The 72,089-nt window shown below is 36.9% G+C and overlaps 1 protein-coding gene and 1 long non-coding RNA gene across 8 annotated transcripts; one reads left to right on the forward strand and one right to left on the reverse strand.

The window, feature by feature from the left end:
* Window positions 1-17,366: 17,366 nt before the first annotated feature.
* On the reverse strand, window positions 17,367-18,729 carry LOC133815054 (uncharacterized). The gene is made up of 2 exons (XM_062247941.1): window positions 18,565-18,729; window positions 17,367-18,494 (listed from the first exon to the last, which is right to left on the reverse strand). The coding sequence occupies exons 1-2, from the start codon at window positions 18,727-18,729 to the stop codon at window positions 17,367-17,369; spliced, it is 1,293 nt and encodes a 430-aa protein (XP_062103925.1).
* Window positions 18,730-35,247: 16,518 nt separating this feature from the next.
* LOC133818847 (uncharacterized) lies at window positions 35,248-46,520 on the forward strand. Of its 7 annotated transcripts, none has more exons than XR_009886130.1 (11): window positions 35,248-35,391; window positions 35,860-36,132; window positions 37,016-37,105; window positions 37,194-37,285; window positions 37,422-37,720; window positions 37,796-37,872; window positions 37,968-38,145; window positions 38,733-38,944; window positions 39,035-39,095; window positions 45,405-45,696; window positions 46,298-46,520. It is a non-coding gene; the product is annotated as an uncharacterized LOC133818847 (long non-coding RNA). The 7 variants fall into 7 exon arrangements; XR_009886129.1 differs by lacking the exon at window positions 35,248-35,391 and adding an exon at window positions 35,425-35,775; XR_009886128.1 differs by lacking the exon at window positions 35,248-35,391 and having other exon boundaries at window positions 35,425-36,132; window positions 39,035-39,092.
* The last annotated feature ends 25,569 nt before the right edge of the window (window positions 46,521-72,089 follow it).

A 72,089-nucleotide genomic window follows, 5' to 3' on the forward strand; every position in this document is an offset into this window, starting at 1 on the left:
TGAAAAGCATAATATGCATATGGATAACCAAAAGATCTGTCCAATCCTAAATACGGTGGGGTGATGCCCACTAAGTACTAAGCAAAATAAATTGCATCCAAAGCATACGCTTATAATTTAGTGTTTGGTTTCTTTGTTTGCTTTGGTGTAGTTGTGAATTCATTATTTTGTATGTGGTGTCCTTTCTTGGATATAATTTCTATAGCATTTTTCTTGAAGTAATTTGTGATGCTAGATAATAACAATGAAATATTTCTTTCTTTATTTTGCAGATGTGACAAGCGAAGTAGAAAAGGATACTTAATTTTGAAGGCTTTGTGTTGGGCAGCAGTAGAATATTTTGTGTTGAAAGTAGTAAATTTTCACTATGTTGAATATTTAAGACTCCTTGAATACTTAAAGAACATTTTGTTGTTGATGACAGTGTTGAATGTTTTAAACTAATTTGTGAATTGTTAATACAATGTTGAATGTTTTTACTTTTTGTTATTTGATGATGCTAGTATATATTAGAAAGCTAATTTTAATTATATAAAAAAAAATTAAAATATAATAGAATAAATTAGTGTTATATAAATGAAATATATAATGAGAATTTAAACTTATCTAAATATTAAAATAATACGAAAATTGTGTTATAATATCTATTACAATAACACTTTTTATGCAAAGAATTGTGTTATGCAAACTTCATTATATAACACAAATAATGTGTTATACTAAAGTGTAGTATAACACAAAAAATGTGTTATACTAAAGTGTAGTATAACACAAATTTATAAGTATTGAAATGTGTTATATAATCGACTATAAATAACATAATTAAACACTTATCTTTTTATTAATAAAACACAGAAAGTGTGTTATCGTTGATAGTATAATAACACATCTGTATAACAATGATAAAGTGTTATGTAAAGTACCTTGACCTACGATAACATAGTCGATCTTAACACATCAAAAAGTGTTATGGTATGTTTTGATAACACATTTTTGGTGTTATTAAAAGCATTTTTTCTTGTAGTGTAAGTTTTCTTTATTATTAGAATGGGTTTCTATACTTAGAAAAACAAGTCATCTTTATATTCTAATCATCCTATATGACTTAATTCTCAGGCTCGAAACTCATCTTTGTTCCAAAGTTAACTATATTGAGGGAGGGCTGGGATCAGTAAAATCGTTCCCACTACTATGGCCCCATAACTCTCAATATATAAACTTGGTTCATTGATTTGTATGCACCCTTACCGAACTTAGTAATTATTTATTTTATTTATTATTTATTATGATTGCAAAAGAAAATCAAACTCATACATGATAACCAAAAAATAACCATGATATTAATTTGGAAAAAGATTTTCACTTATTTACAACCATAAAAGAAAACAAATAATAAATTAAAACAAACAATGAAACTAAGTATTCTAAAAATCGAGATCTTCTATATCTGATCCTTCATCTAGCATATCATCATCTAACTCCTCATAGTCCTCATTATCATGTGCCTCAAAATTCCCTTGAGGAAGGTTCGTAAAAATTCTATGCTTTTGCTCATTTGTAAACTGAAATTCTGTTTTTGAAGTGAACCTAATTAAGAGAAAATAGTATCTCATTGATACTGGCAGTTCATCTTCATCATCCATTGTTTCCCATATTTCCTCTAAGGCTGCTGTTATAGTATGATAATCTCTAAATAATCTAATTACTAAAACATATTGCTATGTTGCTCTCATCATGATCTACATAGATTCTTGGAGATGACCTATTTCTCTGTGGAACAAAACCAGCCTCTGAGTGATTCTTTCTAGCACTCCTACAGTGTTTCTCGGTTCTCTAATTCTTTTTAAAGCCTTAATGGCTTGGATATCCTCATAGGTTAATGCTCCATTCATTCTTAACGGAAACATAAAGACTAAAATCGTTAGCTATACATATAAACATAATAACTATAACTTATAAACTTACTTGGCAGTCAGATTCAGAGCTTTGAGCGTGTGTATCGAGGAGAACTTCATGCGAATGAACCGTTGCTCTGATACCAACTGTAACGACCCAACTATTCTAAACTTGTTCTATTAGAAACTACTATACTAATTTTAAGAAAACGTACATATGAAATAAACATAACTTTATTGAAACTTGTAGAACAAATGTTAAACTACATAAAATTCAAAGTAGGATATGGGATCCCATTGTTTTTAAAATAAAAACATAACACAACTTTAAATAATTGGTTTACAAATTAAGTGTGGAAAATACATATAAAACATAATTTTTAAAAGACTAGGAAGCAACTTCATCCTCGAATCGAACACTCAATCCACCGATTCCATCTTGCCTCAATACACATCCCCAAGCTGCCAAGAATCTTCCCGCCGCCATAGCTATTTTCCTGCACATACAAAACATAAAGGAGTGAGCCTAGTGCCTAGCAAGGAAAATCTTCTACAAGCATGAAACATATCATACACATAACTATAAGCTATAAACATATAACATATATCTATAAAGACGTACATCATATAAGACTATATTATTAATGGCCATTAAAACATGTGACAAACCATCTACTTCCCCTTTCTAATATCTGAGGTAGGTTAGATTACATGGTAGGTTTATGATAACCCATCTACGTCCCCTGTCTAATATCTGAGGTAGGGTAAATCATAACCTTGAAACATAAGAAAACATAGCACAACATACTATAGCATAACTTATCATAACATATTAACATAACATATAAACATATAAAACTATCCTATTTTCCTTACCAATTTACCGGGATGATAATAACAAAGTCGGGTTTTCGGAACACTCCTAAAAGCCATAATATAGAGGTGAGTATACTAAGGAATAGAGATGAAAATAATAACTACACCATTGAAATGATACTTACCAACAAGAATCTTACGTTCAAGATCTTAGATGCCTAACCAAGAATAGAATATGCGTTAGGATTTGAGTAGAAAAACTAAGGAAACAATACAGAAATGAACTAGAATTAGGAATACCTTGAATGCTTCTATGACCGAACTACACCTCGAAATGAAATATACTTTAAACCTTACTTCCCAAGTGTTTATTATGCTTATAATGATTAAGCTTATAATCCCAACCCAAGTGTTTAACACTCTAAAGTACTTCTAGCAGCTTGTAGGCTCTGAACTCAGCTTGATGAATGTAGAAATGGCTGGGTACTAGGTCCTATTTATAAAGTTCAAGAATGAAAATATCTTCATTTAACTTGAAAAAAATAATGGCTTTTTAATTGAAAAACATTTGAATAATCGTTCAGCAGAGGCTGAAGACTCAGTCAGAAAGATTCTGGACTTATCAAGAGGTTAAGGATTGAAATGAGCTCGGTTTCAAAATCATTTGAAAACCATGCACCACAGCCGATATATCGCCCATGCTGGGCGATATATCGCCTGTACTGATGCTCCCGAGGCTCGTCGAGGTGGTCGTGTGAAGCTACATGTTTTTCGTATCCCCGTATGGCGATATATCGCCCCCTAGAGTTGTGATATATCGGCATGCACTGAAATATTATACACGTAATTACACGTTTTAGCCTATTTTGAATTGAGTAAACAACCTTGACTAAGTCCTTCAATGATTTCAAAGCTGCTGACAGACCCTAGGATATTCAAATATTACTCTTAATAAACTTATTCTTCAAAAATACTTAATTTCTCATTAAACCTTCATATGACAAGTGTTACTATCTTATTGGGTCTATCTAAACCTTATAGTATAATAATTATCACCTTCCTAATCAGTCATATTAATCAAAGCTTAGGTTGTAATTAATATTCTTAAACTATAGGTTAAACTTAGAAAATCTACAAGTGTTACTACGAGTGTCCAATTAAGTCCTGGCTTGAACCTAAAATCCACGGTCATAAAAATACTACAACTATCACTAGCTATAACTATTACTACTACTATCTAACTAGCTAAGTAAAGTTCTTGGACTCTACAAAATAGCACGATGCAATTTGGGTAATTGTGGATAGGTATACTAAGTCAGCTCACTTCCTACTAGTGCGCATGACTTATTCTATGGATTAATTCGTCGAGTTGTGCATGAATGAGATAGTATGGATACATGGGACACCGTACTCTATTGTGTGTGATCGGGATGCTCAGTTTACATCATCATTCTGGGAGAGTTTGAAGAGAGCAATGGGAACTCGATTGAAGTTCAGTACAGCTTATCACCCCGAAACGGATGGTCAGACCAAGAGAACTAATCAGATCTTAAAGGATATGCTTAGAGCGTGTGTCATTGACTTTCAGGGATCCTGCAGTAGATACTTACCACTGATTGAGTTTTCATACAATAACAACTACCAATTTACCATCAGGGTAGCACCATATGAAATGTTGTATGGAAGAAAGTGTAGGTCTCCACTTCATTGGGATGAACTGGGAGAGAGAAAACTACTTGGACCCGATGCAGTGCAACACACCAATGAGGCTATTAAGAAAATCAGGGCTAGAATGGTCACAGCTTAGAGCAGACAAAAGTCTTATGCAGACCTAAACAAGCATGTTGAGTTTGAAGTTGGTGATCATGTATTTTTGCGTGTGACTCCAAGGAAAGGAATCTCGGTGAAGAGGTTTGGCAAGAAGGGAAAGCTAAGTCCCAGATATGTCGGACCTTTTGAGATTTTGGATAGAGTGGGCAATGTGGCTTACAGGGTAGCTTTACCACCATCATTGTCCAGGGTGCACAATGTATTTCATGTGTCACAACTTCGAAATTATGTATCCGACCTATCGCATGTGCTGAGCTACGAGACCTTGGGTTTGTAGGAGGGTTTGTCATTCGATGAGCGTCCAGTGAAAATACTTGATCGAAAGGACAAAGTCCTAAGGAATAAGACCATTTCCTTGGTAAAGGTATTGTGGAGGAACAATGTTGTTGAGGAGGCAACCTGGGAATTAGAGTCTGATATGTTGCAGCAGTATCCCGAGTAGTTTGAATAAAATTTCGGGATGAAATTTCTTTTCAAGGGGGGATAATTGTAATATCTGTTTTCCCGGAAGGGCAATTTCATAATTTTCCCACTGTGTGCATCCTTGTCATTTTTTTTCTTTTCCTTTGATGGAATATTGGATATGTATGAATTCCAATGGAAATAAAATTCATGGTTTCTCCTGTTTGAGTTTTTGTGGAATCACAACATGAGAATAATGTCAAGTGAATAAATAACGGCTCGGGTTAAGTCATTTATTTAATTAAAAATTATTATTATTATTATGAACATAATAGTAATAATAATATGCTTGAAATTATTTTATCATATTATGTGTAATTTTTTGTTTGCCTTAATATTAAATATTTGAATTTGGCAAAAAGACCATAATACCCTCAAGTTTGGGATTGGTTCACAGGACATTTTAGAGACCTTATTTCTTTTGATTTAATATGATTAAATATTCATAAAATTGGTCAAATTTTCGAATTTTAACTGATGATATCAGTTGTGGAACCTTAGTTATTATTTTTTTTTTTTAAGAAAAAAATGAAGAATTCCTTGAAAAGAGGATCTTACCACTTCAAACGCAAACTTCTTTTCTAAACCTATTCTAAAACGTGTTTACCATGATAATCTGAAGGAGAAATCGTGGAAATAGCGAGGGAAGCAAAAGATTGAAGAGAGAGAGAGTGTGTAATTATCGTTTTTTTTTTAAGAAAAGAAATTTTTGAGTTCTTGCACTTGGGAAAAATCTGGACAGTAATGAACATTGTAGAATCATTCTAGGGGAGGAGATAAACATTTTGAGTGTGGGAAATACATTTATAAAGCCTCAGATTGTGATTCACCATTTTTATCCTAGAAAATGCATATTCTTGGATAATTTTGGATTTAAGTGTATTCAAGAGTGTATGGTGTGCGTGGTTGGTGATAAACAAGCTTAGGGGACTCCAAGAATCAGTTTTGACGTGAAGAAACAGGCTGAAATGGTCTAGAGCAAGAAAAACCAATTTTGAGCTCCATTGTTGGCGGTACACCGGCATTGGAGAAGAAGACTTCGACCAAGGCGGTTGTGTTGTGATTCTTTGTGCCTTAGGGTCGTTTTGGACTGCTGGAACACGTGTGGGAAGTTTCCAAGTGGTTTGGAACGTTGGGGTAGCCGGAAACGAAAGAAACAACCTTGCCGGCGCCGAAGAAGACGACAACTCCGACGAGAGCTCCGGCGAACCCGATCTGGGTGTTTACTGAGGTGTTTTTTTTTTTTGGTTTTTCAATCTTAAAAATTAGTACATTAATTTTAGAGCATTTTCCAACTGGTTTCATATTTTTTTTTTATTTGTTTTAATTATTATGATTTATTGAAGTTTAAGTAAAGATTAATTATGAAAAATATTTTTATTGTTCAGAAAAATATGATTTTATGTTTCAATGATATCTATATGATTTAGAATGGATTTGTACGTTTAGATTTCAGTTTTGATCGTATTTGATAACTTTCTTCAATTATTTGCTTTTAAATATGTGGTTTAAGAAAATAAATGTGGAAAATTATTTAATGTATTCTAAAAATTCTGAGAATTTTTGTATATATTTAAAATAAGAGTCTAAGGCTCTCTGTAATTTTCATGATTTATTTGGCTTATTTTATATTTTAAATATAAAAAAAATATTAATGCTACTATTCTAAACCCTAGGTAATTTTTGTGTGTTACTGTAGGGTGTAGAAACCGATCTGTATAGTTAGATTCTATTTTTAATCAGTTATGAATTTTTATTTAATTAATTAGTTTTTCTATAAATTAATTAAGAAAAATAGTTATTTTTCCCATAAAATTCTAAAATAATTTTATAAGTTTATTTTGGATTTTTAAATAGTTCTGTATGTTAGTTTGATTTTTGGGCTGGTTGTGTATTTATTTCTATTATTTGGGTTTTATTTGAGAAATTGAGGAAAAATAATTTATAAATGTTAAAAATTATTTTTCTGGTCTTACATGAGTCTTCACTTATTAATTAGGGTTTTGGAGAGTTGGTTGTTAAATTTTATTGTCATATGATAATCTTTAGAAATTATTGAGTATATTATGTAATTGTGATATTACATGTCATTTTGGTAATTTTCACATAAAAAGTATATATATGAATTCATGTGATACGTTATAAACATCAGTGTTTGTGCATGTGACATGATGGTTCGAACCCTTGTGAAAAATGATTTTAATTTACGTGCCATGCACGTTAAAATTTCATGGTTAAATTATTTCGACAATAAGGGTTTTGAAATAAAACCTTAACGCCTATTTTTATTTTTCCTGAATTTTCGCTATGTAATTGGATGTCTAGGAGCTAGCGGTCGTCGAGGTGACGCAGCAAGTGGTTCGAGTCACGTCAGCGGAAAACGCACTATTTAAGGTAAGAAGAGTGGACATCTGCGCACAGGGTGTACGTTATGCGTACAACCTTGTTTTCTTATTTGTTTAGTTATGTAATTATATTTGTGACCTGAATTGTTGCATTAGGTTGACTAGCATGAGGATAGTGCTCGAGATTTTAGTTAGTAGTCATGCTTAGATGATAGAGTAGGCGTGCTACTAGATTCTAGCTGCTTGTGTGAGTATAGCACTTGCAACAATTATCTTGGGTGTGTATAACTCAGGATAATATGATGCCACCACGGAACTGCCGAGTGTGAGTACAACGTAGGCAGGGAAACGATGTCTCGAGGGATTGGCCGAGTGTGAGTACAGTGCAGGCTAGACTAGGTGCCACAGTGGGAATGCCGAGTGTGAGTACAACGCAGGCAAGGAAATTACATTTCATGTCCGATCAACATGATTTGTTAGTATTTATGTGTGTGAGTGTAACACACATTATGTTAGTGTGATATGGTGCTTATGTATCGCATGATGATTATTATGTTTATGATGTTTATTCTTGTAATGACCCAACTAATCTAGACTTTGGACCATTAATGACTACTATACATAGATACTAATTTTTAATAAAACTTACAAGCGAAATGATCATAACTTCATTAAAAATTTGTAAACAAATGTTAAACTACATAAAATTTAAAGTAGGATGTGGGATCCCATTATTTGTAAAATAAAAACATAACATAATTTTAAATAAATGGAGTACATAATAAAGTGCGGAAAATACATATAAAATTTAAAGAGACTTCATCCTCGAATCGAACGCTCGGTCCATCGATTCCATCCCGCCTCAATACACATCCCCAAGCTTCCAAGAATCTTTCCCGCCACCAAAGCTATTTTCCTGCACATATAAACATAAAGGAGTGAGCCTAATGCCCAGCAAGAAAAACCTAACACATAAAATTCATATCGCAACATATAATAAAACATATCATACACATATGTCACATATACTATAATGGCCATTATTACTTGGGGCTCGTAAACTAAACAAGTCATATGCCCATTAAATTTGTGAGGCTTGCTAGCTAAGCAAGTCATATGCCCATAAATTTATTGGGGCTTGTTAGTTATACAAGTCATATGCCCAAGTCTACAATATACATAACATAACACATAAATCGTAAGTTAACATAACACATAAATCATAAGATAACATATAGCATAACATATAATATCCTATCCTATTTTCCTTACCAAAATATACTGGGATATGAGAACAGGATTGGGACTTTGGAAACACTCCTAAAAACCATCAAGCAAGGTGAGTATACTAATGAAAAAGGAATGAAAAGAATGAAAGAACTATACCATCGAAAATATACTTACCAGGAATCTTGTGTTCAAGATCTTAGATTTCCTAACCAAGAATAAAGAATAGAGTTAGGATTTTGAGTAGAAAACTATAAGAACTTAAGGAAAACAAATACCAAAATGAACTATAGTTTGGAATACCTTGAATGCTTCTATGACCGATCTAAACCTCGAACTGAAATGTGCTATAAACCTTACTTCCCAAGTGTTTGGTAAGCTTATAATGATTTAAGCTTATAATCCCCAACCCAAGTGTTTACACTCTCAAAAATAACCTAGCAGCTTGCAGCCTCTAAACTTAGCTTGGTGAATAAATAAATGGCTGGGTTATCCTATTTATAGAGTTCAAGAATGAAAAGATCTTCATTTAACTTGAATAAAATAATGGATTTTTAAGTGAAAAATATTTGAATTATCGTTCAGCAGAGGCTGAAGACTCGGTCAGAAAGATGCTAGACTTATCAAGAGGTTAAGGAATAAAATGATAATGATTTCAAAAACATTCCAAAAATCCATCAAAGGAGCCGATATATCGCCCCTAGTAGGTGATATATCGCCTGGGCATATGCCCGAGGCTCGTCGAGTTGGTCGTGCGAAGTTACGTGTTTTGCGTATCCCCGTATTGTGATATATCGCCCCCTATAACTGCGATATATCGGCATACACTGAATATTTAAATACGAAATTACAAATTTTCAGCCTAATTTGAATTGAGTAAACAGCCTTGACTAAGTCCTCTAACGATTTCAAAGCTGTTGACAGCCCCTAGGATATTCAAATATTGATCTTAATAAACTTATTCCTCAAAAATACTTAATTATCATTAAACATACATATGACAAGTGTTACTTTCTTATTGGGTCTATCTAAACCTTATAATATAATAAATATCACCATCACTATTAGTCATATTAATCAAACCTTATGTTAAAATTAATATTCTTAAACTATAGATTAAACTTAGAAAATCTACAAGTATTACTATGAGTGTCCAATTAAATCCCGGTCTGAACCAAAATCCACAGTCATAAAAAATACTACAACTATTATTGTTGCTACTACTATCTAACTAGCTAAGTAAAGTTTTTGGACTCTACATTTCTTTTGTTGTTTTCTAGTTTGGGGAGTTATGTCCGACATAGCTCTTCTTACTGGGCGTTAGCTCGTGGGTACTCTGTGTGCAGGTAAAGGCAAAACAAAGCAGTGAGTGGTGTGGGCTCGAGGCATGGACGGAACATGTTAGTGGCTGGGCTCCAGTTATTTTATGTTTTTAGAAATAAATGTTATGTTTTAAGTTTTCAGACTTGAACATGTATTTTCTTTATGTTGTTGTTATTAAACCTAGCGTCCAACATTTTTATTTTTAAATAATGAGATCTCATTGTTTGTTTAAATTTTAAATAAATTTTTTTTAGTGTCTTAAAGTATTTATTGTTTATTATTTTTAAACGGACTCCCTAAGTAACGTCTCGGGAAATCGAGGCATTACAGAAGGTCAAGTGTGATGATTCTAAGACTGTGTAGGTATGTGACTACACAGTTGAAGAGGGCTTAAATGGATTGATGGGCACTACCTATGCCAACAAGATGCATCTTCTTTTTAGTAGCCCATCACTTGAGAACTCCAAAGTTAAGCATTCTTGACCTAGAGTAGTCTCATGATGGGTTACCTCTTGGGAAGTTTTCCCAGGAAGCGTGCGAGTGAGGACAAAGCACACTAGAAAGAATTGTGTTTGTTTGTAGAGCCAGTCGTCATTCCAGGAAGCAGCCATAGTGACGTGGGACATTACAAATGGTATCAGAGCCTTGATCCAGCCTGAAGTGTAGCCGATGGGGATGTCAGACCCCTAAGGGAGGGTGATTGTGACAGTCAGAATCCCGTGATCCGTAGGGGGAAGATCGGGTAAAAGCTGTGCAATCCCACATCGCCTGGGGAAGGTCAAGTGTGATGATTCTAAGACTATGTAAGTATGTGACTACACAGTAGAAGAGGGCTTAAATGGATTGATGGGTACTACCTATGCCAACAAGATGCATCTTCTTTTTAGTAGCCCATCACTTGAGAACTCCAAAGTTAAGCGTGCTTGACCTAGAGTAGTCTCATGATGGGTGACCTCTTGGGAAGTTTTCCCAAGAAGCGTGCGAGTGAGGACAAAGCACACTAAAAAGACTTGTGCTGGTTTGTAGGGCCAGTCATCATTCCAGGAAGCAGTCATAGTGGCGTGGGGCGTTACAGTTACTATCCCTGGACCGTGACTATCGCAGACCAAGTGTCAGGGGAAATGTGGTATTTTTTCTGTCTTATTTTATTATTACTAATTAAAATTATTTTAATTAATGAAACCCTAGATGACTAATATAAATATATATTATTATCTTTCTCTTTAAAACATAGAATTAAAGAGAGTTTTCTAAGAGAGAAGAAATTATTTCAACCATTCCCTTTACCCAAACTCCATTGATATCATGTGTTGAGAAGATAAATGGAATCCTAGATTGTCTTATTTAATCTCTATGTGCCCACACATGTCCTGCTGTGCTGAGATTACAATCTGAAAGACTTTGGTGTGAGTCTTTCGTGCTTGGAAAATATGATCGCTTATTATACTAGAAGATAGCAAGGACACTTGATTTACTTCAAGAGGTAAATCTTCTATTTAGATTAATATATATATATATATAAATCATATGATCATATATAAAAATAATTTTATATATACAATTTTTATAATTAATTGGGCTATTAAATCGCATTCTGCTGTGGACTGAGGAGAATTATTTTCCAACATGACCATGTACACATTTCCTTGTGATTCGACAAAAGATGTATAATTAGTAAAACTTGGTTCGTACTAGTTTGGCTTCGCTTGCTTGTTGTCATTTCTATTCGAACCATTGTTACCTCTTTTTCCTCTGCCTTGGCCATTTTTGTTCCCATTTCCACTATTGCTGTTTGTATTTTGCAATCTATTCCCACCTTTAATGGCATTCTTATTCCCTGCTATTGAAGTGCTTGTTTGTTCCACTCTTCTACCATGGTCGACCTTTTGGATAGCCTCGTCGAGTTTTAAGTTTTTTTCGACCCAATCTAAAATCTGTTCTATAGAATATACTAGCTTCCTATGTATAATGTCCCATAGTGGACTTTGAACCTTGATTCCAACCATAATACCATCATTTTCCCATCATCGCGAACTAGTTTTGCTCGAGCAGACTCTCTCAAGAACCTTTGGATATAATCCTTCAAAGTTCATCTTCTTTGTGCTTAATATCAACTAGATGATTAGGCTTAGTAGGATGGATTCGAGCAGCTTAGAATTGAGCATAGAAGGCCTTTACAAACATATTCCAAGAAGTTATTGAGCAAAGTTGGAATTTAAAGTACCATTCTTGAGCAGAATTAGAGAGTGTGGCTGGAAAAATTCTACAACAAGCATCTTCTGGAACCTTTTGTATGTTTATTTTCACTTCAAATTTATTGATATGAGCGACTGGGTCTTCTTTACCAATATATGTAGGTAGATCTGACATTTTGAACTTGCTCGGTATCTCTGTTGCATTAACTTTTTGTGAAAAAAGGGAATTCCTTTTCGTCACTCGATGTCTCTAGCAGCTGGTTGTTTCTCCTCGATGAAGCTTTTTACCACTTGATTCAAAGCATCGAGTTGTGCTTGAATGGCTGGTGAAATTGTAGCATCAGATTGTGGTACTGTTGGAATGGTTGTGTTGCCATTTAGTTGCTCCATAATTATTGGAGGGATAGTAGGACCACCTCCTTTGACTAGTCTCTCCCTACGATGGTCGAGAATACTATTTGGCACGAGTGCTCCCGGTCTGTTAAAAACATTTGTGCTTCTTAGTCGACCCCCAACCAATTGACTATCTGGTCGATTATTCATCGGAGGAGGATATTGAACAGTGAGTAGACAGTAAGGAGACATCATTTTAATATTACAGGACCTCAAGACATCATTTAATATTACATGCCATGTAATATTACAGAAACTCAAGTCATCATTTTAATGCCTATGTGTAGCTAGCACAGTAAGGAGACACAAGACAAAAATTGAATGATGAATGTTGGATATAATAGAAGAGCTGAGTGGTTAGTTCTTAGTGTTAGTTATAGCTAAGCTCTATAATAATTAGAGTTTGTTAAAATTGTTATATGATTTCTATTTTCTATTCTAAACGTTGTATTCAGTATATACACCTTAATGAATATGGTCACACATGATTTTAGTGTGAGCCTTCATAATCTTCTTCCCTCATTTTTTTTACTGAGTTTTCGTTCTATTTTCTTTTGAACCAATTCACATGTATTAATCTTTCTCAAATAAATTAGTTAATGAAAAACCTTAATTCAAATAATGAACTATTTCATAATATTAATTCAACCATAAGTCATTACATTCATGTTTATAAATGAAAATTTTGAAACTCTCTTGAACTATGAAAATCAAAATAAAAGATGTCTAATGGGCTATCTAAATTAATAATCTCTTATGTTGCTACTTCTTTCCCAACTAAGTCACGAAATGCTTAATCAGTGCTTCATAAGGAGTGTGCCATGAGGTATTGAAAAACCAACATGCATGAACAGAAACACATGATAAAATAATGTAATGCTTCATACGACTAAATTATAAGATAATGTATTCAAAAATTAAAATTGAAATACCTCAATAATATGATTATTATTGACGAAACCTATCGTAATAATATTTTGTAAAATTAGTTGGCAAATGATTTGATCTAAGTTGGAAAAAAGTATGACATTGTTGCATTGATAACTGCACTAAGACAACATTATAATGAGAAGCTATAATGTGTCCCATATTCGGCATGACCATCCAATATTCGAGGATTGGGTAGCTATCGAAATATGATCAAATATGAATTAATTCATCCACCCCATCAGAACAACCATAAAGCCTGCTATAGTCATTTTTATGATAAACTAATTCACTCTTTAAGGCTTTCCTAACTTACATCCAACTACCCTCACCCATTCTCATCAAGTCTGCAATAGCTCAAAAACTACAACTTCCATCCTTCTCCATATCTTTAACAAAGTGAGTGTATGGTTTCAACTCACATGGTATTGAATTTATATATGGTTGTGAATGTTTTTTTTTTTTTGAACAAAAGAAAAACTTTATTAAAAAACAAACCAATATTACAAAACAAAGAGAACAGCTGCTACAAACCAGCAGACTGCAAACTCAACCAAACAACAAGAAAAAGCTACAAAGAAAAAACTACTAGCTTTCTACAATCTTGCGAAAATATAAGTCCCTTTTTCTATGAGAAAAAGAACCCAAACTCAACACTCTATACTTAACTACATCCTTGATTTCCAAACTAATGCTGCTGGCCATTTTACACACTGACTCGAAAATACATCTGTTTCTATTGCACCAAATGAAATACCAGGAAGCTGATATAACTGCATTAATTATCTGGTTCTTCAAGTTATGCTTAGCTAATAAGCACCAATGAGTAAGCTCCTCATAAGATTCAGGCCAATGGAAAAAACCCAGCCATCTACCGATTTCCTCAAACACTTTCCTGGAATAGATACACTCCATGAACAAATGGCTATGAGTTTCCAAACCGGACTCAAACACAGGGCAGAGATCAGAGGAAATATGCAAGAACCGGCTCAAGTGGTCTCTAGTAAGTAATTGATTATTGAAAATCTGCCAGTAAATGAACCTATGCTTGGGCATAATAAGTTTGTTCCAAACTGTCTCAGCAAAACCCACAGAATGCGCAGAAATAAGAGAGGAATAGAAGTGTTTACTATGAAATTTACCTCCCTTAACAGCTTGCATCAAGCATCCCTCATCTATAACATGTCTCAGCCTCAATAATTTCTTGATATACCAGCTCATATCCTGACTAATAGGCACATTCCAAACGTTAAACTCCTTCAAATAGATGGAACTAATCCACTTGACCCAAAGGCAGTCTTGCTTGGTAGTAATCGCCCAAATAAAGTTAGCCATCAACGCCAAGTTCCATTTCTTACCTTCACGAAAACCAATACCACCCAGCTTTTTAGGGAGACAAACATTTTCCCACGAAGGGAGATGCATCTTACTTCTATTCCCATTAGATCCCCAAAGAAAATCCCGCCAGCTCTTATCAATGGCAGCAGTAATTTTGGATGGAAGAATGAATATACTCATCCAAAAATTCCTAATACCAAGCAAAACTGAGTGTATAAGTTGGGCACGACCAGCAAAAGACAAGTTTCTACTCGCCCAACAATTAAGCTTCTTGTTCAACTTATCCAGAATCACCCCACAGTCTGAAGCTTTCCACTTGGTAGGCCGAAGAGGAACCCCCAAGTACTTCAAAGGAAATGAGCCTTCTTCCATTTGCAACAACTCAAGAATCTGAGCTTTGATGGAATCCTTAACCCCTCCAAAATAGATATGGGATTTAGATTTATTCGCAGAAAGCCCAGTAGAATCACAAAACGCAGAGAAAGCTTCATGAATCTTACTCACTGAACTGACATTACCTTTACAAAAGATAATCAAATCATCTGCAAAACAAAGGTTAGTCATCCTAAGATGTTTACACAAAGGATGATAACCAAAGCCTTTTTTGTCAGAGTAATGCGCTAATAATCGAGTAAGGTACTCCATAATGAGCACAAACAAGAGAGGAGACATGGGGTCCCCTTGCCGAAGGCCTTTTTCCCCTTTGAAAGAGCCCTGAATTCTCCCATTCATTTACAGATTGTAGCTGGTACCTTTTAAGCAAACTAGAATCCAGCCAATAAATCTAGAGGGGAAACAAAGATGTTTAAGCAACTCCTCCACAAAATGCCAATCAACTGTGTCATAAGCCTTACTCAGATCGATCTTCATTAAACATCTAGCTGAAATATTCTTTCTAGTGTACCCTTTGAGGAGATCTTGGAATATCATAATATTATGAGCTAGAACTCTATTTTTTATAAAAGCTCCTTGATTACTATGAACAAGGAAGGGAAGCACTTCCGAAAGTCTAGAGCAAATCATCTTCGATATACACTTATAGAGAGTGTTACAACACGCAATAGGACGATAGTCTGAGCTCGGATCAGCTATCTTAGGAATAAGAGAAATCACAGTTTCATTCAGATCCTTCGGCAAGCACCCATCCTAAAAGAAATCCAACACAGCAGAAGTAATTTCATCACCAATATCTGACCATAACCCCTTAAAGAATCCCGAGCCAAAGCCATCCAAACCAGGACTTTTGAAGGAGTGAATGCTAAAAAGAGCCTTCTTCACATCACTCTTGGTAAAAGGTCTCAGTAATCTGACTTGAAGATCCAGAGACAATCTGTTTCCCTGAAGAATACAGCTTTTATCAATCTCCATAGAAGCCAAATTTCTCCTCCCCGTAAAATTCTTGAAATGAGAAAGAAAGTGCTCAACAACTTTAGAGTAATCTTCTTCTGTTTTGCCTCCAATAGTGAAGGAAGAAATTCTATTATCAACTCTTCTCTTTCTCATAAATGCATGAAAAAATCTCGAATTATCATCACTAAACTTGATCCAATTAAGTTTACTCTGCTGTTTGAGAAAACTGGCATAACGGCTCTGCATGATTGAAACATTGAGTTGAGCTTGAGTAACTGATTGATGCAGAGACAGATCAGAAGGATTAGTAGCCAATGCCTCCTGAACTCTACTAAATTCCTCCTTAGCCTCCCTATAACTCAAAACAACATCACCAACTTCCTCTCTGTTGAACCTTTTCAAAATATGCTTCACCCGATACAATTTCTGGACTACCTTGCAAAAACCTCCACCAGAAACAACTGGAGCATTCCAGCAACGAAGAACTGCTTCTCTATAGCCTCTATACTGCATCCAATGGTTACCAAAACGAAATGGGATAAATCCCACCTTGTTAACTTCTTGATTACGAATCACATAGAAACTATGATCAGAAATGCAGTCCCATTTGAAGCGAGCTTCAGTTTTCGGGAAAGCATCCAGCCACAGATCATTAATAAAAACTCTATCTAATTTAGAGAAGATACGGTCTCCTGCCTCCTGTTTGTTCGACCACGAATAGAGAGCTCCATCACATTTAAGTTCCTCAACTTGGCCTAAAGCCAACCAATCTTGAGCATCAGCTATGTCCTTAGCAAGGATTTGTCTCCCACCATTCCTATCTTGGTAGCTAAACATGGCATTAAAGTCTCCAAAAATTATCCAAGGAAACTTTAATTGACCAATACTAGCTAATTTCTCCCAAAGATGTTTCCTCTCCCCCATAGAATTGCTTCCATAAACCACTGTAGCGAAAAATATTTCCTGCTGGCCACTCACTTTGATCCGACAATGAACAAGTTGGGGATCTTCAAGCAAGATATCAACCTTCACAAACTTAGTTTGCCAAACAACTAAGATCCTACCAGAAACAATAGGACTTGAAAAGTAATCCCAATTGTGAAAATTATTCTCAAAAACTTCCTTAATTTTCTCATGTTTCAACTTAGTCTCAAAGAAAGCTCCAAAACCAACCTTATTCTCCTTACATATACTAAGAATAGCATTTTGCTTATCTCTTTTATTCATACCCCTCACATTCCACCCTATCATATTACAAACTTCCATCACTTAATTGGGATAGATTTAGTAACCAAATGACCAATCCCTGAATCTTGTAGCACAGCATATCCATTGCCCGAAATAGTCTTGCCCTGAGCTAAATCTGACTTGTGAGCATTTGCCACCCCTTGTCTAGCACCTCTCCTTTTGGGAGTAATCCAGCTTCCTGCAACCTCAGAACTCCCTTTTCCAGCTTGCTGAGCAACTTTTGAGTTAATCTGAACATCACTACTAACCTTTGAAACCTTTTGCTCTAGAGAACTATTGGCCCTCTCTTCCTCTCCAATACTAGATGAATTACCCGCTCTGGGAGCAGGACTAACATACCCAGAAGGCTGTTGAATCTCCTCCTCTGCATTGAATATGTTCTTGTCTGTTTTTGCGCCATTCTCATCAGTAGGTTTCTTCCTCCAACTCAAACCATTGTTCTTGTTACAATTTTCCATAACATGACCTAAATTCGAGCAGGCAGCACACTTAGAGGGAAGCCATTCATACTCCACCAATTGTTCAGTTAATTGATCCCTTTCATTAATAAAAGAAATAGATTTCAGAGGATGATCCGAAATCTCCATATCCACCAATATCCTCGCATATTTCACCATCGATCTACTTTGCATCACTTTATCCACCATAATCGGTCTCCCAATTGTGCTCACCATAGCACTGAGACTATTTTTTCCCCAGTATTGCAAACCCAAACCATTCAGCCTAATCCAAACCGGTACCGACTTGACCATTCTCATAGAGTCCATATCTGGTGTCCAAGGACGAAGAACCACCGGTTTTTTATCAAAGTGTATAACCCCCGTTTCCAAAATCAGATCCCGGGTCGCTTCATCCCTGAAGTTAACAAGGGTAAAACCTGAATGCATTCTCACTATCTTATCAACACCTAAGCTGCCCCAAATTCTCTTGACAAATCCTTCAAATACTCTAAAGGGTGGGTTAGCTCCCAGGACAATGCAAACAATCGCATTCTTCCAGAACGAAGCTTCAGTCTCAACCTCCTCCATGTCTAGTCGGGCCACAACTTGGTCACCCAATTTCAGAGGTTCAATATAATTCAGACGAGTAGAGGGCGTAAGTACCTGGTTCGACTTAAACTTACTCCATACTTCCTTAGCCGATCTCTGGAATTCAGAACCCTCAGCGTCCTCAGCCCAACTCACTGGAGTGGGAGAGGAACGATACACTTCCAACCTGCTTCAACTCAACACCACGTTCCAGCTCCAGCTCATCACATGGATCATGAAATTCATCATCAAGAAACAGATCAGGTACCTCAACTTGGATCGAAGGGAGGTCGTCCACCACCTCATCGGAAATCACCACCGGCTTCGATATACCTTTCTTCTTCCAAGCCATGGGAAGAGAGAGAGAGATATCACACGCCTATCTTAAGATGGAGAGAATTACTTAATTTTTATATGGTTGTGAATGTTGTAATATGTTTTGATGTATTTTTTTATTCTTCATCTTCAAATTAGAAGAAACAGACAATTGATCGTATTTAGTAGAAACATATTCAAAAGCAGATAAATCTCGATGAGTAGAATGATCAAGCTTTGAAGATGGTTGACCATGGTATTCATTTTTACCTCTGGTTCAACAAGAAAAGTTATTGATGGTTCAACTAACTCCCTTAACTTTCTTTGCAAGTGTAATTTTGTAAGAATATAAACTTATTGAAACCGTCTAAGAAATAGTCCAATCTCCGCATCACAACTTATTTCATTACTTGTATGTTTAGTAGATTTTATGAAGTCAAACCTCCTCCAATAAGGATTTATACATGATAAGAGAATAGCTCGTCCTTCTAATTGATATTCACTAATCTCATGTGCACATGACCATCCATGCGTGTGACGAATAATACACCCACAAGCATAAATATCAAGTCCAACCCAATCACCTCTCTTTGACTCTTGAGATACCTTAATCAATGGCACATCTAGAAATGAAATCTCTCTTTTTTTTTTTAATAATATATGTTTGAAATTATGTTGAAAAATTGTCAAACTTTTCTCAAATGATGCTTTTATCATTGTGTGTTGTAACTCTAGCAAATTATGTATTGTAGACCATAACGTCTCAAAATTTCCTTGTTATGAGCGTAAACATCTCTTTAACTTTGAATGTGCACTTTCTACTCTGTATAAAGAAAAGAATTGAAACTAATAAATTAAATAATACCAAATAACATTTTATATCCAAATGCACTAGCAATCAAATAAAATCTAAAATACGCATATACCTATTTGTAATAATAGTGCCAAAATGCATAGCTGTGTTTGTCCATGCAGAAATAATTTTTTCTTTATATTTATTTAGCCACACATCTTTGACATAATCAATTTCTTGTGGAAATATATCAAATTTTTCTTCAATTTCTTTGAGTCTCTTATTGAACTCACTATCTGAAGATTATAAAGTGAGTATGTTCCAACTGCAAAGAAAATTATCCCACTTTTCTTTTGTCTCAAAAAATTTCCTACACTTAGTCAACACATTTGTTTTTTTTTTTTTTTGAGAAAAAAGGCCTCATTAAAACCTCAAAAGTAAACCCAATGGGATAAACCTCAAGAGGAAAAAGAGTGCCTAAAAAATATATTGATCAAGTAATGTCATCCTGAATTACAACATTGATACATTCGGGGTATCCAGGCCACCAAACAAAATCATTAGAAAGAGATAAAGCAAACTTAGCCAAAGAGTGAGCAACACTATTGGCCATCCTAGGACAAAAAGTAAAGGAGATACTATGAAAGGAATTACAATAAGCAAGAATATCTCTAATAATATATCCTAGATAAGAATGCTCGATCTTGTGACTATTAATAGCGCGGATCACATTGGCACAATCAGATTCAATGACCACCGTAAGATACCCAAGTCTTGAGCACAACAAAATACTGTGGTAAACTGCCAAGGCTTCAGCAATAGTAGGGTCCAATAAATGATCCCAAGACCACGTACTAGAGGCAAGGACCATGCCATGAAAGTCACGGAAAACCGCCCCAGCGCCAGCCTTCTTCGCAACATGGTCAAGACCAGCATCACAATTGATTTTGACAACACCCTCCACTGGTTTGTCCCATCTATGCATTTTCGGAGCTTCCCTCAAGGACTCACTGGCGGGGAGAGAACCACCATTGGCATTCAAGTAACAATCTATAAAGGCCAAGCTCCATTCAATAACCATCTGGTCAGGGAGCGTAGTCTTCTCATTAACAAAGATATTGCGGCGATACCAAATACGCCATAAACACACAATGAGTTTTCCAAAGTCAGCTACAGATAAAGAATCTAAGCAGTTCAACAAAAACTCATAAATGTCCATACCAGTGTAAGGAGGAACAAGCATAATATTACCAACCGTGTGTCTACAGTTACTCAGTCTATCACAATTCCATAAAGCATGGATTGCAGTCTCAGGACCCTTCAGGCAAAAAGGGCATAAAGAAGCAACAGGTATACCTCGACTGCAAAGATTAGAGAAGGTAGGCAACCAGTTATTAGCACTCCTCCACAAAAAATGCCTCACTTTCCCAGGAATATTTAATTGCCAGATTTTAGTCCATAACACCGAAGCTCCATTAGAGCCTGAAGCCTGGCCCATCCCCAACAAACGAATGGCCTGCCAATATCCACTTTTGACGGTATAAAAAACTGAAGACTCAAAATGCCATATAACACAATCAGTAATAGGAAGATGATTGTGAGGGATAGAAAGAATAGCAGTCGCCTCTTGCACATTAAAAGCCTCATTGATCAAAACAGAGTTCCAATTACCATCAGGAAGAAGAAGGCTAGAGACCATTGCATCTTCAGGAAGAAAATGATCCGAACAAGACCTGTCACTATTCCGGCGAGGAATCCAGCGGTCATGATACACAGAGACATTATTTCCATCTTTGATAAGCCACCTAGCCCCAGAAAGAAAAAGCTCTTTACCCCATAAAATTGATCTCCAGATGAAAGAGGATTTTTTTGAGCTAGTGGCAGTAAGCACTATGGATGTAGGATAATAGAGTGCTTTCATAACCTTTGCAACGAGGGAATCCGGATTAGAATAAAGTCTTGCGGCCTGCTTAGCTAACAAAGCTTGATTAAACAAGGCAAGATCTCTGAACCCCATTCCTCCATCCGACTTGTGCCAACAAAGTCTCTCCCAAGTACACCAGTGTAACTTCTATTTTTCCACATTACCACCCCACCAGAATCTAGCACAGAGTCGATGAATTTCTTTAATGAAGCTGGCAGGTAGCTTAAACAAGTTCATAGAATAAGCAGGGATAGATTGGACGACCGATTTAATAAGCACCTCTTTCCCAGCAGCAGAGAAGGACCGAGATTTCCAACTAAACAATTTTTTCCAAATACGATCTTTGAGAGATTGAAAAAGACCTTTCTTACTTTGCCCAGCATAACAGGGTAAACCAAGGTACTTCTCATGGCAAACAACCACAGGGACACCCAGAATAGCTGCCATGTCAGCAGCATCACTAGAACAAATCCGAGAACTAAAACACATGGCAGACTTAGAAAAATTCACAAGTTGACCAGAAGCCTTACCATACCAATCCAGAAGCTGCTTAAAACGGTGACAAGCAAACATAGATGCTTTGAAAAAGAAAAGGCTATCATCAGCAAAAAGGAGATGAGAGACCTGGGGACCAGTACGCCCACAGGAGAGACCCGAGAGAGAGCCATTCACACAATCACGCTGAACTAGAGCAGACAATCTGTCAGCACAGATCAGAAATAGAAAGGGTGACAGAGGATCACCTTGTCAAAGACCCCTGCCAAGAATAATATTGCCCAATATTTCACCATTCAGATTAAAAGCATAGTCTACCGAAGAGATACAAGCCAGAACTAAACTGATCCATTTCTCATGAAAGCCCAGTTTCCTCATAAGGCTACATAGGAACCTCCATTCAACACGATCATAGGCTTTAGACATGTCAAGCTTGAGAGCAAAAGCACCTGTTTTACTTTTAACACGCCGTTTTAGATGGTTGACACATTCAAAGCCAATCATAGCATTATCAGTGATAAGACGTCCAGGGAGGAAGGCACTCTGCTCATCAGAAATCACTGAACCCAGAATCTCACGTAAACGATTAGTCATAGTTTTTGCAATAATCTTGTAAAGCACATTACACAAACTAATAGGACGAAAATCCGAAGCATGTTTAGGATCATCAATTTTTGGGATAAGAGTAGAATTGATACCTTTAATATGCCCACCCTCATTCAAAAAATGGAGACAGACAGCGCTAACTTCAGGACCAACAGTATCCCAATATTTCTGATAGAAGCCTGCAGACATACCATCCTTGCCAGGACTTTTAGAAGGGCTCATTTGGAAAAGAGCCTTCCTCACATCCTCGCCAGTATAGGGTCTAGTCAGTTGATCGTTCATACGAGAAGTGACCTTGGGAACAATAGCATTAAGAACAGGATCCATATCAGCACATGTAGGAGAATCAGACTCAAAGATAGACTGGAAATAGTCTTGAAAGACACCCGCGAGGTTATCTTGACCGAACACTTCAGTATCATTCTTATCAAAAAGAGAGCCAATAAAGTTTCTTTTTTTCCGAGCAGTGGCACTCTTATGAAAATACGCAGTGTTGCGGTCACCCAGCTTGAGCCAATTCTGCTTGGAGCGGGGTGCCCAATATTTTTCTTCTTTGTAATGAAGCACATCCAAATCCTTCTCAAGAGACACATAATCTTTCAAATTAGCAGCCGAGAGAGAAGCATCCAAACTTTTTAATTGTTTTTGCTTTTTCATAATATTATTATGATGCCTTTTAAACACAGTATTGTTCCAACGACCAAGATTTGTGGAAAAATTAGCAATTTTAGTAGCCAAAGTCTCAAAGCTATGCCCCACACCACTATTCCATGCCGAAGAAATAATATTCCCACATTCCTCATCCTCCTCCCAAGCAGTCTCATAATGAAACCGAGACTTAAGCAACACATTCCCCTTAACGCCGTCATTAGTATGATTAAAGTGGACATGAAGAGGTCGATGATCAGAACCCCAAAAGCTAAGATGAGACACAGAAAAATAAGGGAACAAATCGAACCATTTCGGATTACCAAGCATGCGATCAAGACGTACCTGAGTGAACGTGCTATCTTTGTGCCGATTACACCAAGTGAACTTCGGCCCCGAGAAGCCCAAATCAACAAGATCACAATCAGATAAAGCTTGTTTGAAGTTTCTCATGAGGTAATTGGGCCTAGACGCCGCACCATCTTTCTCACTAGCAATAATAATTTCGTTCAAATCACCCTCGCACAACCAAGGACCGTCATAAGACGAAGCCAACATACCCAAGAAACGCCAGAAATCCTTCCTAAGGCTAGCATCAGGTTGACCATACAACCCCGTAAAACGCCAAGAAGGGGAACCAACAACATGGATAAACACGTCAATATGAAACTTAGAGAATTGGATAAGCTCAACATCAACGGAGTCCCCCCACATCAGACAGAGACCACCGCTACGACCAATTTTCTCAACAACAATCTTACCACAAAAACCAAGGCGAACTCGAAGAACTTCCAATTGAGACTGTGAACTAAGAGTTTCGGACAGAAAAATAAAGTCTGGCTTCAAACTCTTAACGTGGCCACTCAAAGCTTGGAACGTCCGGTCCTGGCCTAGACCTTGAACGTTCCACACGAGGCAATTCATAATGCTCGGCGGCCTAGCTCCACCGCTAGGTCCGCCGTTGAGGTAGAACCACTCCCGGTAAAACATCCGAAGCAACAGAAAGAGGGACCAACACCTCATCAACCAAAGAGCTCAAGAGTTGAGGTTCCGCTTGGCTCTTTAATTTTCTTTTGACCACACGAGATGGTTTTTGGACAGCTAAAAGATCACCACGGGATCCCGTATGGATACCAGCTTTGCGTCCCCGGCGGCTACGCGAAGCAGTGACAACTCCAAAAGAGGCAGGGAGTATACGTCTCTTGCTTCCAGCGGCAAAGGGAGGAGGAGGGAGAGAGCTGGTTTGTGACTTAGAGCCAAAAATGACTGCACTGTTTGGCATCACGAAGGGGGTAGTCTCATGTACGTGAGAGATTTCTTCATGCAAACTAATTGCACGTGAGGAAGGGTCCCCTTTCAAGTCAAAACCAGCATCAGTATTATTAAGAGAATTAATAATAGGAACACCATCTATCTTCTCAATGGGAATAGACCCATGCATAAATGATTTCTCCCCATGCAAATAAATGTTACGTGAGGAAGTGTCCCCACTCAAGTCCACCACAACATCAATATTATTTAAAGGATTAAAAGCCAAAGGAAGACTTTCAACAGTAGGGTCCACACTACTAACAAAAGAGGAAGTCAAACTTTTGCCAATATTAAGAGAATGTATACCCGAGCAAATAGAGGGGCATAAAGAAGGAGGATCTTCAGGAATAACTTTTTTAAGAGCCACAAAATCATTTTTTTTCCCATTAATATTATCATTTCAAGTAATAGAATTTCTGCCACAGTCAATCACGGGTACACTATCCTCATCAATAACAATGCCGTTAGAAGGAGAAGTTTTCGGGATAGCAACAGCTGTGCCAACAGGTTCCGAAAACTTAGCCTTCCCCTTCCCTGAATGTTGGCGTAAATCGAGGCGTGGTGGGCGCATGCAACCAGTCGGAGCTTTTTCCTTCCAAACCGGATCAGCATCCGCCCTTGCCGTCGCACCACAGGGCTCCGAACCAGAACCACTCTGAGCGACCACACGAGAACGTTTAACCGGGGAAAAATGTTTCGCAGAGGGCAAGGCTTTGATCCATTCTCCATACTTGAAGCAAGGTTTTCCATTCATACTAAAAACCTTAGCTTTACATTCTCTAATCGGGTGCCCGATAATACCGCAATTAAAACAGAGGTCCGGGAGATGTTCAAATTTCAAAGCAACAAGATTTTTATCCATACCAGAGACTAAACCAACCTTAACGGCACGGGGAAGGGGTTTAGTAATGTCAATGGAAATCCGTACTCGGAGAAAACGACCCAAATGATCACCAAACGACCCAGACGCCACCTCAATCACAGGGCCAATAAGCGCACCAACTTCGTATCCAACCTCAGTCGAAAGACAGCAAATCGGTAAGTTATGCAATTGAATCCAGAAAGAAACATGATTAAAACACAGATCCGAGTAGTTACCGATCCCAGTTGGTTCAGCCAAAACCAATAAGGAGTGCTCCACTATCCACGGTCCGCCTCTCAGAACACGAAGACGATCGTCGTCAAGAACAAACTTAAAGAGAAACAGATTGGGTTTGAGAAGATCAACCTCAAAAGTCCCCTTTAACTTCCACATATTATTAGTTGAAATCAAAACAGCCTCACGGGGTATATTACGTGCCGAAATGATACATCCAACAAGAGAACGAGCGACCTTCTCTAACCCCTTAGAGATAACGTTCACATCAAGATCTCCTTGAATAGTTTCATCAGACATATCAACATCTAAAGCGTATTGAAGCGCGGCTAGCTCATCGGAATCCATAACGAAAACACGACCAAGAGACCACAATCACCACTTCGAACTCGAACACTACCGGTGACAGAACTTCAAAGGAGAAGAAGGACAACCGAGAGAGAGAGCGAAAACTTTTTTTTACTTAGTATTTTTTATTTGGTTTCACCAAAATGTCTTCATATATCTCCAATTGATAGTCAACACATTTGTTAGATATATGATGTCGACATAAAAAGATGTTTTGCAATAGAAAAAACCTTTTCAATAGTATTGATTAATGCTAATTATCTATCTCACATTCAATAGGAAAGTCCTTTTCAATTGTTTTGCAGTAGGAAAGCCATTTTCAATAGTATTGATTGTCTCACTTTTTTTTGTCTCAAAAAATTTCCTACACTTAGCCGACAACACATTTGTTAGATATATGATATCGATAAAAAAGGATGTTTTGTAGTAAGAAAGACCTTTTCAATAGTATTGATTAATGTTAATTCTCTATCTGTGACAACTACATTAGGAAGAAAGTCAATGTCCATCATAGATTTTAGTGCATTTAATGTCGATGCTTAATTATTCCCTCGTTTCGACTCAAGAAAAACAAAGGCAATAGAGGATGTATATTCAGTTGATGTAACTTAAAAAATCTTCTTTTAGTCTTGTAAGTAAAATCCATGACTAATACATGAGGAAAAATATGTAGGAAGTCAACTCCAACTACATGTGCTCAAAATATATCTCGAACCGTATTAGTATATTTTTTTCTTCTATGCCACTCGATATAGTTATGTTCACTCAACTTACCCATCAATTGTTGCTTTAAGACCTACATGCCTTTTCTTGAACTTTGTGTTTTTGTCTTGCATTGTATATTATTTTCATTGTTGAGACGCTATATTTATTTATTTTTCTTTCATCACAGCTAGAATTTCTCTTAGCGTGATATTGCACTTTGACATATCAACTAATACCTTTGTCTCGTCTTTTGTGAAGACTCAAAAATAAATAAATAAATAAATAATAATAATAATTTTTTTTAAGTGGTGGGACCCACTTATTTTAATATTTGTCAGATTTTCTTTTTCTTTTCTTTTCTTTTTCTTTCCTTTTTCTTCCCGAGCACTTCTCCTTCTTCTTCTTCTTCTACTTTTTCTTCTTTTTCTCTCTGCAACAACCCACATCGGGGTATCACAAAGTCATTGCCGGAGTTCCCTTTTGCCGCCACGCGCTGGAGCACCAGTGGCCGGCGACAACCCCATCCCCAAAATCTCAGGGCCATCGGAGTTAAGACGCACACGAACAGAGCAGTCAAAGTTTCGTCGTCAAAACTTTGATCGCACTTTTCGGTGAGCCCAGACCTCCGTTCGGTGAGTGGGTGGCACCGTTGGAACCAGTGTGAAGGGAGGAGCGTCGCCCACTAAGTCATTTCAGTCAACTCACCGTTTTTCTCCGGCGAAATTTTGGGTATCTCCGCCCTTTGGAAGCATTTTCCGGCGACACTAAAACCTGCATGTTTTCTGATCTGTTCTGAGGGCACTGAGTGCCAAATATATATTTTTGTTCACTTATTTATGCAGATTATGATTTTTGGGTTTATTCAAAGCAAATTGTTATGCTGCCCAATTTTCTAAAATATAAAGGGAATATGTTTCTTTCTTTTCATGTTTACCTGCATTTGGTTATACCGATGAAAGCCATAGTGATCATGATTGGTGCACGTTGTTGTTTCACGACCTAGTCTATGTGTCGTCATAGGTAGATCAGGTGTTCACTCACCTATAGGTGTAAAGACCTAGCATCTGTATACAAGAAGTGTTCTGAGCCTCCCCCTTGTGATGGTTATCAGGTCCGGCTACCCGGTGTAGGATGTCAGATTTTATATGGTGGGTAACGGGAACTAGGGATCTAGTGGACGGTGTGATGTGCACTTGTAGCTATGCTCTTATGATTATTTGTGGTTTCTCTATTTTGGTTTATACATGATGAAGTATGTTTTGTTTTCAAAGCTAACCATGCAGGGGTTGTATTAAACTTTTGGGTCCTATGTTATTAGTTGTTTTCCTACTGAGCTTTATAAGCTCACCCCCTATCTCTCCCATTCCAGGAGCCTAGTGACGCGAACGTGGAAAATATGAATTATTGATGGAGCTAGTGTGTTTAGCCTATTTCTATTTCGGGTCATTGTCTTATCTTTTGAGCATTATTTAAGTATTCGACTTCGAATCTAATGATCGGTATATCTAAATGAGCTATGAAATAGTTAGTGATGAGGAATGGTGGATGCTAAGTATTATTTTGGGTGTTTATGACTTATTAAATTTAACTATTTGGTGATTACATAACTGTGGGAATATTATTGTTTTATGTATAATGATAAATGATCATACTTTTATTACTAATATTTTTATATATAATTATAGAAGTCATTTCATTATTTTAACTTATAATTATAGTACGATTTAATATAAATTAAATGATCATTTATAAAGACTACTTTTAACGAGGGTCAAAGTTTGACATTTGACCACCCAAGTTATGGATATTACAAATCTGCCACGGCCTAGGGCTCGGGGCATGACAGAAAAATGGTTTCAGAGCACTGGGTTCAAATAACTCGTAGTGTGTCACCAAATAGATTAAATTTATTTTAAAATAAAGTATTTTGATCTATAAAAGGCGTATGTATATAGATAGCATCCATACCTCACTAACTGGTTAGCTTTTGATTTACTGACCTAAGAAAATGCCTCCGAAAGGAAGGACAACAAGGAGAAGGCCTGCAGATGATGTCCTTGAGGCTGAGGTTCCTTCTTCACCAGTTACATTCCCTGTGAATGCCATTCTTGAGGCTTTAAGAGGCATTCCTGCCAAATAGATGGATCCAGCTGCCCGACAGAGCAATCACTTCCAAATCTTCCATCAGATTCAAATGCCTAAGTCTAAAAGTGGAAAGGATTCCATGGTTGCTGAAAGATGGTCGAGGCATATAAAGAAGAGTTTAAACATTATGGGAACACCTAAGGAGTATCATGTTAATATTAATGTGCCCAAGTTGGAAATGAGCGCATCGGACTAGTAAGAAGCCTTAAGTAGGATGAGTGGAATTGATGGGATGACTTGAGGAAATTGTGAGATGGGTTTTCGAAGAACAACATTTTAACCCATCTCATAGGAGGACTTGATTGGATCATTTGATTGCTTAAGATCAATGACAGGTTGATGAGATCACAGAATGACTAGATAATGATGGATGTGAGTGAATGAATTCTACATGAAGTTTGTAGAGTTATCTTCCTATGTTTATGTTGGTACGGTCGATCAACCTCTTTTAATTGAGCAGTTCCTCCGTCCCTTACTCCCTTCAATGCTGGGTCCACTTTCCCTATGACCTTTGGAAATTTGAATGAGTGTGTGACAGCAGCCTTACGGACTGAGGCTCATCAAGAAGGAATCAAAATAAAGATTTCCCACACGACAACAGAGGTTCCAACCATCCCATGGAGGACCCATCGGGAGTTATGCAAGGTCTACTCCTTTCACAAGACAACCTAAGAGTAACCAGTCTGAGACTTCATCCTATGGTTTCACACCCACACTAGGGCAACAATCCCAATATCAACATTAGTTCTAGCCCCAAGGTTCAGGATTCAAGCAGGGGTACTCGCAGAGTTTCCAAACTCCCATTTCTGCTGGGAGTCAGAGAGGGTTCAATCAAGGAGGAGGTTCTAGTGCAAGCACAAACCATCCTGGTCATGGAAAAGGGAAAGCAAAGGAAAAAGTCGCTGGCCAAGCCTATGCTCTTGGTGGTGATGATGCGCAAGGAGGATCATGCCATGGAGTTGTGGATGGTATGGTTCTTATCTCACACTCTTGGGCTCATGTATTATTTAATACTAGTGCATCGCATTCTTTCATATCATTAATGTTTGCTTGCATGTTGGGTTTGAGTTGGGAAACTTTTAGTCCTACATTGCAATTGAGTGTACCTATGGGAGGGCATGGTGAAGTATCAACCATCTGCAAATCGGTTTGTATTGTGCTTGAAGGGCATAATTTATTAGGAAACCTGATGGTGTTACCTATGGGACAATTTGATGTGATTCTTAGCATGGATTGGTTGTCTAAGTACCAAGCCATTGTAGATTTCTCACGAGAAAGGGTGACTCTTTTAACTCCAAGTGGAGATTTCATTTTATATCGAGCCAACATAAATACAGTAAGGAAGGATCCTATCCTTAAGGCATGTTTAGGTGGGAAAAGAAACTTAGAGTGTTATGGGAGTCTGTTTGCAATTGAGGATGAGTCTAGGCCTCTAGACAAGTTTCCTTGGATATCAGTGGTTAGTGGCTTTCCAGATGTGTTTCCTGAGGATTTTCCAGGACTACCACCTGATAGAGAGATCAAGTTTTGCATTGATTTGATTCTCGGGACTTAACCAGTTTCTACTACCCCTTATTGCATGGCACCTACAGAGTTGGATGAATTGAAAAAGCAATTGGGTGAGCTAATGGATAAGGTACATCAGGAACAGTACTTCCCCATGGGGAGCTCCAGTTTTGTTTGCCAAGAAATCTGATGGATCCTTGTGCTTGTGCATCGATTATAAGAAATTAATTCAGATGACAATTAATAACAAGTATCCATTGCCAATGATATATGAGTTGTTTGATCAGCTCATATGTTCAAAGTGTTTTTCCAAGATTGACTTAAAGTCAGGCTATCATCAATTGAGGATTTAGGAAGAGGATATTCCTAAAACTAATTTCAGAACGCGTTATGGACACTTTGAGTTTTTTTTGGCAATGCCATTTGGATTAACGGATGCACCTGCAATATTTATGGACCTTATGAATAGAATCTTTAGACCCTATTTGGATAAATTTGTGGTTGTTTTTATTGATGAAATTTTGGTGTATTCCAAGACACCTGAGGACCATACAAAACATTAAACAATTGTGTTGCAAACTTTGAGGGACCATCAATTATATGCTAAGAAAGAAAAATGTGACTTCTGGAGGACTGAGGTCAAATTCTTAGGGCATGTAAAATATCAAGAGGACATTACTGTGAATTCATGCGAAGATAGATCCTATCTTACAGTGGGAAAAATCAAAGAACGTTACTAAGATTCGAAGTTTTCTTGGGTTAGTAGGTTACTATCGTCGCTTTGTGGAGAATTTTTCTCGAATTGCTATGCCTTTGAAAAAGCTAACAAGAAAGGATTTAAAGTTCGTGTGCGATGACAGTTGTGAAGAAGCTTTCAGATAACTTAAGCCAAGATTGACTACGGCGACTATTCTCGCTGTGCCTAATAGTGATGAACCGTTTGTGGTATTTACTGATGCTTCTGGTACTGGTTTAGGTGGAGTTCTCATGTCAAATGGCAAGGTTGTTGCCTATGTTTCACGCCAATTGAAGACACATGAGAAGAACTACCCCACACATGACTTGGAACTTGCAGCAGTGATTTTTGCCTTGAAAATGTGGAGATGTTACTTATATGGGGAAAAGTTTGAATTATAATCTGATCATAAGAGTTTAAGGTATCTCTTTACTCAAAGAGACTTGAATTTGAGGAAAAGAAGAAGGGTCGAGTACAGGGCAAATTATGATTTCACTTTGAAATATCCTCATGGAAAAGAAAATGTGGTTGCTACACAGTGCTACTTCAACAAGTTAAGCAATGTCAGTGGAAAGATGAGAAATTGAGACTTATCTAGAATCGAATCCAAAACGGTGAGCAATTAGATGGATGGACAGTAAATGCTGAAGGATTCTTATACCATATGGGAAGATTAGTCGTTGCAAAAATCCCTGATCTTAGAGAGTCTGTTATGATTGAGGCCATAGGTCTAAGTTTGTTGTACATCCTGGAAGCACAAAGATGTACCAAGATTTGAAAAGACAATATTGGTGGGAAGGTATGAAGAGAGATGTGACTAACTTTGTAGCTAAGTGTATGGTTTGCCAGCAGGTTAAAGCTGAGCACCAGAGACCTTCAGGGTTGCTTCAAGCTTTACCTATACCAGAATGGAAGTGAGACAAGATCACGATGGACTTTGTGAGAAGATTACCGTTAACACCATTAAAGCATGACACTGTCTGGGTGATTGTTGACCGTTTGACCAAATCTGCTCATTTCATTCCAATTAGGAAGGACTATAAGATTTCTAAACTAGCTCGACTTTATGTGGGTAATATACTTCGACTGCATGGGTTTCCTTCTAGCATTGTTTCTGAGAGAGATCCTCGATTTACATAAAAGTTTTGGCGAGCATTGCAAGAAACTTTAGGAACTGAACTTAACTTGAGCACCGCTCACCACCCTCAAACAGATGGACAGTCTGAGAGGACTATCCAAAACTTTGGAGGACATGCTTCTTTCATGTATTTTGGATTTTGGGGGTAGCTGGGGAGAACACTTGTCATTGGTGGAATTCACTTATAATAATAGCTACCAGGCCAGTATAGGCATGGCTCCTTATGATACCTTATATGAGAGACCATACAGATCACCTTTGTGTTGGGCAGAACCAGATTAGCATGTCACAATTGGATCTCAAATTGCTAGTACTACTGGGAAGATCAAAGTATTTTTTTTCCAACAAAGACTTAAGGTTGTTCAAAGTCGTCAGAAAAGTTATGCCGATCTCCTCCGATAAGAAGTGGAGTTTGAGGTCGGTGACTATGTCTTCTTGATAGTTACTCCCATGCTTGGTGTGATGAGATTTGGAGTGAAGGTTAAGCTAGCCCCGAGGTATATTGGACCTTTCGAGGTTATCGAGAGGGATGGGGAGGTCGCTTATCGATTGAACTTACCAGTGCGGTTGGGGCACGTTTACAATGTGTTCCATGTGTTGATGCTGAGGAAGTATACTCCAGACCCATCACACATCATTGAGTATGAGACAATCTCTCTTCAAGAGAACGTGACATATGAAGAGCAACCTATCAGAATCTTGGCGAGAGAGTTAAAAGTGCTAAGGAATAGGGAGATTCCAGTAGTCAAGGTCTTATGGCGGAACCATAGAGAAGACGAGGCTACTTGGGAGAAGATTCAGAGATGTATGAGAAGTATCCTCATTTGTTTAATTTTCAGCTTGAGGTTGTTCTTTGAAAAAAAAAAATTCGAGACGAAATTTCTTTTTAAGGGAGGAAGAATGTGAAGACTAAAAAATAAATAAATAAATAATAATAATAATTTTTTTTAAGTGGTGGGACCCACTTATTTTAATATTTGTCAGATTTTCTTTTTCTTTCCTTTTCCTTTTTCTTCCCGAGCACTTCTCCTTCTTCTTCTTCTTCTTCTACTTTTTCTTCTTTTTCTCTCTACAACAACCCACGTCAGGGTATCACAAAGCCATTGCCAGAGTTCCCTTTTGCCGCCACGCGCCAGAGCTGGAGCACCAGTGGCCAGCGACAACCCCATCCCCAAAATCTCAGGGCCATCGGAGTTAAGACGCACACAAACGGAGCAGTCAAAGTTTCGTCGTCAAAACTTTGATCGCACTTTCCGGCGAGCCCAGACCTCCGTTCGGTGAGTGGGTGGCACCGTTGGAACCAGTGTGAAGGGAGGAGCGTCGCCAACTAAGTCATTTCAGTCAACTCACCGTTTTTCTCCGGCAAAATTTTGGGTATCTCCGCCCTTTGGAAGCATTTTCCGGTGACACCGGAGGTCAGTTGGACAAAGGGGCTGTACTTCCGTGATGTACTACTCGAGATGATCGTTTTGATATATGCCATGCATATATTCGTCGACGTTCTCGGTAGCGCTAGCAACTGCTAGTGTGCACCACTTGGGTGAGGTTTCAGAATTTGAAATTTTAAATATGGTCATATTATATGTCATTGGACACGATTTTGAATAAAGAATGCTATGGTGATAATCGTTTGCTCATTTGGTGCACGTAGGAAAAACGTGATATTAAAATCGGACTAAATCATTCTAAGATCATCGTTAAGCTTAGGAGCGTCGCTTTGGGCTCGGATTAAATTCTAAGGAGTTATCTAAAGAGGTAGGGACTCAACTGGACTATTGGACTTATTTTACTCGTATTAAATTACATTCAACATATTCCCATTTTGAGATTTATAAAATGTTTGAAAAATTGAAAACTTAACCTGCATGTTTTCTGATCTGTTCTGAGGGCACTGAGTGCCAAATATATATTTTTGTTCACTTATTTATGCAGGTTATGATTTTTGGGTTTATTCAAAGGCAGTTGTTATGCTGCCCAATTTTCTAAAATATAAAGGGAATATGTTTCTTTCTTTTCATGTTTACCTGCATTTGGTTATACCGATGAAAGCCATAGTGATCATGATTGGTGCACGTTGTTGTTTCACGACCTAGTCTATGTGTCGTCATAGGTAGATCAGGTGTTCACTCACCTATAGGTGTAAAGACCTAGCATCTGTATACAAGAAGTGTTCTGAGCCTCCCCCTTGTGATGGTTATCAGGTCCGGCTACCCGGTGTAGGATGTCAGATTTTATATGGTGGGTAACGGGAACTAGGGATCTAGTGGACGGTGTGATGTGCACTTGTAGCTATGCTCTTATGATTATTTGTGGTTTCTCTATTTTGGTTTATACATGATGATGTATGTTTTGTTTTCAAAGCTAACCATGCAGGGGTTGTATTAAACTTTTGGGTCCTATGTTATTAGTTGTTTTCCTACTGAGCTTTATAAGCTCACCCCCTATCTCTCCCATTCCAGGAGCCTAGTGACGCGAACGTGGAAAAGATGAATTATCGATGGAGCCAGTGTGTTTAGCCTATTTCTATTTCGGGTCATTGTCTTATATTTTGAGTATTATTTAAGTATTCGACTTCGAATCTAATGATCGGTATATCTAAATGAGCTATGAAATAGTTAGGGATGAGGAATGGTGGATGCTAAGTATTATTTTGGGTGTTTATGACTTATTATATTTAACTATTTGGTGATTACATAACTGTGGGAATATTATTGTTTTATGTATAATGATAAATGATCATACTTTTATTACTAATATTTTTATATATAATTATAGAAGTCATTTCATTATTTTAACTTATAATTATAGCACGATTTAATATAAATTAAATGATCATTTATAAAGACTACTTTTAACGAGGGTCAAAGTTTGACATTTGACCACCCAAGTTATGGATATTACAAATCTTCCACGGCCTAGGGCTCGGGTCGTGACATCTTTAGTCAACATCCCTTCAAAGGCATGTCCTTCAAGATATTTTGCAATTGAATGGTTACACACGACTTTAAGTATCCAATCATCAAATTTTACTAATTTTTGTGCACTCAATAGAAAAGGACAACCACATTTTTTTGGCGATGTTCTTTCTATCAAGTTTTCTCTTTTTTCCTTCGATTTTCTTTACATATTGTCGATAGCTACCACCCTCTTTTCACAAGAAAAATTAATTTTTGGCTTTCAACTTTCACCTAAGTCATATCTCTCAATTACAATAAGGGTAGTGATTCAATCCCTCACCTCAATTTGAGGTTTGTGATCCTTCGCAAGGGACAATAAACGTTTCACTATAGCTATTATTTGTTTGTTATGTTAGTTACTCATAGTAGCCGGTTTGCAAACCGTGAAGAAACTGATCCTAGGTGTAGAAATAAATTTATACTGTTTTTTTTTATTATTATTTTGTTTACCCAATATTCCACTGGTAATTGGAGGGGCAATAGTGTAAATTTACATTATTTTGGGAATGTATTTTTTGAGCTGGGATGTGTATTCAGAATCAGTGACATGTGTATTCAGAATGAGAGTAGTTATAATTTGAAATTTGTATTTACGTTCTTACTAAATTTGTTAACGACAATAATGTGAGGAGATGATGATCGGTGTCACTAGAACAATTTTGATATTAACTTACAGTAATTAATTTTTATTTTCTTAATTTCTCTCATCTTCCAATTGATTTCTGAAACTTCCAATTGATTTCCTAAAATTAATGGCAGCCCTAGGGAGATGAAAATGCTTATCAATGATTTTGTTCTTCGGCGATCAGTGGGGCTTTTGAGCAATTTTGTTCTCCGACGATTAGTGGGACATTTTGGAGAGTTCATTTTCTGATATTATTTTCAGCAAATACTAATCCTAAACATGAACACATCTTCATATTCCATTTTCCTTCTCTCTCTACGCTCTAAGCTCTACCATGATGATCTTTCTCTCTCTCTTGCGATCTCAGCGAAGAAGTCGCCGCTGGCGCCATTTCCCGTCGAGTCCAGGTAATTTTATGATTTGTTTTCTTTTCTCAAGTTGTGTTTTTTGTTTCTTATCCATGGATTTGTGCTGTTGTGCGGTGGAATGGGTAACTAGATTAGGCAAAGTATACATATATATATAGCAGCATTATAATCACTGTTTTAATTATGCATTTTGTAACCAAAATATTATTCATTTTAAGATTTTGATTTCTAGTGATTTTAGGCATATTTGTTGTATTTTCATGAGTTTTGATACATGCCCACCATTTGTTTGTAATAATGTTCTAATGAAAATATAAGTTTATTATTGTGGTATCTTAATTCTATCTACATAATTTCTTTGTTCAAATTATATACGAGTTTGTTTTGAGCATGAATATATTAATATTCTAACTCTTTTACCTCGGGCTCTTGCCAATAGAGAACAAGCCAACAAAAAATTGAACTTCTTTGTTCCGTATAACATTCTACCACTTGATCATGGAGGTATTTAGCAAGCAATAATGCAATTAAATGAGGTTTGGTGCTGTTTGGATGATCCAATTTTTCTTTCTTTATGAGTTTTTCAATTCTAATGAAAGACTCAAGTTAGAGTTTATGTGCACATTATTGGAACAACACGATGGTGTTAGAATATTTAAGAATGATGATAAACTTTCCTAAATGACACAAATAAAGGCTGCAATTGCAGCTGTTCGCAATGTCTGTGGTTTACCTTCAGCCCTAGACTTTCAGAGGCATGGAGAATTCATTGACTTGTTTGATTTTCTTTAGTATTGCTTGGGTTTGTAAGTACTTTAGATCAACTACAATAGGAGATGATCTGATAAGCTATGTTCTCTTTCTTTTGCATTGCTCATATTTTGATGCTTCTCTGAATTTTCATAATGTGTTTTCTAAACAGGAAGGCAATGTTGCCAAGCAGAGGGAACATCTAATTCTTCTCCTTGCCAATATTCACATTCGGAAAGCTAATAAGCAGTCTGTGTTGAAGGTATTGTGATTGTTAATTAAGGTTGTAAAGCTTTGGCTTTAAGTAATCCTCTCATATAAATTTGACTTTATGATATTTGCCATCACAGTGAGAAGATGTTGCTGTGGATTAGTTAATGAGGAAGTTCTTCAAAAATTGTACAAACTGGTGCAAATTCTTGCCAATAAAAAGCAACATTCGGTAAAATACATTTCCATTGGTCTTGTGATTTTGTTATCTTTTATGGTGTTCTCTTATTTATAATACATTAGAAAGAAAAAATATTAAGAATAAGAGAAGTCTCCTTGTGATTTTTTGTTGGTTTTGCAATGTGCAGACTGCCTTATGTAAAAGAAGAGGCTCAACAATATAAACTTTTGTACATTGGGCTTTACATTCTTATTTAGGGAGAGGCTGCAAACTTGCGGTTCATGCCAGAGTGTTATGTTATATTTTTTAATATATGATTGTTATTTGATGATTTTTGTTTGTTTTAGGATAGCTTCTAAATTGCATGGTATGTTTACTGGAGTTATTAATCCCATAAAATGGGAGAAAGTCATGCCAACATATGGTGGAGGACCTGAGTCTTTCCTTAACAATGTATTTACCCCTATATACACTGTTATAGAAGAGGTAATTCTTGATTTCAATATATGTTTAAATTATTTGTTGCTTTCACATCTGTAATTGTTTGTTAAAAATTTGTAGGAAGCCATGAAAAGTAAAAATGGGACAACTGACCATTCAATTTGGAGAAACTATGACGATCTCAATGAGTATTTTTGGTTAGAATGAATTTTTAGTCATAAGTTTGTCTACTTTCCAAACCTTGTCAAGTTCTGTTAAAATGAAGTTGTAACATCTACCAATGCTTTTGCAGGTGTCCTGATTGTTTCCAAATAGGATGACCCATGCGTCTGGACCACAATTTCTTCTGTACTAAATTACCCAAAGATAAGGAGGGTTCAGAATCAAGTAAAGCTAAATAAAAGCTAAAGAGAGAAGAGGAATAAGACAAAGAAGAGGACAAGAATGAGGATGAGGACGAAGAAGTTGGGGTACTACATTCACTATATCAGTTATATGATAATTGAAAATGTTCTTTCTTTGCATTTATTTTCTGCATCTATATTCCAAAAAAAAAAACATAAATGGAATTTTTCAATAAAGTCTCTGTTTTGCTGAAGTAGTAAGGGCACTCTGAAATATGGCTTATTAATGAAGGAGATTAGACATACATGCATGTATAGTCAGATTGTACATAATCAATATGTGCATACATATATATATATATATATATTTATTTATTTGTTTGTGTTTGAATTGTTTTAGATTGAGAAAAATTAGAGAGATGTTGTAAGTATTAGAATACAATAAAGAGCATAAAGTTTTATGCGTTGAGAGAAAGCTTTAGAGCACAACTGTTGTGTATGTGTTAGTTCTTGTTCAGTGTTAAAGATATGTTTGAAGAGTTCTTCTTCTTAATTAGTTTCTGTACATACCAGCTGTTTGTTTAATTGTTTTTCTTTAGTTTGAGTAATATGTTATACTTTTGTATCTCACTCGCCCGTATTTAGAAACTATGATTGATAAATATTATAATTTGGTCAATCGCTATTTTCTAAATCTAATATCTTGATTGCAGGTTTTGAGTTTGAGTGAGAAGCTTCACTCTGTGACCTCACAGTTTGATCAGCTGAGAGCCATATGCTTCCAAGAAGCCATTAGCAGAGCAACACCAAGAAGAAAATTTAAGGCTATTACCAAACCTTTGAAGGGGGGGAAGAAGAAATTGCTTAATTGTAGATGAAGTAAAAAATCTTGTTGTGTGTTGAACATTTGCTTAATTAAGAAATGGTTAGTAATAGAAGTTGTTCATTGTACACATTAGTTTATATGTTTTATCTCAATTTATTAATTTGAATTTCATGTTAATTTTCTTTTCAGATGCCAATCATTTGTTCGAGTAGTTCCCCTACTAGAGTCGGTGTTGGCGGCAATGATGGTTGTAAGCTCTCTCTCTTTTGTTTGTGTAATTGAATTGGTGACATTGTTACGACTTAATTTTGAGAAGCCTCATCATGAGAATAATTGATTTTTATATAGATTTTGATAGATGAGGAAAATAGAGAAGAAATAAATGGAAACTATTAATTGGAAAATGGAACTTTTTGGATAAAGGTTAGAAAATTAAATACCCTAAAAAAGTTGGGTGTAAAATTCACAAAATACAATCTGAATAATATTATGTTATGGTTGTGGTTACTATTTTGTTTGTTACAATAACATCTAAAAGAACTAATTTTGTGAATAAGTGGGCCAATGAGTTTCATAAAATAAGAGAATTTTTAAAATACAATTATGTCATTGGTAAATAAGACTTAGTTTATTGTCACCCATAGATTAAGTGAACCTAAGCTAGGGTGTAACACATTTTCATAAGGTCATTGAATTATTTAGTTTAAGAAGTAGATTTTTGGTATGGATTGTGAAATGAATGAATTATTATTTTGGGAATGAGAAGGGAGGGATGAATTGAGGAATTGGTTGGAAAGGAAATTGAAACTTAAATGTTAAAAGTGGAGTATTAAACCAATTATTTATTACTTTTGAGCCCGGTTCTCAATTTGGTGTGCACGGAAAAATCAAATTTGTAGGTGAAATTGACCATAGGAAAGTATAATATATTTTTGGAGATGGCTTTAATTTTTTTTTGTTGAATCCCATTTGAAAAGAAATTCCTTACATACAGTAGTTCTATGATTTATTATAACTGAGACCATTACAATAGAGATTATAGCACACCAATTGAAGTACGACGTGGTTGAAAACTTAAATAACAATTAATTATATTAAAATGAAATCGAACAATTATTTCATACTAACTCGGAGAAGCCATAGTCATCTAATTTTTGTGGACTTTCATTCTCTTTTTTAGTTTGGGTTTATGCCCCCCCCACAAATCAAATGAAATTGAAGGTGTTTGAAGTTGTGGTGGAAACCCATTTGACCCTTCATTGTTATGTTTTAAAATTGATTCCAAATTCTGGAGATCACCTTCATTGTTGTTAAAGTTGGTTGTGAAGGTCGGTTGTGCTGCGTCAAAGATTGATTGTGTTAGGTCATTCGCAGTTGGTAGACCATCTTTGTTTTATTTACATGTAGATCTATTGTGCCCCAACTGATTGCATATACGACACATCTTTTACTTCCTTGGATAATCTTCTTGACCGACGTTATGTTTGCCTTTGTCCTTCCCTTTTCTTGCCTCACGACCTTTAGTCTTAACAATCAATGGGTCTCTGATGATTCTTTGTTCTGTGGATTGTTGGGAAACTTCTATGTCTTCATTACCATTATTAGGTTGGCGTTGTTGGGAGATGTTTTGGAATCTTGTTGTCATAGCAATTATTTGTTTTTTTGCATCCTCATAAGTATCTTTGTGTTTTGTGGCATAATGAGCCATAGTGGTGAATGCCACAGTCAAAGTTCCCCACCTTGTTGTTTGCAACACATTTGTAGGTACTCTAGAATGTGGAGTGGTATTTAGATCTATTGTTGCCTTAGCGTCCTTTCTCCAACGGTCCATCATTAGAGATGCTGGAGTAACTTGTATATTTTCATGCATCATTACAGCGAACAAGTGTCGACAAGGTATCCCATCTGTCTCCAAAAGCAAACAAGTACACCTTAAGTGAGTATTTAATTCGTACAAGGTGATAGTGTGACGTACCTCTCCATGAGGAAATCTTGCCAAACGAAAGAGTCGATTCTCATTATTGACAACTTCATCTTTCACTGTATAAGATAATGCATCTGTGATCTGCTCTGCGACCTTGTCGTACATATTCCTAGTGTAGGATACAGCAAATTGTTGATGGTATGGTTTGCAAGACATGGTTTGGAAGTTGTGGTGATGTGTGCTTGCTGTGAAAGTCATCTTGCAACTCATTATGATGTAATTTTTTCAATGCCTCATCAATTTGTCCAATAAAGTCACTTAGGCGCAGCTTACTTGTCAAGAATTGGTTCAAATAGGAATGTTTTGACTCACATCTCTAAGTTGTTCTTAATCTAGCAAAAAAATTACCCCGAAGAAAAGTCTCTGCCCAGTTTTTTTTCTTTTCATACTGAGTTTGAATCCACCCATTATCTTGCAATTCAAATTGCTCAATGACAGATCTCCATTTTTCCTCCCACTCTTCTTCATCAGTGTAGAAATGGTACATTAGGTGGCTAAATGCTGAGTTCAATGCTGGATTGGTACAATTGGTTGATGCATTGGTCGATAGGTGCCAAGCACAAAGACGGTGTTTTGCATTTGGCATTACTTCTGTAATTGCTTCTCGCATTGCATGATCCTCGTTTGTGACTACTACGGTTGGATGTTTGTTGTTCATAACATTGAGAAAGAATTGAAGAACCCATACAAATGTGGAGGTACTCTCATCGCATAACAATGCACAACCAAACATAATAGTCCGAAAGTGATGGTTGACACCAACTAGCATCAATAAGGGCTTGTTGTAAGCATTTGTCTTATATGTTGTGTCAAACTCCGAAACATCTCTGAATGCTTGATAATCCTGCCTTGACATTCCATCACACCAAAAAATATTGGCTAGCCTTGACTCATTGTCTGTGTTATATGCGCCATAAAAGTCATCATCTCGTTTTCCTAGAAATTCTAAGTATCCCAATGCCCCCTCCGAGTCTGTTTCTGTCTGAGTTTGTCGTCCCTTACAACTAATCCAATTGTAAAGGTCTTTTTTTTTGGAAAGGAACGTAATCTTGACCTCCTCTTTCTTGAGCCAAGTGATTCATTATATGGCAAGTTCGTATTCTGGATCTTCTGGATCTTCGATTTTCCAAGTTTATCCATTTATCTCTTCGCATTCCTTCTTTTGAGCAAACCCATTTACGCTGGAACTCATTGTTGGTTTTTTCCTTCCTAACATATTGCTTCCTAACACTAAACCCAATTCATCTTGAGTAATTATAGTAGAAATTTTCCCACATTGTAGAAGTGGGGAGAGATTTGTTCATTAGATCATCTGTGGTCAGATCTTGAGGGAGGTTGTTCAGTTGGAGATCTTCTACTAACTTTTCCCAGCCATCAATCATGTCACCAACCATTCTGCTATGCAAAATATCATCCATTCTTTAATAGTCCAAACAGCTACAGAAAATAAATATGTCCTGGAGTAAGGGTTAACAATGCAGCAATAATTAATTCGTAGATGGTAGTGTCAGCACTTGTTATGAGATGGGGCAAGTAACTTTTAATGTAAAAAATTTGAATTAATAATAATTGATAAGCATATGTACACATTTAAATTTAACACGTCCCTTCAAGAAAACTATGTATATGGTTTTATCAGTATAACCTTATTTTAGTAAATGAGAAAACATATTTATAAAATTATTAATAGTACGACTAACATTAAGATATATCATGCAATAAATAGATGATTGTTAAGTAAATTATTAAAATTTGGGAAATTTTATTTGATGAGTGTAATCTTTCAATCCTTAAGAATATGAAATGTTTATAAAGTATTGCAGGCTGATTTTTTAGTATGGTCGTCACCATTCAAGATTGGGGCATAAAATTTATGTTTTAAAATATGCATCCTATAGAGGGCAATTATAACTTAGGAAAACTGTCATACAACATTAATAAAATATCAGTTGCTCTATCTCATCAATATAATCTTGTTCGACTACATAACAAAACATATACACCAACATGTCATAAATTAACCAAGTTTATGGGTTCACATTTAATTCCAGAAATTCTTCTAGTATCACTCTTTCAAATTAGAAGTCGAAAAATTATTTCATCAGTATAATATTTGAACCTCGAACAATATGAAAACCTTTTTCATACCTGGGAGGGATGTTGATTAAAACATAATGCTCTTGTGATATGATGTTTGGGACGGCTCGTTGAGCTGAAAAATATGGGTGCAACCCTAAAGGGGCATGGAAAAAGTTTGAAAACTCTTGTACACTATTCTTACCAGAGTATAGGAAAAGAGTGAAGCCTTGAATTGACAAAATTGCGAGGTAAGGGGTTTTTTATGTTGGTTTTTTGCTTCACTATTGAAATTCGAGTCCAAACTTTTTTAATACTAATTTTCAGATAGGTTGGTGGACCTATCTAATGTTTTCCATGTTTTGGGGAGGTCTCATACTTTTGTTGGAGTTGAGGGAGTCCTGTCTGTTTAGTTGGAGTCAGTTTCGTTCCTAGCAAGTTGTTTAGTCATCACTACATATACTATTTTTTGTTCATTTGTTGAGTCGTACTCGAATTTTCCCTTAATCATTACTCATTTTCATACATCTACGTGGAAGTACAAATTGGTGTTAAGTTGTTTTAAAAATTTAATCCACAATACATTTTTAGGGGTACATTTTTATCGGGAAATTTGTGTTTTAATTTTATTTTTTTGAAATCCTGTTTCTCTATGACAGTTGATACATATCAGTCCATTTCAATTCGTTCAAATTTAAAGTTTTCCAAAACCACTCCTCCCCACATACTTCGACCATTGATTATGGAGGGAGTAAACATTGAAATGCTTCATTAATAAAGAGTAGTCATCGATAGGAATTACATAGGTTTTCATTATTACTCCAATATCTTGGAAAGTACAGATATTGCAACACTGTTTATTTAACAAGTACATAGAAGAAGTGTGGCACTCTTCAACAAAACTAGTACGTGTACGACAGATACTAGAACACTATTCAAATAGAATAACCACCAAAATATTACAACTGAAACTAGGCCAACCGATAAGTTTAGATTAAAACATAGGCAATACTAACTTCTCATAGTGGCTTATAGATAGCCTTTAGGGTTGATGATATTGACTTAGTCGATTTGGATGGGGTTCAACTCCCCATTCTCCTTGGTGTGAGCGGCATGCACAAATATGTCTCAACTTATAGTCTGCATTCCATTTAGTATAATACTAGCTTGATCTAGAAGCTGACGAAGCTTGAAGATTATGGTGCGGACATCTAGTGTAGAGCATCGCAACTTCTCTGACTTAGTGGACACATTACGCCTTAGGAATTTAAGCTTTAGGAGCTCAGTATCTTTGTGAATATAACTCCTACATTTTCCACTCTGAGGAGATTTTTTTTAGTGGACTTACTGGCACCTGAAGACTAAGGTGATTTTGTTTCTTTCTTCAGAAGTGTAGGGGGTTTGGGTGATATTGGAAGTTTGGTGGATTTTGAAGAAGATGGTGTGATAGGGGAGGCTGAGCTCTCTAACGTCCTATATGGAGGATAGAGTGTTGGATATTGATTTGGTAAAAGATCTTCAGAATCAGATGCTTCTTGCTTGATGGAGAAAAGGACACGTGATGGGGAGTCCATTTGGTGTGGTGTATGAGTTGAACAAGTGTTGATGTGGGTGATTAGGTAATGGAAAGGATAGTTGCATTTTATAGTGGTTGTTTCTATCATGGTTGGAAAAGTACTTTTCTGAAAAATTCCCACGTGTAAGGTGAAGATAGGTTTTTTTTTCTGGTTGTGAATTCTGTTAAGGATTTTTATTAAATTACACATGCATCCATTTAGTTGAAATTATATTGATTTAAGTTGAACTGGTTGAGATGGGACTTTGCACTGTACTTGTTTAGTTTGTGTGCAGTATTTTTGGTTCAATACCACTTGCAGGCCGACTGACGGTATGATGACTTGTTTTTGCGGGAAACTGGAAGCATTAATTATATTGTACTGGGAGGGATGGGTAACCTAGGCTATTCCCCTTACTCTAATGAATTGGTGAAGCTGAAAAAAGGGAGTGTCAGTAAACTTCCAGTCCCACACGGAAAATTATCTTTCACAACTAGTTGTTGGTCCCACATTGTCCTTCTAAAATATCAATCTCTGAATTCCACCTTACTAACCACGGCACACCTCCCTATTGTTTATTATTTTTCGAAGTTACAATATGGTAACACATAAAGACATCCGCCAAATAAAAACTAATTTGGCAATACTTAATATATCATTAACCTTTTGTTATTAGTCATATTATAACATATGAACACTTGTTTTGGAATGTGATTAATTTAAGTATAATTGACATCATTGAATCTTACTAATACGGAGAGCATGTCAGTTTGGTGGCCTTCAGAATGGCTTACATTTTTATTATTACTTTTTTTTATACCTATGACAAGTTAAGGAGTTGTTCGTAATTAATTAAGTTAATGTCAGTTTAATTGTATATAATCATTTTCTTATAATCTAATCTTAAATAATAACAATTTTTTATGGTTGTTGTATCCACCAGGCAACCAGTTAATGAGACCATTTACTTCTCCCCAACACTTTATTGGTGAAGGCATGGTTTTCACATAAGTAAATGATTCAATCAAGCCAAGGAAGCATATGTTGTAAAACCAAGTTCAAATTTTTTTTGTTAGCTCAGTTTGGTAAATGTATAATATTGAAGAATTTAAGTTGAGTTTGTAATTAACAAAATTCATTAGGGATAGGATATATGGAACTTGTTTGTTAGCACTCTTGATGAAGAGGATATTGGGAACTTCACTGAAGCTATGGAGCATATCATGACACCTGAGGTAAGGAACATCACATCCTATGAATCTGAGAGGTTACTGGTAAAAGAACAAATTCTCCCTTTCACTAAGATCATGTACAACATGGATTGGCTTACCTTATAACATATTTTACAATTAATTTGGCTCATTTCTAAATAATTATTTAGTTATACTACCCAACCATATACTTCATTTTGTTTTTGTGAATGTCCTCTACTTTGTTCACTTCTATAGAAAATCGACTACTTTTATTTAGGGAAGGACAAATAACACTAAATAATTGGACTATTGATGTAGTGATTGGTGAACGAGTCCCTTTTTCACTAAACACTCTAGTATACCACGAGAATAATTAATACTAGTTTTTAACGTCTTCTTTATTGTAAGTTATGAATTTATGTGTGATTCTTTGATTTTTGTATGTGGAAGAGAAGGGCCAACAAATTTTTTTTTATAATTTTTATTCATCCAACCAGACTGTGTAATTTTGTTATACTGATAACCATGTGAAAATTTTGGGGGTTTGAAATATAAAAGAACTACTTCAGCTTTTCGTGAGTCATTGTCATGTACATAAAAGAGTATATAAGAGTTACTAATCTTTTTAATTACACTATTACAGGCGCAAAGTAATTGAGAAGGAAAACACATATGGCCTCAACTTCACTGCCAATACACGTTTTGCGGGTAAGGAGCAGTTGGAATGCTGAATGAAGTGGAGTAAACAGCCTTGACTAAATTACACATTAAACACGAAATTACACATTTTTAGCTAAGTTTGAATGGAGTAAACAGCCTTGACTAAGCCCTCAACGTATTCAAAACTGCTGACTGACCTTATAGCATTCAAACTTTTACCTTTATTAAATTTAATCCTCAAAATACTTAATCCTTAATCATCCATACATAGCATGTGCTTAAAATCCTATTGGTCCTTCTCTAAACCTTATAGTATAATAAATATTATCCTTAATATCAGTCATATAATCCAACCGTAGGTTAACATTAATATTCTTAAACTATAGGTTAAACTTAGAAAATCTACAAGTACTACTATGAGTGTCCAAATAATTCCCGGTCTGAACCAAAAATCCACAGTAACAAAGATAATGCTATAAATACTATAATACTACTATCTAACTAGCTAAGTAAAGTTCTTGGACTCTACAATTCTCCCCTACTAAAAAGAATTTTGTCCTCGAAATTTACTTACCAAATAATTCCGGATACCGGCCTTGCATGTCCTCTTCCAACTCCCACGTTGCCTCTCGTTCAGAACTGTTACTCCATAGGACTTTGACTATAGGAAAGCTCTTGGACCGTAACTGCTTCATCCCTCTATCTAGGATGCTAACCGGTCGTTCCTCGTAACTTAAGTCTTTCTGGAGCGCTATCGTATCGTACTTGAGGACGTGAGATGAGTCTGACACATATTTGCGTAGCATCGAAATGTGGAAGATGTTGTGACTATCGACTAGTGCTGGCGGTAGGGCTAGTCTATACGCAACTGGTCCCACTTTGTCCAATATCTCAAAAGGACCTATGAATCGGGGACTAAGCTTGCCTTTCTTCCCGAACCGCTTGACACCTTTCATAGGAGATATCTTTAGGAAGACTTGATCTCCAACTTGGAACTCCACATCGCGTCGCTTGGTATCTGCATAGCTTTTCTGACGACTTTGAGCAGCAAGCATACGCTGTCGAATAAGCGCTACTACTTCTTGAGCTTGTCTAACAGCTTCGGGCCCTAGAAGCTGCCTTTCTTCTACCTCGTCCCAGTGCAACGGTGATCGACACCTTCTTCCATACAGCAACTCATAAGGTGCCATCCCGATCGTTGACTGGTAGCTGTTGTTGTACGAGAATTCGATCAGCGGCAGGTACTTGTTCCATGATCCTCCGAAATCAAGTACACACGCGCGTAGCATATCCTCTAAAATCTGAATCGTACGCTCGGACTGCCCATCGGTCTGAGGATGGAAAGCTGTACTAAGGCTTAACTTAGTACCCATAGCTTGCTGTAAACTTCCCCAAAATCTTGATGTAAATACTGATCCTCTATCTGACACTATTGTCTTAGGGATTCCATGCAACCGTACTATCTCTTGGATGTAGATGTCTGCGTATTGGTCTGCCGTGTATGAAGTCTTAACAGGCAGAAAATGAGCCGACTTGGTTAGTCTATCTATTACTATCCAAGCGGAATCATGCTGCTTATTCGTCTTTGGCAGACCCGTCACGAAGTCCATAGCTATATCATCCCACTTCCATTCCGGTACTCTAAGCGGTTGCAATAAACCTGCAGGCCGCTGATGCTCTGCTTTTACTTTCTGGCATACAAGACACTTAGACACAAACTCTGCTATGTCCTTCTTCATCCCTGGCCACCAATAGATTGCCTTGATGTCATGAGTCATCTTGGTAGACCCTGGATGAACTGAGTACGGGGTGTTGTGCGCTTCTTCTAGAATCGTCTTCTTAATACTTTGATCACTTGGCACGCATACCCGATCCTTATATCTCAATAAGCCTTGGCTAGATATTGAGAAATCGGTATTCTTGCCTTCTCTGACTACATCCATATGTGTTGCTAGCGTGTCATCATGTCTTTGACCAATCTGTATGTCCTCTAGCAGATTCGATTGGATAGACAAGTTAGCCAGCTTGCCTACAACCACTTCTATTCCGGCACTGATCAGCTCCTGCTGTAGCGGCTTTTCTATTCCGGCTAAAGCTGCTAAATTCCCATAACTCTTCCTGCTAAGTGCATTGGCAACTATGTTTGCCTTTCCTGGGTGGTATAGGATTTCACAGTCGTAATCCCTTACTAACTCCAACCACCTGCGCTGCCTCATGTTGAGCTCCTTCTAAGTAAAGAAGTACTTTAAACTTTTGTGGTCCGTATAAATCTCGCACCGTTCTCTGTAAAGATAATGGCGCCAGATTTTTAACGCAAAGACCACCGCTGCCAACTCCATATCGTGAGTTCGATAGCGCTGTTCGTACTCCTTTAGCTGTCGTGAGGCATAGACTATCACCTTGTCATTTTGCATCAGCACGCATCCCAATCCTAGCTTTGATGCATCGCAGCAGACAACGAACTTATCGTTGGGTGTCGGTACACTGAGTACTGGTGTTGAGCAAAGCTTATCCTTAAGCAATTGGAAGCTTTCCTCACACTTATCATTCCAGCTAAACTTTTGTTGCTTCCGGGTCAGGTTGGTGAGCGAAGTGGCTATCTTAGAAAAGCCCTCTACAAACTTCCTATAATAACCTGCTAGCCCTAGGAAGCTTCTTACTTCAGATGCGTTCTTTGGTCTGGGCCAATCCTTCATGGCCTCTACCTTTGATGGGTCTACTGCAACTCCATCTTTCGATATAATGTGCCCGAGGAACGCCACTTGTGAAAGCCAAAACTCGCATTTCTTGAACTTTGCGTAGAGTTGGTGCTCCTTCAATCGCGTCAAAATCAGCCTCAAATGTTCCTCGTGCTCTACTTCATCCTTGGAGTATATTAAAATGTCGTCGATAAACACAACGACGAATTTATCCAAGTAGTCTTTGAAGACCCTATTCATTAAGTCCATAAACGCAGCTGGTGTGTTAGTATGACCAAAAGACATCACCAAGAACTCGTAATGTCGATAACGAGTCCTAAAGTCTGTCTTAGGAATATCTTCTCCCTTTACCTTGAGCTGATGATATCCTGACCGTAAATCGATCTTTGAAAATACCGTCGTGCCTCGGAGTTGATCAAACAAATCGTCGATCCGAGGTAGCGGGTACTTGTTCTTAATCGTTACTTTGTTCAGCTCACAATAGTCTATGCACATCCGCATACTTCCATCCTTCTTTTTCACGAATAGTACCGGAGCTCCCCATGGTGAATGGCTTGGTCTAATAAAACCCAAGTCTAGGAGTTCTTGTAGCTGCGTTTTCAACTCCTTGAGTTCCGTAGGTGCCATTCGGTATGGTGCCTTAGAGATAAGCTTGGTGCCTGGTACTAATTCTATCGTGGAGTCTATTTCTCGATTTGGCGGCAATCCTGGCAAGTCATCGGGAAATACTTCTGGAAATTCTTGTATAACTCGGACATCTCCAACCTTAAGCGGCGTCTCCCTTTCCACGTTCGTGATGCTAGCTAAGAATGCTTGACATCCTTTCTCCATAATTCTCTGAGCTTTGAGAGATGACACTAACGGGGTGCGCAATCCTGAAGCTTGTCCCATGAAGCATAGTTTCTAGCCGACAGGAGTCTTGAACATCACCTTCTTGCGTTTACAGTCGATCGTTGCGCCATGCCGTGCTAGCCAATCCATGCCTAGTATTACGTCGAAGTCCTTGATCACTAGCTCTATCAGGTCTCCTTCTAATTCTATGTCCTCAATCTTGATTGGTACGCCTCGTACTATTCGTGATGATAGAACTACCTTGCCCGAAGGCAACTCGGTTACAAACCTAGTTCTAAATCTTTCACTAGGTTTGTCTAATTTTCCTATCATTCCTAACAAGATATACGAATGAGTGGCTCCCGAATCAAATAATACATGACATAAGTTATTGAGGATAGAAACCTGACTTGTGACCACCTTGTTGCTAGCATCGGCCTCTCCTTGGGTTAAAGCAAAAACCCTAGCAGGAACCATCTTTTCGTCCTTCTTCCCTTCTGGCTTTTGCTGAGGATAGTCTCTTTTACGATTCCCTTCTTGACCACAGTTGACACACTCCTTGGTGTTGGCGCGGCATTCTCCGGGATGCTTCTTCTGGCACTTAGCACATGGCGGGTATTCCACGTAGCCCGGCCTATTTCCCCCATTATTCGTACGTGCCTTCTTATCGCTGTCGAACTTCTTCTTGTTATCCGGATGCCGTCTTTTCTGGCCGTTACCGTTGCTGCTGGACTGATTGTTGCCGCTATGGTTGTTGTTGTTCCGACTGGCCTGAGGTTGGCTCTGCTGTCTAGGTTCAGGCTTACTGGCTTCTTCTTTGCTTACATTGGCCTGCAACCTTTCTACTTCGATTGCCGTCTCAAGAACGTCGGCATATGTAGTGTTTCCCGGGTTTGCTAGCTTAACCCCCATCTCGATCTTCGGTCGAAGTCCTCTAACAAACTTGTTTACTCTCAGGAAATCGGTTGGAACCATCTCAGAGGCGAACTTTGCTAAGCGGTCGAACTGACGAGCATACTCCGCCACTGTTAAATTTCCTTGCTTCAGGTTGGCAAACTCCTCAACTCTTGACGCGAGTACAGCTGAGTTGTAGTACTTTTTGTGGAACAGCTCCACAAATCGGGTCCATGTCATGGTGGTAGCATCATGGGATTGCTGGACCAAGTCCCACCATATCGTGGCATCCTTCTTGAGCAAGGACGAGACGCAGGATATGCGGTCCGCATTACTAAGGTCCATGTGTGTCAGAATCGGCTCCACATTCCTTAGCCACTCTTCTGCCTCAAAGGGGTCTGTAGTCCCTTCGAAGTTTGGATCATGCTGTTTGCGGAACCTTTCATACACTGGCTCCATGTGCTGTACTGGATACGGCGCGTAATTCGTCATTGGCCATCCCCCATATGGACCAACTTATTGGGGTGCTGGGGCCATTTTCTGTGGCTTCGACTGTGGCTGTGGTGGAGGCTGAGGTTGAGATCTCCGCAGTGTTGTCAACTGGCGGTGCCGGCGCGTTGCGGCGGGCAGTAGCACGCACTCCCCTTCGGCGAACTGGAGGGGCATCATTGGTCGTTGGAGGCGTTTCCATTGGAGCGTGCAGATCTTCAGAGCGACATCGTAGCAGAGTTCTAACAGTTGTAAGAAACATGTTAGAACTTTACCTAATAGGCTCTAAGGAAAAAAATTATTCTAAAACAAATATATCTCGGACCTATTTATTATGACTTTTTATGAAAAATTATATAAGTCTTTATTTATATTTAGAGTGGGTTTCTATACTTAGAAAAACAAGTCATCTTTATTTTCTAAGTGTGTTTCTAATCATCCTATATGACTTAATCCTCAGGCTCAAAACTTATCTTTGTCCCAAAGTTAACTATATTGAGGGAGGGCTGGGATCAGTAAAATCGTTCCCACTACTATGGCCCCCTATCTCTCAATAAGGAAACTTGGTTCATTGATTTGTATCCACCCTCACTGAACTTAGTCATTATTCATTTTATTTATTACTTATTATGATTGTGAAAATAAAAATCAAACTCATACATGGTAATAAAATAGCATGTTATTCATTTGGAAAAAGATTTTCACTTATTACAATCATAAAATAAAAAGTAAATAAAACAAACAATAAAAACTATTAATCTAAAAATCGGGATCTTCTACATCCGATCCTTCATCTAGCATATCGTCATCTATCTCCTCATAATCATCATTGTCTTGAGCCTCAAAATTTCCTCGGGGAAGATTCAAGAAGATCCTATGTTGTTGTTCATTAGTGAATTGAAACTCTAAATCATAGGTGAACTTAAGTATGAGAGAATAATATCTTAGGGCTACTTGTAAGTCATCATCATTATTTATAGTCTCCCATATTTCTTCTAAAGTTAAAATTACTAAAGGAAAATCTTTTAAAAGCCTAATTACTAGGGCATATTGTTCTGCAGCACTCATCATGATTTGCATAGACTCTTGAAGGTGACCTATCTCTTTGTGGAACAAGATCAATCTCCGAGTGATTTTCTCTAGTGTTCCTACGGTGTTCCTTGGCTCCCTTATTCTTTTTAAAGCCTTAATGGCTCGGATATCCTCATAGGTTAGAGCTCCGTTCATACTTAACTGAAAACATAAACACTAAAGTTGTTAGCTATACACATAAGCAAAATAACTTGTAACTTAAATACTTACTTGGCGGTCAGATTCAGAGCTTTTGAGTGTGTGTATCGAGGAGAACTTCATGCAAAGGAACCGTTTGCTCTGATACCAACTGTAATGACCCACTACTCTAGACTGTTGGACCATTAACGAAACTATACATACAAATCCTTAATAAAACTTACGTTTGCGAAAATACCATAACTTTATTAGAAAAACTTGTAGAAATAAGAGTTAAACTTACATAAAATATTAAGTAGGATATGGGATCCCATTGTCTTTAAAAACAAAACATGATTTAAAATGAAAGGAATTACATAAGAAGTGCGGAAAATACATGTAAAGATCATAAAAAAAATAAGACTACATCCTCAAAAATCGAACTCTCGACTCCTTGAATCCATTCACCACCGATACACAATCCCAAGCATCCACGAACCTTACCGCCACTAAAGCTATTTTCCTGCACATAAAACAAAAAGGAATGAGCCTAATGCCCAGCAAGGAAAATCTAACACATACATCATGTACATAAATTTCATAATAAACATAAAGACATAACATAACACTTATTACATACACATACTATAATGGCCATTATTACTTGGGGTCCCATAGACTAAACAAGTCATATGCCCATGAGATTAGTGGGGTCCTACTAGCTAAGTAGGTCACATGCCCATAGTCTATTTGGGGTCTTGTTAGTCATATGGGTCATATGCCCAAGCCTACAAACATACATATCATAACACTTATCATAACATAAGAAACATAAGATAACATATAGAACATATAACATATGCATTTCTATCCTATTTTCCTTACCAAAGTTACCGGGATAAGAGGACAGCGTTGGGACTTTTGGAACACTCCTAAAACCATGTATAACAGGGTGAGTAAATTGAAGAAAAAGTAATGAAAAGAATGGAAGGAATGGAATGACTAAACCTTTGAGAAACATACTTACCAAAAACTTATGAGCAAGTTCTTAGATTTCCTAACCAAAATAAGAATGAGGTTAGAAGACTGAGTAGAAGACTATGAGAAAGAAAATAAAATAAAACCAATGAACTAGAGTGTGGAAATACCTTGAAGACTTGTAGACCAATCTAAACCTCGAACCAAAATATTATAGAACCTTACTTCCCAAAGTGTTTGATAAGCTTATGATTCCCCAACCCAGGTGTTTACACTCTCACACTCACTTAGCACTTGCAGCCTCTGAACTTAAAGAAAAAGGTGAATAATTGCTGGGTACTAGGTCCTATTTATATTGTTTAGGAATGAAAGGATCTTAATTTTTACTTGAATAAAAATAATAGCTTTTTAGGTGAAAATAATTTGAATAATCGTTCAGCAGAGGCTGAAGACTCGTTCAAAAGATGCTGGACTTATCAAGAGGTTGAATGGATGAAAGGAAAAAGAATTCAAAAACTTTTGAAATATACTAAAGGAGGCGATATATCGCCTGGGCCAGTATGCCCGAGGCTGTCGTGCATCGTCTCGTGTTTTCCGTATCTACGTGCTGCGATATATCGCCCCCTAAAGCTGCGATATATCGGCACACGCTGATTAATTAAACACGAAATTACACATTTTTAGCTAAGTTTGAAATGAGTAAACAGCCTTGACTAAGCCCTCAACGTATTCAAAGCTGCTGACTGACCTTATAGCATTCAAACTTTTACCTTTATTAAATTTAATCCTCAAAATACTTAATCCTTAATCATCCATACATAACATGTGCTTAAAATCCTATTGGTCCTTATCTAAACCTTATAGTATAATAAATATTATCCTTAATATCAGTCATATAATCAAACCTTAGGTTAACATTAATATTCTTAAACTATAGGTTAAACTTAGAAAATCTACAAGTACTACTATGAGTGTCCAAATAATTCCCGGTCTGAACCAAAAATCCACAGTTACAAAGATAATGCTATAAATACTATAATACTACTATCTAACTAGCTAAGTAAAGTTCTTGAACTCTACAAAATCATTGTATATAATATGATCCTAAGTTCATCCTGCCCCACTTTAAGAGCTTGCACCTGTTGCTGGGTCACCATTTGTTCCATAGTAACGTTGAACATGTTGTGAGAGAATGACCTCTTTTGATTTTCTAATTCAGCAGAGAAGTACCTCTTCTGTAACGCCTTGGGTAACCAAGACCATTATACTGTGTGTTTAAAATAGTGCAAGACTTGATAATCAAGTCATTTAAACAAAATGTGAATCTAACGTCATCAACGGATTAGGAATAAAAGACTTTGGTCCAAAATAGGCTATTTTCATTAAAAATGACAATTTAAATCCCGGAAACTCAAAACAGGGTTTAGCTGACTTAATTACAACAAATTCTAGAAGTTATACATAATCCAAGCCACTCTAATGGAAAAATACACATTTTAGGTTTCCGTCCCTGTACAAACCCTTGACCGTGGCGGCCGAGCAGCTGTCAATGTACACCTCGCCCCCAGAGCTCTCCAACTCATGGTTGACTCAACATACCCTTGCCTTTACCTGCACCACGTAGCACCCGTGAGCCGAGGCCCGGCAAGAAAGCATGATATCATAGCAAGATCAACATCTATAACCAAATATTCCACAACGCATAACCAAGAATTCGACAATTCATAACATTCACCCAATCAGTGATAACACTCAACAAATTAACAATTTGCCATCCAGAAAACCAACAAATCATATTCATAACACAATATTCACATTCATAATCAACAGTTTGTCACAACCAACAAATGATGTTCAGGGTCGGCGCCCTTAGGTTGCACCCTCTATTTAACCCACTGTCTTTGGCTCACTTAGGCCGCCCCAGTGTTATACCCACTGACTCCGGCCAGCTTAACCGAGCTCAGTGATTAATAAGCTGCCTCAGCTACCAGTGGCTGAGTCGCGCCTTGTGCGCAAATATTGATTCTGACACCCTTAGACCGGTTATCACATGTCCCATGGCATAATACCATCTCATGACATGATATACAAATATAGGGAGCTCTTAGTCCCATCATGTTCACATGGTTAATCACATTCACATAACAGTGCATACAAACATAGGGAACACTTAGTCCCAACCTAACCACATAATCGGGTGCAGCTTTCTTACCTTTAGATTTTGCTAGCTCGTTTAATTTGATCCTCAAGCACGATCCCATCTGAACCTTAGCGTGCACCTAGTCACAGCCATAGATCAGAATCATTACCAAACCTCAAATCCAAAACCTAGCCTCAGAACCAATCCCGAGTCCCCGGGAAGCCCTAATTCCACCAAACGGGGTGGTGGAATCAAACCCCGAGCCCCCGGGCAAAAACCCTAAGGAATAACTCAAAATCCCCTTTCTGGAAACAGGGTAGCGCTACAGCGCTCTAAGAGGGCACTATAGCGCTACAAACAGAACCAAAAATGCCCAGAAAGCCCAAGTCTAGCGTTGTAGCGCCCAAAGACTAGCGCTACAGCGCTAGTCACAGACCAGCAACACTCTGATTTTGCCTTTTTCGATTTTCCTCGAACCAAAACCCCTTGGAACCCTTCCAAACTTCAACTACACACCAAATTGATTCCACCATCACCTATATCTCATCCCAAATAGCCAAACAACCCAAAACTTAGCCACATGCATCATCAATCTAAGAAGACAAACATTGAACTAAATGTTGGTTTTTATTGATCAAATCAGAGAGTATGCGCAGCGGAACAACAATCAAATTGTTAGATTAATCCCATAAGATTTCTAGATCTACTTCTTCACATGCATATATATATATTGAATCAAGGACATGAACAGAAAAATTACCTCAGGTCCTTCCTGGCTGCTATCTTTTCGTATGGCTAAATTCCTTGAGATCTCACAACAAGATCTTCCAAAATGTTCTCAGGCACACAAAGAATGAGTGCGGGCTCGCTATACAAATAATAGGCAATAAACTATTTATCAGATGTTCTCAACACATGAGATCTGATAAAGTTTGGACCTAGGTTTTGTGAAGAACAATGACTTTAGTTTTTGTCACTGTTCTCTTTCTCTGAGAGAGATTCCTAGATATTTTTCTATCCCTAAAAAGTTACGTTCTGTGAAAAATTGATATCCAATATTTAATAATATCCAATATATTAAAATATTTGTTATTTTAAACAAATTCAAAATAACTAATCAGTTATCAGATTTTTGTTTAAATAATAATATTTTAATCATATTAAAATATCTCATTATTTATTTAATATTTAAATAACTAAAATTGTGGAATCAAGAGACTGAGTACATCTCTTATGCGTGTAGCACAGTGCCTGTGCACTGTGCCACACGTGTACCACATGCCTGTGATGGCATGTGATTTTTCCTAATTTTTATTATTATTTAAATACCAAAAATCCCAAAAATAAATTAATTCAAAATTAATTATATTTCTGTTAAATCAAATAATTAATTAATTACACATAATTAAACAATAATTATGTTTGATACATAGAAAAATATTTTACTTATCACATAAGTCCTTTTTGCCCATTTTTTGTGTTTTCCTTTGACAATGATTGTTTGAGCCATTTCGGGGACCATGGACCTATAACATTAAGCTCCAATAAATTGAAACTAAATAATTAAACTCTTTAATTATAATAGTTAATTTATTAATTCTGATATTACTCCACTATAAATTCATAATTGCACTCTTTATGTTGTAGATATACTTTTACAGAAATCTTTTTCTTAAGTCCTTCAACCCTCTAATTAATTAGTTCATAAATTAGAATGGAAGATTTACCATTTAACCTTTCTAATTTACTTCTTATTCCTTAAGTACCATTAATTCACTAGTGAATAATTAATCTATAATCTAATTATAGATTTGAGCTCAAAATCATTCAGTTCCAGAATTAACCCTTAAGGGAACTAATATACGATCCGTTAGGAAAGATTAGATTCCGTATTGTTGATACATGTTCCCAACCATCCATGATATTAAATCTCCAAAACAAAAGTCATTAGCCTCATTCTTTGAAGAGACCTTAACGAATGAATCAAAAGATTTAATAAACATGAACAGGAGTTCATGAACACTCAGGATTTAGGTTGATCTATAAATGATCATCAGTTATGATATGAATTACAAGTCTTTATTATTAAATGGTTTTTAGATAAAGGCTTTAATTCATATCGGTCCATGTCATATATAATCATATTATATAAAGCACCTTTACCGAGATGTCTTCCCACATCAATAATCTGAATCTAGATTATTTGTATCATTATGATACTCAGTAAACCGTACTTACAACTCCAATTAAAGAATTTCATAACTTTAATTTGTTGTTGTTGACTATTTTTATTCATTCATGTGATCTTAATTCTCTCGTACTAATACAAGATCACATCCTCAATAATGAATATGGAATTTTTATGATATTTTCCAAATTATTCAAACAATAATTTAACAATCTAAATATAACAATAATAATAAACCATCGTATTTATTTATTCACAGAAAAAACAAATGTCATTACATGGTTTTAGGACGCACTCCTAATACTAAAAAACTCAAGAACTCATCTGAAAACCAGCAACTACCAAGCAATTCAAGATGACAAAACCCAGAAATCCTTACCTTTTATGGAGAGCCCAACTTAGGTTGTCTCTAATATCACTCCAGTCCTTAGCTCCTCAATCCCCAAAGCTCAATTCCCTTAAGTTCCATCCAAAGCCTCAAGTTATAAATCTATTCTAGTGAAATTCAGAAAACTCAACAGAACCATTTAAACCTTACCTCAATTGAGTAACCAATCCCTGTTAACTCTTTAGCTTCACCAAGGTCTCTAGCCCCAACCTCCAGTCTGAACTTTCTCTAAAATCCCAGCTCCAAAACTCACAATAAATGATGAGGAAGAGAACAAATCGAATGGAGAAGAAAAGTCCCTGTTTTTTCTTCTTTCTTTCCTTCTTTCCCTTTCCTTCAGCTTCTCACACTTTCTAACAATTCCACTAAGGCATAAAGGCACATGTTACTTATCCCTTATAGCCAAATGACCATATTGCCCTCCTAATTAAACCAAGATTTTAAACATCCTAAGGGCATTTTAGTCATTGCTCCCAATTCCCACTAATTCCTCAAGTGTCCTAAATATTTACCACTTAATTCCCATCATCTAAATTATTTACCAACTATTTTTCCTTATTATCAGATAATTTCCAATATATTCTCCAAATTCTCAGATACATCCCCAGGCTCACCCCGAGCCGGGTATAAACCTCCGCTGCGACTTTCCTGCTAAACTGCTTGTTAGGGTCACCTTGAGTCACAAGCTACAAACATATCCACATAATAATGTGGTCTCAACATTAGCCTACCAATATACACACAAATATGCAATTACGCTCTCAACGAGCCAAATTACCAAAATACCCTCACAACAGAATATATATCCCCATGCATGCCTTTATCATCATATAATAATATGAATCACATAATCATGCATATAATCATATAATAGCACAATAAATCAAATATGTCCCTCCCGGCCTCCTAATCAAGGTCCTAAACCTTATTAGGAAAATTAGGTCGTTACAACTATCCCCTCCTTATAGAAATTTCGTCCTCGAAATTTTATCTGTACTGCCCAGAATATAAATTACGCACAACTGATTTCAGTTACCCAGGTCATTCCTTGACCTTGCTGTTTCTAGAGCGTTACCTTAACTTAAGGTACAATCTGGTTCCTCAAAACCTTATTCTTTCTATCTCATAACTGATCTGGCCACTCCACATAGGATAACTCTATCTTCAGCCGCAGATCCCCATAACTCAACACATGGGTTTCTCTAACCCATGTCCCCAACATGGAATATATATGTACACTGTATACAGCTGACAGTGCCAAAACTGTTATCAACTTAAAAGCAACCTCATTGGTCATTTTCAGGATTCAAATGTTCTTGATAATCCAGGCCCAACTCGTCCTTATCTTCTCACCCCTTTTTCCTTGGTGATATCCTAAGGAAGATACAATATTCCACTTGGAACCCATATTCCTGTTTTCCAATTCAGAAAAGCTTTTCCATTTATTCCAAAAAGTGAGCCTCCAAGCTCTAACCTTTTAATAATCTTAACGATCCCCTGAACCATCTCGAGATCCAAATATAACATTTTACTTATCTCATTCCAACGAATGGGTAGTACCTTATTTCATCAAGTGGTAGAGGGGCAACTAAGTAACTCTCTCTCTCCATCTCCGATTTACCATCAGTCTGAAAGTTAGCAACCATACCAAATTCTAACTATATACTTATCGTCTTCCTAACCCCTTCAAAGACCTGGAAGTAAAACAAAGTCCTTATTCAATAAAGTAGACCTTGAATTCCATAAAGGCATACTATCTATTTCACATAGAGTTCCGAATACAGATAACTTGTGTACCTTGTCCTTACTAGATAAAAGTGAATTCACTCCAAATACTGGTCCATAATGACCCAATCATCCTATGCTGACCCACCGTCTTGGCAGCCCGATGCGATACCTATCGCAATATTCCCTTATTCCCATTATAAAATACATAGAGGTTGTGATATCCCTACTAGTTCCTGACACCTTGTTCCGACCTGCTAACGGGTTAAGAGCTTTGTCCTTTATTCCATTATGTTCCTCTCCACCTAGGCCTCCAATATAAAACCTTCAGATTATGGTACCTTTTTCCTGATGTCTGGATGTAATGACCCACTACTCTAGACTTTTGGACCATTAACGAAACTATACATACAAATCCTTAATAAAACTTACATTTGCGAAATACCATAACTTTATTAGAAAAACTTATAGAAATAAGAGTCACTTACATACAGTATCAAGAAGGATATGGGATCCCATTGTTTGAAAAAACAAAACATAACATGATTTATAATAAAAAGAGATTACATAATAAGTGCGTAAAATACATATAAAGACCATAAAAACAAGACTATATCCTCGAAAATCGAACTCTCGACTCCTTGAATCCATTCACCACCGATACACATTCCCCAAGCATCCACGAACCTTACTGCCACTATAGCTATTTTCCTGCACATATAAACAAAAAGGAATGAGCCTAATGCCCAGCAAGGAAAATCTAACACATAGTTCATATACATAAATTTCATAAGAAACATAAAAACTTAACATAACACTTATATCATACACATACTATAATGGCTATTATTACTTGGGGTCCCATAGACTAAACAAGTCATATGTCCATGAGATTAGTGGGGTCCTACTAGCTAAGTAGGTCATATGCCCATAATCTATTTGGGGTCTTGTTAGTCATATGGGTCATATGTCCAACCCTACAAACATACATATTCATAACATATTTTATAACATATTTCATGACATAAAACATAAGATAACATAAGCATAAAACATATAGATTCTATCCTATTTTCCTTACCAAAGTTACCGGGATATGAGGACAGAGTTGGGACTTTTGGAACACTCCAAAACCTTTTTGCTTAAGAACTTAGATTTCCTTGAAGACTTGTAAGACCAATCTACACCTCAAACCGAAATACTATAAAACCTTACTTCCCAAAGTGTTTGATAAGCTTATGATGATCAAGCTTATGATTTCCCAACCCAGGTGTTTACACTCTCACACTCACTTAGCACTTGCAGCCTCTGAACTTAGAGCAAAAGATGAATAATGGCTGGGTACTAGGTCCTATTTATAGAGTTTAGGAATGAAAGGATCTTAATTTTACTTGAATAAAAATAATAGCTTTTTAGGTGAAAATAATTTGAATTATCGTTCAGCAGAGGCTGAAGACTCGTTCAAAAAGATGCTGGACTTATCAAGAGGTTGAATGGCTGAATGGAAAACGATTTCAAAATGTTTCAAAATATACTGAAGGAGGCGATATATCGCCCCTTGTAGGCGATATATCGCCTGGGCCAGTATGCCCGAGGCTATCGTGCATCGTCTCGTGTTTTCTGTATCTACGTGCTGCGATATATCGGCACACGCTGATTAATTAAACACGAAATTACACATTTTTAGCTAAGTTTGAATGGAGTAAACAGCCTTGACTAAGCCCTCAACGTATTCAAAGCTGCTGACTGACCTTATAGCATTCAAACTTTTACCCTTATTAAATTTAATCCTCAAAATACTTAATCCTTAATCATCCATACATAACATGTGCTTAAAATCCTATTGGTCCTTATCTAAACCTTATAGTATAATAAATATTATCCTTAATATCAGTCATATAATCAAACCTTAGGCTAACATTAATATTCTTAAACTATAGGTTAAACTTAGAAAATCTACAAGTACTACTATGAGTGTCCAAATAATTCCCGGTTTGAACTATAAATCCCCAGTTACAAAGATAATGCTATAAATACTATAATACTACTATCTAACTAGCTAAGTAAAGTTCTTGGACTCTACACTGGACGAAAAGACCAAGAGGGTAGTATGAGATTCATCCAAAATTTCCATTTAATTTCGGTGTCCATCAGAGTCCAGATTTGATCCTTTATGAGATAATAGTTCCAAGTATCAAACTGGCTACCTAGCCCACTAGAAATTCGGACCCTTTAACCTACATCATGCATAGACAATCCCCCTTTTCTTGCTACTGAGGTGTCATAACAACTTACAACCTGATTCTGACCCGTAGAAGACGTAGATTACAACCTGAAATACATGTACTACCATGCCCGCCTAAGGAAATTCCTACTCCTAAGGCGCTCCTTAACCTTGGAAAATTTCCAACCAAGAATACATTACAATACCGTCGATAAAGATAATCACAAATCCAATTCAGATAATCTTTGAATACTCCGTTCGCCCCTTTCACAAAACAACTGGGCATTGACCAAATCCTCAACACTTAACTCAGCATCCCCAGTGCCCTTGTCTGTTATAATAACAATCTTCTGTCTATCCTTCTCCCTGATCTCTAGGCGGTAATAACCAGATCAAAGATCTCTAGCTATCCCGAATCTCTGGCTGGTAATAACTAGATCAAAGATCTCCCTTGAAGAACATTATCCCACTCAAAAATTGAGCCTTTAATCCTTACAGCTTTGATGAAACCGTTCGACACAACACCCTAGATCTGATTTCATCCCTGGCACCAGTACAATCATCATTTTATCTCCTATGCAGATGTACCCTTGACAAATTCCTTGGAAACTTATTCAAGAACTCACAGACCAACCCAGTCTGTCTTGATCCTACTGGTGCAACCTAGATAGTGTCAAACACACTAGCTAAGGTCCTAAACATCCCCTTGCAGTAGATCTCCAATTCTGAATACAAATGCCATATATACAGCACCAATTAATGCAGGGGTTTCTCCTTTTTAGACTCAAGAATTACTTTTCCTTCCTTGCAATCCATCACCGTCCCCCATATCTTGACTAACTATTCCATATTCAAAGTCATTACATTGTAGCTGTCTTCGAAGATGCTTTAAGTAGTAGCTGATAAGTTCACCGGTCTTAGTGTGCTTCTGATCAAATCTCTTCGCACCTGATCTCTTCCCTTCCTGTAGCTTAACCTTGAATACCTTTGAAGAACGAAGTGAATACCTTTTGAAACCTTACCTATGACTCTGCTGCTTCAGTGGTAACATCGTCAGTGTAGTAGTCGTTCACATTCTGATTCTAGCTAGGGAGTAGTTGAACACATCGCTAATGAACCAGAATATAACCCATTCATGTCGTTTCTGTATTCTCTACTCGTCGGACTTACCCATGTCATTGGAGTATAAAACGGTTAGGAACCCATACCCTTAATCCATCACACCCCACTTGGTACAAGTAATAATTCCTTAAATGTCTCTTTCCTTGATTCCTATCTGGTAATAACCAGATCGATGATCAACTCCTGAAGACATTGTCCTATCTTGATGGCCAACCTGTAAACTGAATCCCCCTTCCTGTCAAAACCAGGAGCCATAAAACCACCAAAGGTTCTCATTTTTTCAATCACTGAGTAGCCACTCTTACTAAATTCCACGAACGAAAATATCATCACCTGTATCCCTTACGTCTTAGATAATGAGGCCCTTTCTCTACTGCCCAAGCACAGATAACCATCTCAGAGTTTAACTCACCAATGACTTATCATCTCCGGCTACATCCATTTGTACCATAATCCAAAGTGGATTGATCAATCCACCAAACTCGTTAACATATATTGTCGCTATCTTACCACTTTCGACATCCTTCTGCCACAAATGCCTAATACGGCTACTTTGTCCCAATTTGTCCTTCTCATATTACCAAGAACGGGATTAGCCACACCCATTCACTAACCGATTCCTAAACAAACCCAAACCTTCCTCAAAACTAAAGGATAATACTTCCAAGGCCTTCCATACAATGATTCTTATCTGTTCCCTCTCAGTAACCTGCTTTTCCATCCATCTAATCCCCTCTATCAGACCTCACAACTTGACTCATATATCAGCAAACATCTGCTGCAAATCTTAGGGGCAGGTGGAGGATTCCAACCCCAACTGTCATCTGCTACCCTTACCAAAACCAAAACTGGGTCCAATTAACCATTCTCAGCACATACAACCTAATTAATCTGTCTTCACCAACTAAACCTCTTAACCCTGATGTTCATATCCAGAACCATCCCAAGAGCATATCCAAACAACCATAGTAATCATGCACATATAAAGCATACCAAACACCGATTTACAATACCATACATAAATTACCAAATTTCATTACCATTAGATGCATACATACTATGCACTCCATATGCCAATAAACAGGTATAGCATATAAGTTCAATTTATACATATAATCACCTGCAATTCATATACCAATCATTATCCATATATTCATCCACATGCAAGAGCGATGCTAACCAACATGCCTTAATATCATCACACAACAGTCAAGGGCCAGGCCCTATCAGTATCTCATGCTCCCTATTGATCACACCAATTAATACACTCATATTTCATTCATGCACTTAAGTATACAATTTCATGTATTCAATTACAAACCCTTGAGTCGAGCTTGTCTTTAGCGGCAAGTGTACATGTCCAGCCAGTCTTCAGGAACCCATAAACCTAGACGGCTCTGATACCAAGTTGTAACGCCCTGGGTAACCAAGACCGTTACACTGTGTGTTTAAAATAGTGCAAGACTTGCTAATCAAGTCATTTAAACAAAATGTGAATCTAACGTCATCAACGGATTAGGAATAAAAGACTTTGGTCCAAAATAGGCTATTTTCATTAAAAATGACAATTTAAATCCCGGAAACTCAAAACAGGGTTTAGCTGACTTAATTACAACAAATTCTAGAAGTTATACATAATCCAAGCCACTCTAATGGAAAAATGCACATTTTAGGTTTCCGTCCCTGTACAAACCCTTGACCGTGGCGGCCGAGCAGCTGTCAATGTACACCTCGCCCCCAGAGCTCTCCAACTCATGGTTGACTCAACATACCCTTGCCTTTACCTGCACCACGTAGCACCCGTGAGCCGAGGCCCGGCAAGAAAGCATGATATCATAGCAAGATCAACATCTATAACCAAATATTCCACAACGCATAACCAAGAATTCGACAATTCATAACATTCACCCAATCAGTGATAACACTCAACAAATTAACAATTTGCCATCCAGAAAACCAACAAATCATATTCATAACACAATATTCACATTCATAATCAACAGTTTGTCACAACCAACAAATGATGTTCAGGGTCGGCGCCCTTAGGTTGCACCCTCTATTTAACCCACTGTCTTTGGCTCACTTAGGCCGCCCCAGTGTTATACCCACTGACTCCGGCCAGCTTAACCGAGCTCAGTGATTAATAAGCTGCCTCAGCTACCAGTGGCTGAGTCGTGCCTTGTGCGCAAATATTGATTCTGACACCCTTAGACCGGTTATCACATGTCCCATGGCATAATACCATCTCATGACATGATATACAAATATAGGGAGCTCTTAGTCCCATCATGTTCACATGGTTAATCACATTCACATAACAATGCATACAAACATAGGGAACACTTAGTCCCAACCTAACCACATAATCGGGTGCAGCTTTCTTACCTTTAGATTTCGCTAGCTCGTTTAATTTGATCCTCAAGGACGATCCCGTCTGAACCTTAGCGCGCACCTAGTCACAGCCATAGATCAGAATCATCACCAAACCTCAAATCCAAAACCTAGCCTCAGGACCAATCTTGAGTCCCCGGGAAGCCCTAATTCCACCAAACGGGGTGGTGGAATCAAACCCCAAGCCCTCGGGCAAAAACCCTAAGGAATAACTCAAAAACCTCTTTCTAGAAACAGGGTAGCACTACAGCGCTCTAAGGAGGGCGCTATAGCGCTACAAACAGAACCAAAAATGCCCAGAAAGCCCAAGCCTAGCGCACCAGCAACACTCTGATTTTTCCTTCTTCGATTTTCCTCGAACCAAAACCCCTTGGAACCCTTCCAAACCTCAACTACACACCAAATTGAGTCCACCATCACCTATATCTCATCCCAAATAGCCCAACAACCCAAAACTTAGCCACATGCATCATCAAGCTAAGAAGACAAACATTGAACTCAAAAACTCAAGAACTCATCTCAAAACCAGCAACTACCAAGCAATTCAAGATGACAAAACCCAGAAATCCTTACCTTTTATGGAGAGCCCAACTTAGGTTGTCTCTAATATCCCACCAGTCCTTAGCTCCTCAATCCCCAAAGCTCAATTCCCTTAAGTTCCATCCAAAGCCTCAAGTTAGAAATCTATTCTAGCAAAATTCAGAAAACTCAACAGAACCATTTATACCTTACCTCAATTGAATAACCAATCCCTGTTAACTCCTTAGCTTCACCAAGGTCTCTAGCCCCAACCGCCAGTCTGAACTTTCTCTAAAATCCCAGCTCCAAAGCTCACAAGAAATGATGAGGAAGAGAACAAATCGAATGGAGAAGAAAAGTCCCTGTTTTTTCTTCTTTCTTTCCTTCTTTCCCTTTCCTTCAGCTTCTCACACTTTCTAACAATTCCACTAAGGCATAAAGGTAGATGTTACTTATCCCTTATAGCCAAATGACCATATTTCCCTCCCAATTAAACCAAGCTTTTAAACATCCTAAGGGCATTTTAGTCATTGCTCCCAATTCCCACTAATTCCTCAAGTGTCCTAAATATTTACCACTTAATTCCCATCATCTAAATTATTTACCAACTATTTTTCCTTATTATCAAATAATTTCCAATATATTCTCCAACTTCTCAGATACATCCCCAGGCTCACCCCGAGCCGGGTATAAACCTCCACTATGACTTTCCTGCTAAACTGCTTGTAAGGATCGCCTCGAGTCACAAGCTACAAACATATCCACATAATAATGTGGTCTCAACATTAGCCTACCAATATACACACAAATATGCAATTACGCTCTCAACGAGCCAAATTACCAAAATACCCTCACAACATAATATATATCCCTATGCATGCCTTTATCATCATATAATAATATGATCCACATAATCATGCATATAATCATATAATAGCACAATAAATCAATTATGGCCCTCCTGGCCTCCTAATTAAGGTCCTAAACCTTATTAGGAAATTTGGGTCGTTACATCTTCTGATTTTCATAATCGACTTGCATGGTATGCACAATACTTACCAACGCATTATTACTGGCAAGAAGATGTCTAGTAAATTCGTTTTGATTCGCGATATGCGTGTTAGCTTCATTCAGCCTTTGCAAAAGGAATGTAATAATGTCAATGCCATCTCCTTGACTCCTTTCCACTCTCAGGTTGCTCGGAATAACACTATGGCCATCACTAATTGCAGGGGATTGACCTAAGAAAGGGTATGTAGGAGTTGGTGTTTGTTGGAAGTTCATGGGGTGGATACTTGACTTTGTACGTTTTTATGGTTTTTTTATCTTCCTTTTTTGGGTGTTAGCTTCTTAGTCCCTCAAACTGAAATTGGTTATATTTATAGTGGGTGTGAAGCAGTTTATTACCTGCTACTTAACCTTTACTGCCTAGACGCATCATTTAGAGAGGAACCAATGAGATATGTATATATGTACAAACCTTATAATATATCACTACTAAGTACGACGGAGTGTAATATTACTTAAACTAATATAATCCCGTGAGTGATATTAATAACTCATAATTGAAATTTCGTTGTCAAAGTGATTAGTTATATATATAGGGAACGACTATAACACATCCTTTTTTTGGCAACACCGGTGTATGATTTTTCTATTTTCGGCACCTCCATAGTTAAAATCCCAATTTTTTTTATATGATGGTGTACATTGTTGGTATTTAGAATATCTTGGAAATTTTCAAGAAATTCTAAATAGTTTACGAAGCCGAAAACAGAGTTCAAACTGTCAAATTTTACACGCGTACACAAAAAAACAAGGCACGCGTCTAACTGACAGTTTAGACACTGTTTTGCTACCATAATTTATTATGAATTTCTTGAAAATTTATAGGATGTTCTAGATAGCTATAATGTACACCATCATATAACAAAATTGAGATTCTAACTATTCAGGTGCCGAAATAGAAAAAGGATGCACCGGTGTTGCAAAAAAACGGGATGCGTTGTAGTCGCTCCATATATATCTCCCCACATAATACTAATTCAATGCAAAAGGAGACTAACTCTCATGTGTATGAACTGATTAAGCCACTTATCTCAACTTTGTATTTATTAATGAAATGTCACACAAAATTGACCATGACCGCAATACATTTTAATGTGTCCACATGATTTTGGTCATAATTTATTGTTTCATGTCCTTGACCCCATATCGTGGTACTACTAGTAGTATGAGTACGCAACTCTGCTCACAATAACTCCGACCTTTAAATTGAGGTCATACTCCTAATCTCTGCAATGCCAGTAACAAGGACAAACTGCTCTTGGTTTCATGCAAGTCCTAATCCCTCTAAGCTACTGAATGTGTATATCGGAAGTGTTGTTGAGGTTTCCTTGGAATGTGTAGACATTTTGGTGAAATTTTGTAAAAATCCATTGCATTATCAGATTATTAAAGCGAAGGACTAAATGATTGTAGTTATTAGTAATACGACCAAATATATTGCCTTCAATAAAGTAGAGAGAATTGACCTTTACTAATTTGTTTAAGACATAACCACGAAATAAAGCAATATATATTTAAAGAGAAAATCTTGGTTTATAAGATCAATTGTTTACACATATATACTATGACCAATTCGAAAGACTATAATATAATTGGATTTGCTAATTTTAAAAAGACTTGAATTAACTATCCTTTCATTATATTATAAATTAACAAATTTTGTGGGGTTGTTACTTTAGTGATTACGACATGACGTACTATAGTTTATAAGTTATGTTTGAGGCATTTCTTTACGATTATTAGTTCCACCAATTTTAATACAATTAAAATGATTAACATAAATCAGCAAGATTGTTCAAACGATTGATCAGAAGTGCTTGAAATATACTTTGGAGGGAGAATCAAAGTAACCCATACATAGTGAAAAAGTTTTAATTTGTTTAAAAACATTGACAAAGTAATAATCTAGCTAACTTGGAAGTCAATATTCAGATTATGAGTTGGCTACTCCAACTGATGATCCTTCTTACAATTTGATTGTGGAATTAGTCGGGGAATTCAAACATTTATTTTATTCAATACTAGCTTGAAGTAAATCATCCCATTCTTAAAACATAGTTCAAACTTCCTTACTTTTCCATTGCTGAGTGACATAGAGGACACTTCCCCTTTCGAGTACTAGAGTTCTTAGGAATGTCATCATCTTCTTCTTTACTATTAGCACAATTGGGATTGTATTTCTCCATAAACTCGACCATCAGATTGTGAATATCCTCCACTTTGGAGATCATATAGTTTTGGACACACAGTGGGAGTAATGTCCAGTATCGGGTGTCAATTAAGTTGTTGAGATCGAGTAAGATCTTTGGGGGAACCTTTTGAAGTTTTTGAACTGCTCCCCAGGCCCGATAAATTAACCTTCTTTGGTAGGGGTACGTTTGGATTGGTAAGAAACACGTTAATATTTATGATAAATAAAATTTGACTTAATCATCTTCTTAAACAAACAATTTCGAAAACCATTTCAACAGAAGATACTGTATGTTTAGTATTTGAAAAAATTTATGGGGATGTCCTATGTTTACCTCGTCTTGGGCTTCGATGTTCATGGAATGAGTTGTTCCGAGGTTGTCCCTTGCTAGTACAACGATTCTGTATTTGGGAATCATCAGAATCAGAGTGGATGGGAACAAAAATTACCTTATCACCTTTATGCTCAATCACTAGGGAGGATCGGTTGGTTTTGCCTACCACCTTTTTGGATGGCGTGGTGATTTTACGCCTCTTTTGTGGTTGGGTGAACTTTCTCACTTCTCCCTTGCTTTCCCCTAGTAGGAAGCTTGGTCGAAAGTCGTACTCAGTAGAGGAGTGTGAATAACTGTCTGACAAATTTAGCCATTCACTTCTTCCTGGTGACTCTACTACCAGTGACCTCTCCTTCATTGATGACCTGCCAACAACCTTCCCACTCATTCCAACTAATTTAACTCCAATAAGTTTGGTCGTGATACTGGTGACTTAGGAATCCACTACCAATAATCAAAATCTTTAAAATTTTCATATTATGGAATGAAAACGACCCAAAAAAAATTCTAACGAACAGTACAACACAGTTTCTGTCAGCTTTAAGGTAGTACTCCTCTTTGCAAAAATATTCATAAAACAACGGGTCGTGCGTGTGGGAACAACAAACGCCATCAGTTAGTGATGTGTCCAATTCAATTTGAAGGGTCCACCAATTGTTTCATGACTGAACTAGTTGAGTTGCCATTCCTCGGAAGTCCAATGTGTCCTAAGTTTATACAACACTAATTAACTTAAAAACTTATACAACTTTTTTTTAACAAGGATTGGGAATACCTGTGTCTAAATATTGAGAATTGAATGAAATATAAAAAATTTATAACTAATTACCTTAATTACAAAGTGTGAATGTAATCATATGGTAGAGTGGATTGATATGAATGGAGGATTAGGATATTCAAAGGTTTTTTTTTTTTTTAAGAACTATGCTTTTTAAAAAAATTAGATTTTAATTGGTCTTTAATTTATTTTACTGCAGTGAACTTTGTTATAAATAATATAGCGGAGAAGAACGAAATATATATTAATATATTTAATTGAAGAACAGAAATACAAAAATACACTATAAAGAATAAACCAAAGCTGAGGCACGCGAAACGCTTTCCTTAAAGCAGATTTGCCACATCTACCTGAACGGTGCTACAAGATTCGTGAGCAACCACTTCCTAGGATACAAAAGCTATCAAGCAGGACGAATGCACCACTGCGTCTGCTTAGGAGAACTCGAAACAAACCTTCCCTCTATCACCAGAAAATACTACACAGACTGAAGAGAAAAGAAAGACTAAGTGTGTGATACTCTGTTAATATCTGAAAATCAATCAGAATTAATTACTCTTATTCTGGTAATATCAGTAGTTACACAAAGTGATTTTTTGATAATCAATCAAAATTAATCATCCTTATTCTAGTAATATCAGTTGTTACCCAAAGTGATTTGCCAAAATCAATCAGAATAAATCACACAATATTCAGATAATATCATCTTTAATCAAAGTGATTTGCTGAATCATTACTATTTTAGGGATCCATTATTCATTCACTCAATTTTTTCCCAAAAAACTTATATATATTTTAATGTTTTTAGATCAAATACGTGTAATTAATATGGATAAATTTGTTGGGACCTTATCTCTTATCAGTTGTAGGGTTGAAAATTTAGAGAAAGTTGAGTTAGAGTCTGATGGGTGTCATATGCTGCATCAAATTTAATTATTGATTTTAGTAATTCCTTATACCAACTATTTCAATATAGTGATAAATAAGTGTCAGACTACTATTCAATTTATTATTGAAAAGATAAAAAGATATCAAAGAATGGGCTTTTGATTTTTAACTCAAAATTCAAGAACATAAACTAGAAAGCAAAATACAAAAATTGACAAAGTTCGCATTGTCATTGGAGTTGCTGGTAGGAGATAATAAACTCCGAAGGAGTACTATTTTTGAAGATGCGGTTACGATGAAGGTCTATTTTTGGTGTTTTCAACACATAAATTAATTTCTTCTACTGGAAGAAATTAAACTATTATTCAACCACGATTAGTAGCAAGTAAATTGGGCTGACTTTCACCATACAAAATGTTATTGCGACAAATTAAATAAGCCCATACAAACTTTCATTATATTTCCTTTTAACATTTTATTTTACTTGGAATATCAAGTGGTAAATAGGATCGCGAATTGATTATGTTATTTGTGGTAATTCAACTCATTCATCAGACTACCCTTTTACTGAACCCGTTATTATAAATATTAATATGGTTTGATGACATTTTAATCAAAATTATTAAAGGGTTAATCAATGGCCAAAGTCTCATAAACGGTGCTTCAATGAACAGTTTTCATATATCCATCCAAAACGATCAAACAAACATACTCACAAT

Source organism: Humulus lupulus, chromosome 2 (genome assembly GCF_963169125.1).
Source record: "Humulus lupulus chromosome 2, drHumLupu1.1, whole genome shotgun sequence".
NCBI lineage: Eukaryota > Viridiplantae > Streptophyta > Magnoliopsida > Rosales > Cannabaceae > Humulus > Humulus lupulus.

Excerpts from the sequence above, each read along its gene's own strand:
- LOC133815054 (XM_062247941.1), bottom strand. The coding sequence starts at position 18,729 with ATGGCTTGGAAGAAGAAAGGTATATCGAAGCCGGTGGTGATTTCCGAT. Across the intron at positions 18,495-18,564 it reads GTGGTGTTGAGTTGAAGCAG|AGATCGGCTAAGGAAGTATG; the intron begins GTTGGAAGTGTA and ends TCTGAATTCCAG.